Raw genomic sequence first — 72089 nt, 5'->3', positions numbered from 1 at the left:
CTTCCATATCGTATCGCGGGGAACGCTATCATACGTCTTCTCAAGGTCAATGAACGCCATGTGAAGATCTCTATTTTTTCCCTATATTTCTCCATAAGCTGTCGAAGTAGATGAATCGCCTCCGTAGTAGACCTGTCTGGCATAAAGCCAAATTGGTTTTCCGAAATCCTAGTAATCTGTCTCAACCTAGCCTCTATCACCCTTTCCTATAGCTTCATGGTATGACTGAGTAGTTTAATACCTCTGTAGTTACCACAACGTTGGGGATCTCCTTTATTCTTATAGATTGGTATCACCGTAGACTCTCTCCACTCCTCTGGCATCTTGGCAGTCTCTAAAATAATATTAAAGATATTGGTCAACCACTTAACTCCATCTTCTCCTAGGGCCAACCACACAGTGATAGGAATTTGATTTGGACCGACAGCTTTGTCCCTCCCCATCTTTCTAAGAGCCATTTTGACTTCCTCAATCTCAATCCTACTTGTAGGGAAGTCATTGGCCGTAGTATGATGGTCGGCTGATCCATCAACGGTATTTTCTCTACAGGGATAGTCTCTAAAATATCATGATCTTTCACTAAAAGAACACCATTGTTATCCTTGATAAACCTAATGCTACCTAGATCCTTTTTCCTATTCTCCCTGGATTTTGCAAGCCTGAAAATGCCGTTTTGTCCTTCCTTGGTGTCTAATCTCTTGTACATTTCCTCGTATGCCTTATCCTTTGCTTTAGCCACTGTATTCTTGGCTTCCCGCTTTGCCTCCTTGTATCTTCGTTTAGCTCTCAATCTTTCTTCGTCGTCATTGCATTGTAGAAACTCCTTGAAGCAAATTTTCTTTGTCTTCACCTTAGTTTGTACTTCGTCGTTCCACCACCATTTTATGTTCCTTGACCCTCCCACATATAATAAGACAATTAGCAAGATTTTAATCCACGTCAGTACTTCAATGTGATGATAATTAATACTTCCATGTGATGATAATAAATACTTCCATGTGATGACTATAAAACATTTTAATATTTTGTAAAGATTAGTAACGGATATAATTGTATTTAAAAATAAACACATACGAATCATACGCCAGACGGTTACTACACAATGTGAGATACTTTATATTAACAACATTCCTCTACCAATTCACAATATTTTTAGAAAACTGATAAGAGATATAGAAGTAAAATGTAAGAAAAATAATAAACAATTAGCCGCTTAAATATTAATAAACATTTTTTGAACTAATACATAATAAAAATTATCAATTCTTCTCTTTAACAAGTGAATGAACCTGAAAGATAAGAGAAAACTCATAACATATGAATAATTTCATTAATCCAACTAAATCTGCGATAAATAAAAATTTTAACCAATACACCTTATGATGCTAGTAAGTGCTTTAGAAAGATATCTTAATTTCTTTCATATAAGGTAATTAATGCTTCACTTTTACGTAAGTGATTTAATCAAGTTTATTTTAATATAGAAAGTATTATCTTAATTTTTAAAGGTATGTTGAAAATATAGAATTACTTTAACATAAATGCTAGTATTAACTAGAAAATTAATTCAAAATAGATTAAAACGAGGTTTAACTATGTCGTGACATGAATCACTATTTCAAAATAAAATTGTTTTGATTAGTGTAATTATTGAAATAGACGTATGATAACTCTATAAAAAATATATATATTTTTTGTCTTTATACTCAAATATTTATTTGAATTCAAGAACATTAGTTCCATTATAACATTGCATATGCATTTTCGAAGCTTTTATTTGTAACTCTTCAATAATTTAAGGAATCAAATCAAAAAGAAATAAGGAAATATTTAAATTTTGGAGTATATCCCCTAAAAAGACAGAGAAGATAAGAGGATTTGAATTAAAGAAAGATTAGATTTATTTTATATTTCTTTTAGAATAATTGGTGGGTTGAATAAATAACATTATCATATTCTTTCAATAAAAATAGTTAGCACCATTGAAATAAAGAAACTTAAGTATGGATTGAAACTCACCGAAATTTGTGAAAGTAGATGGAGTGACCATAAATGATAATCAGATTAAACTCTTCAAAGGATCTTTTAAAGAGGATCGTCGAAACGGTTTTTCGAAAGGGGAAAAAAGGGGTATCGTTTCGAAATAATAATTTTTTATGACCGGTTAATGGTAAAACATGGTTCGAGGAGTCTCCACCAATCTTTAATTAGGGTGTGATTGGATACCCAAAAACGTATTTTCCATTTTAATAAAATATTAATTTTAGTTAAAACAACAAACTTGCGGTCTGTATTACCAAAATTCGAGTTCGGGAGTCGATTACGTGTGTGGGGAAGGATTAGCACCCCCACAACGCCCTACATCGGTACCTAGTCGATTAATTAGTTGTCTTTGCAATGAAATTTACGATTTTGAGTCTAATTTAATTTAAGACCCCTTAAAAATAATATTCTTTGAATTTTTGGATGAAAAGTGTAACAACCCGAATATTTACAAAATAATATTTAATTGAAATTGGAGGTTAATTGTGAAAATTGGTAAATTGTTGGTGACTAAATCAAAATTTATGAGAGTTTATAGGCCATTTTAGAAGTGAAGGAAATCCAAGGACCAAGCCTTGAATTTACCCTAAAACTGTCGGCAGCTTTGATTATAAGCGTGCATTTGGTTCTGATTTTCAGAACCAAAATGCTCCCAATTTTCCTTTCCCATACGCAGTTTCCAACTCCGATTCCGACGCCGTCCAAATTCCGATCGTCGTTTTAAAACCACCGTTGTGTTCATCATCGAGCGTGGAACAAATCCTTCAATTTAATTGAAGCTAAACGATGTCAAACGCCGTGAATTTCGAGTCAAAGTATCGACTTTTTTTTAGCACCACCGCCGGGAAAATCTTAAATTCATCTCCAATCGTTGATCGGTTTTCGACACCTCCTGCACCATCGTGTTCCTTATGTCGTTTCGAGTCCTTCGGTGTCAACCTTGTTCGTTGTCGACGGCGGCGCGTGAGGAGGTGAAGCAGTCAAAGATTCGACCGAGTTGAAATCGAGCTCTCCGCCGTTCAAAAATTTGAACCGATCTTTATAAGTATCTCGAAATCGCTTAAAATAATTTTTAAAAATTTTTCCGGAATTTTTAGACCCCCGGAGGAGGCCTCACGCGCTGCACGCGCCGCCGTAGGGAGAGTGGAGGGTTGGAAATCGGTTTGACCGGTTTTCAACCGGTTCTGACCGGTTTCGACCGGTTTGACCGGTCTGACCCGACCCGACTGACCCGACCCAACCGATGACCGTTGACCATTGACCGTTGACCGTGACCGTTGACCGTTGACTTCCTTTGACCAAAACTTAAAATGGCTTTGACCGACCCTTAAACGACCGTAAATCTTTTCCGAGTATACCTATTCTGATAGTTTTCAACGTCCCGAATCTGTTTCCGAAGTCTGTTTTGTCAAATTCGAACCCGAAGGCCTCCAAATCGACGGTCAAAGTGGTTGACTTTGACTTTGACCAAGAATCTGAATTTTTGAAAATTCATACTTTATGTTTTTCGACGTCCTGATTCCGATTCCGCAATCCGTTTGGCCAAATTCAGACTCGAAATACCCCAAAATCATAGTCAAACCCGAAAAATGCTTATATACTTAAGAATTTTAGCTTTGAACAATTAAGTAAGCTTTGGGGTTGATTAATTATTATTGTTTGAAGGTACAAGAGACTCTCCGGATCGTTCGACAGCTCGACCCAGCTCTTCTAGATCAGTTAAACCACGTATACCAGTATTCACCCATTCCAAAATTGTAACAGAGCGTGGTGAAACCAGCAATCAGTAGATCTACTATCTGAACCCATTATCGAGGTGTGTTCCTGTTTACTACATAATGGTTTTATATGTTTTGAAATATGGTACATTGAAATCTATGGTTTATTATTGTTGGTACACCGATTTATTGTTGATGATTTATGGATTTTGATGACTGGTATATGGATATTGATTTTGGAGTCATTGAACTATAATTGTATAGCTCTGATCAAGCTAATAAACAGGCCTAATGTGACTCTTGAGGGCCCCAACATGTTTCATTAGGTCGGCTTTCCTTTGCTGTGTGCTTAGGGTAAGCTATATGGACTTATTGACTTGGGCTTAAGGATACAGGCTTCATAGCTTATCCTTAAGTCGGCTTTCTTTTTGTTATGTGCATAATATAAGCTATATGGAAAATAATTTTGGGAACTACTGATGGTGTACCAGAAAAGGGTTTAAACTATGATTTTCAAAAGTTAAACTCTTTTACGAATTTGTGAGATTTACTGGACTATGATTTGTTTAATGTACCTATTGTGATTTTATGGTAATGTTGGGACACACTGAGCCTAGCTCACCTTTCGAAAAATGTTTTTCCCCTTTCAGATATTGTTGGTTAGATACCTCGGTTCGAGGACTTGGAGGATCAACATATCTCTTGAAGTATATCTGAATGTAATATTTTAAAATTGCAAGTTAACTTTATTCTTGTGACATGGACCTATTTTAAAGTATTGGATTTTATAATGATGATACTTTTGCTATTACTATTCAGTTTATCGTGGTTTTGATTTTTTTTAAGATATGTTTTAAATTAATTTATTACTGATTGGTTTTATATTTAAGAGTTGAGTTTTAAATAGTATAATTTATTATAATTTCATGTCATGAATAATGTGGTTTTACATTGATTGGATAATGGTTTTGGAAAATGTCTTTGTGATCCAATAGACTTAGTCGAAACGCATAGGCCGGGTCTAGGGGGTTACATTTATTGGTATCAGAGCTTTTGGTTTTTAACCCTCGCACCGTGTATGAGTCCATATTGAAAATACGGTTTTGAAATATTTTACAAAACAAGTTACAAAGGCCATGTCACAAAATTATTAAGATTTTTAAATTGTGTTCGAGACTCCAAGTGCTTATCTAACCCTAGGTTTTATCTTCTGTAGTAAACTTGAGATCCATCAAAATGAGTGCTAGACGTGGTCGTCGAACTAGCCGTGGACGAGGTCGAGTGGCTAGATTTGCAGATCCGATTGATGAGATACGGGTAGATCCCCCACCTCCGATAGGTGATCCTGCTCCTACGACCCCAACGAATATGCCTCCTGCCGCTGGTATTGGCATGACTACACCGATCATAGGAGCGACCAATATTGAGTCAGAGTCTACCGGAGTTGCTTTGGATGAGAATTTTGGTAGACAATTTATGCAGTTGATACAGGGAGCAGTCAGAGCTACTGGTGTTGTATCAGAGGTTCCTATTTCGCAGACTTTGATTGCCAATGGAGTTAGAACTTTTGGGGGACAGATTGGTGGAGCTCCTACTGAAGCTGAGGATTGGCTCCAGGATACAGAGAGACGCATGGATCAGTTGGGTTTAGACTCAACTAAGAGATATCAGGGTGTTGTGGCGATGTTAGATGGCAATGCCTACACTTGGTGGGAGTCAGTGACCAGTAGTGTTCCTACCGATCGTTTGACCTGGAATTTCTTTAAGGACCACTTTCGGAGTCGTTTTCTGGGAGAGCGCTACTTAGCTCAGAGACGTCAGCAGTTTCAAGACCTGGTTCAGGGAGACATGACTGTTTCTGAGTATGAGATCGAGTTCTTGAAGTTGCTGAAGTATGGATTCAGTATGGTACATACTGAGAGAGATCGATGTCGTAAATTTACCCTTGGACTCAGATACGAGCTGCGTAGGCAAGTTGTAACCCATCAGGATGAGATATTTGATGTGCTGGTGGGTAGAGCCAAAGATGCTGAAGAGGTGGAGGTTTTAGCTTCTGGTAGAGAGCATGTTGAACAGGAACGATCTAAGAAATTTTCAGGCCCGATGGAGTTATCAGCACAGTCCGGGAAAAGGACTCGTACTTCAGTCCCTCAGAGAAGCAATACACGTTTCAGGCCTGCAGCATCCTCACCGTTAGTTGGCATTCGAGGTGGTTCCTCGTCGTATTATCATGGGTTCCTCTGTGAGTTTTGTGGTAAACAACACACAGGAGAGTGTCGTAAGAAGATGGGTCTTTGCTATCAGTGTGGATCTAGTGGTCATTTTCAGAGGGATTGTCCTCAGCTAGCTTCGTTTGAGCAGACCACTACTCAGACTCATGTACGTTCTCAGACTACAGTACAAACTCCAATTAGAGATCGTAACCAAGTAAAGGCTCGTGGTTCAGCGTCCAGGACTGACAGTAGAGCCCGACCTCAGAAAAATAGAGGGCCAACAGTTTCTGAGGCTAGACAACCAGCTTTGGTTTATGCCACTAGACGTCGGGATGACAGAGATGAGCCTGAGGTTATTGCAGGTACATTTACTATTTATTCTATCCCATACTTTGCATTACTGGACAATGGCTCCACTCACTCCTATGTATCGAGCTCGGTATCTCGAAACCTTTAGATTTCGATCGAGAACACTGAAAATACTGTTACAGTTAAAAGTCCAGTAGGACAAGCGGTATTAGTGAATAAAGTATTTTGGTGTTGTCCTCTCGAGGTTCAGGGAGAAATTTTTCTCGCTGATCTTATGGAACTTCCTTTAGAGGAGTTCGATCTAATTCTCGGGATGGATTGGTTGAATAAACACAAGGTAAATCTGGATTGCGAATACAAGCGGGCTACTATAAAGACTTCAGATGGTCGGACCGTTGTGTTAATTGGTGAACAGCGTGGCTATCTCTCCAATATAGTTTCAGCGATGGAAATTGATCGTATGATACGGAAGGGGTATGAGACTTTCATTGCTTGTATTTTGAACACTAAAGGTTCATTGTCCATGATCGAAGAGATCCGTACAATTAGCGAGTTTCCTGATGTCTTTCCAGAGGAGTTGCCTGGTTTACCTCCTGATAGAGAGGTAGAGTTCGAGATAGAGACTTATCCGGGATCTGCACCTATTTCTATGGCACCTTATCGCATGGCTCCAAAAGAACTTAAGTTGAAGGTCTAATTGCAAGAATTATTCGATCGAGGATTTATTCGGCATAGTACTTCACCATGGGGAGCTCCAGTTCTGTTCGTGAAAAAGAAGGATGGGTCGCTAAGATTATGTATTGACTATAGGAAGTTGAATCAGATGACGGTCAAGAATAAATATCCACTACCCAGAATTGATGACTTATTTGATCAGTTGCGAGGAGATACTGTATTCTCTAAGATTGATCTTCGTTCGGGTTATTATCAATTGAAAGTTAAAGGATCTGATGTTGCCAAGACGGTCATTCACACTAGATATGGTCATTATGAATTCTTAGTGATGCCTTTTGGTTTGATGAATGCTCCTGCAGCTTTCATGGATTTGATGAATTGGGTGTTCCGACCATATTTGGATCAATTTGTGGTGGTCTTTATTGATGATATTCTGATCTATTCTCATACTGAGGCAGAGCATGACGAGCATTTGAAAATCGTTCTGTGGACTTTGAGAGAGCATCGTCTATATGCCAAACTAAGCAAGTGTGAATTTTGGCTTCAAGAAGTGTCGTTTCTGGGGCATATTATTTCTGCGCGAGGTATTCAGGTCGATCCAAGCAAGATCGAGGCTATTGTGAATTAGAAACGACCCAAGAATATCTCTGAAATTTGCAGTTTCTTGGGCTGGCTGGTTATTATCGATGTTTTGTTGAGGGCTTCTCGATCATTGCTTCTCCTTTGACAAAGTTGTTAAGGAAGAATGTGCCGTTTGACTGGGGTGAGGCACAACAGGAGAGCTTTGAGAAATTAAAGGCGGTATTGACTCAAGCACCAGTGTTGATTCAACCAGAGTCCGGGAAGGATTTTACAGTGTATAGTGATGCGTCACACTCAGGACTCGACTGTGTTCTAATGCAGGAAGGTAAGGTAGTGACTTATGCATCCCGTCAACTGCGACCGCATGAGGGTAATTATCCTACTCATGATTTGGAGTTAGCAGCAGTGATTTTTGCCTTGAAGATTTGGAGACACTATCTTTATGGAGAGAAGTGTTACATTTTCACTGATCATAAGAGTTTAAAGTATCTTCTGACCCAGAAGGAGCTTAATTTTAGACAGTGACGCTGGCTAGAGCTTCTAAAGGATTATGATTGTGTGATTGATTATCACCCTGATAAAGCTAATATTGTAGCGGATGCTTTGAGTCGAAAGACGGTAACAGAGTTGAGATCTTTAATGGCCAGGATGAATTTATATGACGATGGCACTCTGTTAGCAGAATTACAAGTTAAGCCAACCTTGGTTGATGAGATCAAAGCTAAGCAGCCCCTTGATAGCTCCTTGCTTTCCATCTTTGAGCAAGTAGAGCAAGGGACAAGCTCAGATTACGCCCTTGATCAGGATGAAGTTTTATGCTTCAAAGGTCGGTATTGTGTGCCGGATGATGCTGAGTTGAGGCAGACTATCCTTACCGAGGCTCATAGTAGTCCATATGCTATGCACCCCGGTGGAGATAAGATGTATCAGAATTTGAGAGAGAGGTATCATTGGGTCGGTATGAAGAAGGACATCTCGAATTTTGTGGCGAGGTGTTTGACTTGTCAGCAAGTTAAGGCGAAACATCAACATCCATCAGGTTTGTTACAACCTATCAAGATTCCTGAATGGAAATGGGAGCGTATTACTATGGATTTTGTTACTGGTTTACCTATGACTCCTTCGAAAAAGGACTCAATTTGGGTGATTATTGACAGACTTACAAAGTCAGCTCACTTCATTCCTGTACGGGTAAATTATACGTTGGACAAGTTGGCGAGGTTGAATATTTCAGAGATTATTAGATTGCATGGTGTTCCGTTATCTATCATTTCAGATCGAGATCCGAGATTTACTTCGAGATTTTGGAAGGCGCTACATACGGCTTTGGGTACGAGATTGGATTATAGTACCTCCTTCCACCCATAAACTGATGGTCAATCTGAGAGAGTAATTCAGATTCTGGAGGATATGTTACGGGGTTGTGTAATCGATTTTCATGGTAGATGAGAGAACTTTTTGCCTTTGGCTGAATTCGCTTATAATAACAGTTACCAGACCAGCATTCGTATGGCATCCTATGAAGCACTCTATGGGCGTAGGTGTCGCACCCCGATTTGTTGGACTGAGTTACGTGATAAGAAGACTTTGGGACCTGAGTTAGTGCGGGAGACAGAGGACACAGTCAGATTGATCCGTGATCGTCTTAAAGAGGCATTTGATAGGCAGAAATCTTTTGTAGATCAGAGAAGGAAAGATATACAGTTTGAGGTTGGAGATCAGGTCTTTTTAAAAGTTTCACCCTGGAAGAAAGTATTGAGATTTGGACATAAGGGTAAACTGAGTCTGCGATTTATTGGGTCGTATCGTATTTTGAAGAAAGTTGGACCTGTTGCTTATCAGCTCGAGTTGCCTTCCCATCTTAGTCGTATTCATGATGTTTTTCATGTGTCTATGTTAAGGCGATACCGTCCAGATCCAAGTCACATCATTCAGGTTGAGGAAGTAGAGCTGAGACCTGATTTATCATATGAGGAGGAGCCCATTCAAATCTTAGAAAGAGATGAGCAAGTTTTTCGGAATAGGCGTATTCCAATGGTCAAAGTTCAATGGAGTAACCGAGGCCTCTCAGAAGCTACTTGGGAGACATTTGAGTCAATGGAGGCTCAGTTTCCTCAACTGTTCTCATAAGGTAAATTTCAAGGACGAAATTTCTTGTAGAGGGGGAGAATTGTAACAACCCGAATATTTACAAAATAATATTTAATTGAAATTGGAGGTTAATTGTGAAAATTGGTAAATTGTTGGTGACTAAATCAAAATTTATGAGAGTTTATAGGCTATTTTAGAAGTGAAGGAAATCCAAGGACCAAGCCTTGAATTTACCCTAAAACTATCGGCAGCTTTGATTATAAGCGTGCATTTGGTTCTGATTTTCAGAACCAAAATGCTCCTAATTTTCCTTTCCCATACGCAGTTTCCAACTCCGATTCCGACGCCGTCTAAATTCCGATCGTCGTTTTAAAACCACCGTTGTGTTCATCATCGAGCGTGGAACAAATCCTTCAATTTAATTGAAGCGAAACGCTGCCAAACGCCGTGAATTTTGAGTCAAAGTATTGACATTTTTTAGCACCACCGCCGGGAAAATCTTAAATTCATCTTCGATCGTTGATCAGTTTTCGACACCTCCTGCACCATCGTGTTCCTTGTGTCGTTTTGAGTTCGCCGGTGTCAACCTTGTTCGCCGTCGATGGTGGTGCATGAGGAGGTGGAGCAGTCAAAGATTCGGCCGAGTTGAAATCGAGCTCTCCGCCGTTCAAAAATTTGAACCGATCTTTGTAAGTATCTCGAAATCGCTTAAAATAATTTTTAGAAATTTTTCCAGAATTTTTAGACCCCCGGAGGAGGCCTCATGCGCCGCACGCGCCGTCGCAGGGAGAGTGGAGGGCTGGAAACCGGTTTGACCAGTTTTCAACCGGTTCTGACCGGTTTCGACCGGTTCGAACCGGTTTGACCAGTCTGAACCGGTTTGACCGGTCTAACCCGACCCGACTGACCTTACCCGACCGTTGACCGTTGACCAAAACTTAAAATGGCTTTGACCGACCCTTAAACGATCGTAAATCTTTTCCGAGTATACCTATCTTGATAGTTTTCGACGTCCTAAATCCGTTCTCGAAGTCCGTTTTGTCAAATTCGAACCCGAAGGCCTCCAAATTGACGATTAAAGTGGTTGACTTTGACTTTGACCAAGAATCTGAATTTTTGAAAATTCATACTTTATGTTTTTCGACGTCTTGATTCCGATTCTGTAATCCGTTTGGCCAAATGCAGACTTGAAATACCCCAAAATGTTAGTCAAACCCGAAAAATGCTTATATACTTAAGAATTTTAGCTTTGAACAATTAGGTAAGCTTTGGGGTTGATTAATTATTATTGTTTAAAGGTACAAGAGACTCTCCGGATCGTTCGACAGCTCGACCCAGCTCTTCTAGATCAGTTAAACCACGTATACCAGTATTCACCCGTTCGAAAATTGTAACAGAGCGTGGTGAAACCAGCAATCAGTAGATCTACTATCTGAACCCATTATCGAGGTGTGTTCCTGTTTACTACATAATGGTTTTATATGTTTTGAAATATGGATTATTGTTGGTACACCGATTTATTGTTGATGATTTATGGACTTTGATGACTGGTATATGGATATTGATTTTGGAGTGATTGAACTATAATTGTATAGCTCTGATCAAGCTAATAAACGGGCCTAATGTGACTCTTGAGGGCCCCAAGATGTTTCATTAGGTCGGCTTTCCTTTGTTGTGTGCTTAGGGTAAGCTATATGGACTTATTGACTTGGGCTTAAGGATACAGGCATCATAGCCTATCCTTAAGTCGGCTTTCTTTTTGCTATGTGCATAAAGTAAGCTATATGGAAAATAATTTTGGGAACTACTGATGGTGTACCAGAAAATGGTTTAAACTATGATTTTCAAAAGTTAAACTCTTTTACGAATTTGTGAGACTTACTGGACTATGATTTGTTTAATGTACCTATTGTGATTTTATGGTAATGTTAGGACACACTGAGCCTAGCTCACCTTTCGAAAAATGTTTTTCCCCTTTCAGATACTGTTGGTTAGATACCTCGGTTCGAGCACTTGGAGGATCAACATATCTCTTGAAGTATATCTGAATGTAATATTTTAAAATTGCAAGTTGACTTTATTCTGGTGACATGGACCTATTTTAAAGTATTGGATTTTATAATGATGATACTTTTACTATTACTATTCAGTTTATCGTGGTTTTGATTTTTTTTAAGATATGTTTTAAATTAATTTATTACTGTTTGGTTGTATATTTAAGAGTTGAGTTTTAAATAGTATAATTTATTATAATTTCATGTCATGAATAATGTGGTTTTACATTGATTGGATAACGGTTTTGGAAAATGTCTTTGTGATCCACTAGACTTAGTCGAAACGCATAGGCCGGGTCTAGGGGGTTACAAAAAGTGATAATATTTAATTATTTCCTATCGAGAAGAATCAATCTCTTATACCTTAAAGCAGTCGATTCTTACTCCAATCAAATTAAAGAAATATTAAAATTTCATTATAAAGTTCATCATTAATTCAAAATACCAACACCCAAAATAATTTTAAGAGAGAAAACGATGATATCTAATTATTTCCAATCGAGAATAAATGATATCTCATACCTTAAAATAATCATTTATTACTCCAATCGAAATGAAGATATATCACTATTTTGTCTTAAAATTCAATATCAATTCGAGTGAAAACGGTAATATCTAATGATTTCCAATCGAGAATAAATGACCTCTCCTACCTTAAAGCAGTCATATATTGCTCCAATCGAAATGAAGAGATGTCACTATTCCATCTTAAAAATCAATATTAATTCGAGAGAAAACAGTAATATCGAATTATTTCAAATTGAGAATAAATGACCTCTGATGCCTTGATAAATGCTTAATTTAGTTAATATTTTACTATTAAATTACTCATTAATCATTGATTTTTGTGGCTTATTTGTTCAATTTAATTCATTTTATGTACATGAAATAAGATTATGGAAATTGCACAAAAAGGACACAATTCTGCATTTTTTTTATTTTCGGAATTAAAGCTGGCTGGAATTCGGATTTGAATTAAACTCAAGTTTAGGATAATATTTTAAATATTATATTTTATCTTTGTATTTTAGTTTATTTTAATTAAGTTTTAGGATATTATTTTTATATTTTATATTTGTTTTAGGTATTTTAGTTTAAACAGGTTTTAGTATTTTAAATAGGATTTAGAATATTATAATATTTTTTTAGTTATTTTAGTTTAAATAGTTTTAAGTGTTTTAATTAGGATTTAATATGTTTTAGCTTGTTTTTTAGGAATTTGGAGGCTATAAATACCCTCTAAGGGTGAGCCTAGAAACATATCTCTCTCATTTGAGAATAAAATCTTCTTTTTTTCTCTAGTTTTCTCTCTATTTTTCGCATACTTTTCTATTATGTTAAGTATAACTTTGGTTATGCTTAGCTAATTCTCTTTCAAGCCGAAGGCTAAAGCGAAGGCTCAATTCCAAATGTAAGAATTGTAAGGTACTTAAATCGCTTCGGATTTTCTCTCTGTTTTCTAAGCTTACTTTTCAAATCAAAACGATTTCGACATTGGTTCGGATATTGTTATGGTTAATGTTTGAAGAAGGATTTTCTTATTGAAGCATATTCAACTTCCTAAGAACACACTTAGCAAAATTGTTTGCTAAGAGGAAACTGAGATCAGAATCAGTTACTGTTGAAACGACACAATCCGAGTTGGCAGCGAATAATTGTTCTTGTAAGCTAACGTGAATCTTAAGGTAAAAATCTGGTTCGATGATCCGAGGAATTTGAGACAAAGCTGAAGTCTGAGGCTGCTTTCAAAATAAGTTTCCCTTTATCTCAATCTCTTTAATTTGTTTATTTAATTATTTTTTATTATTTAATTCTTATTTTTTATTTTAAAAACAACTTTTAAAAATCTCCCTTTTATATTTATTAATATTAATATTTACTATTATATTATTTTTCCTTTTTTATTTATTTTATTTTAATATATCTTTTCAACTTCATCTGGAATTCCATCTTCTTCTAAAATCAAGAAATGGTTTTATTAAATCAGAAACATCACAGTCCCTGTGGATCTACCCTGCTTCTCTATACTGCCTTTTCCTATTTATTTATTAAGAAGCCATGAATTATTTTGATAACAAAACGACGGTTATCAAATTGGTGTCGTTGCCTGTGACTAACGACAAGTACTGATTTATTTTTCTAGTTTTTTATTTACGACCAGAAGAAACCCAGGTGAATTAGTAGATCTAGATCTCCGGATCGAAGCAAACGCATACAACATTCTGATGGCAGAAGAATAAACGATTCGAGAACTAGTCACAGCACCTGTTACTCAGACGCCATTATGCATTAATTTTCCTAGTGGCGGGACTCTGTTTCAATTAAAGACGAGACTCATTCATCTTCTTCCCACCTTCCACGACTTTCCCACTAAAGATTCGCACAAACACTTGTTGGAATTCAATATGGTTTGCACTAGCATGAAACTACATGGAGTTACCGATGATCAAATTAAATTGAGAGCTTTCCCTTTCTCTTTAGCCGACTTGGCTAAAGATTGATTATTTTATTTACCTCCAAATTCAGTTAATTCATGGGCTGACATGAATCGAATTTTTCTTAACAGGTTCTTTCCAGCGGCTAACACAAATGAGTTACGAATGAGCATTCTTTTCATTCAGTAAAAGAACAAAGAAAGTCTTTATGACTATTGAGAGCGATTTAAAAAGCTTTGCACACGTTGTCCGCAACACAGATTAAGTGAGCAAACGTTACTTCAATCCTTTTATGAAGGCCTTTTACCAATGGTGATGAAAATAGTGGATGCCGCCAGTGGAGGAGCATTAGTCAACATGACCCCAACAACAACAAGGGAATTGATTTCAACCATGACACCCAACTCTCAACAGTTTTCAAGTGAACCCAGCCAACGAGTTCACGACATAAGTATATTTTCCCTTGAAAATAAGTTAGATAAATTAACTGAAGTAGTTAATTCACTTATTGCAGGAAATTCTGGAGCAACAAGAGCATGTGGGATATGCACAAAGCTAGACTATCCGACAAATTGTTGCCCGCTGATACAAGAAGGAGAATGGTGAGACCACCCAAACTTCAGCTATGCGGCAAATCAAATACCATCATTGGAGGAACTCATAGGGAAGTTAGCAATTTCACAAGAAAAGTTTGTTGCATCCCAGGAAAAATCCTAAAGCCAAACCGAAACACATCTTCAAGAGTTAGATAACCAAGTAAGTCGACTAGCTCAAACTATATGAAAATTAGAATCACAAGGAAGACTACCTTCTCAAAAGGAGTTAAATCTGAGAAAAAAAATGTTAGTGCTATCACACTCTGAAGTGGAAAAGTTATCTCACTCGAAGTTCCAGCAGAAAAAGTCGCACATCAGGAAGAACAAGGGGACATGTCACCTTCAGAAATACAAGGTACATCTGACTCACATCCTTCTCTTTCTTCTCATGAAATCATGCCACCACCCTTCCCATCAAGGTTGATGAAGCGTGATAAAAGAACTTAAGAAAATGAGATCTTAGAGGTGTTCCAAAAAGTTCAAGTCAACATACCTCTTCTTGAAGTAATTCGACAAGTACCAAGGTATGCTCGATTCTTAAAAGAACTTTGCACTACAAAGAGGAAATTAATGGGGCACGAAAAGGTAATTTTGGGAGAACATGTCTATGCAATTTTTCAACGAAAGCTTCCACCAAAGATGAAGGATCAAAGTATGTTCGCTATACCTTGTAAAATAGGTGATTTTAAAATTAAATGTGCATTCTGTGACTTAGGAGCTTCAATTAATGTTATGCCATTTTCTATATATAAAATGATTACTAACGAGCCTTTAAAGGAAACATGAATAACCATACAGTTGGTTGATCGATCTGTGATCTATCCAGTAGGAGTAATGGAAAACGTCTTGGTAAAGGTCGATGTATTATTCTTTCCTGCAGATTTCTATGTCATTGACATGAAACATGATAGGTCGAATTCTTATTCCGAGGTACTCTTAGGCTGACCCTTCCTAAGCATAGCACATACAAAGATCGATGTTAGAAGTGGTATACTAATAATGAAATTTGATGTGAGATCGTTGAATTTGATGTTTAAAAAGCAATAAAATACCCTGATCATGTTGAAAGAATTAATTCTGTTAATGTTATAGATCCTTTAATTGATGAATATATTGAATCTAATTTTTCTTATGATATTTTTAAGGATCCTGAACTTTACCACGAAGAGGAAGAAAGTGAGTTTGAAAATATTAATTTAATCAATTCTGATTTATCTTTATCTTCCACTAAAACTAAAGTTTTACATTCTGTTTTGCAGGAACATGAGGTAGAATTGAAGCAATTACCGAAGCATTTGAAATATGTCTTTTTGGGCGAAAATGAAACTTTGCCAGTGATCATCTCAAGTAAATTATCCGAAGGAGAAGAGGAAGCTTTGGTAGCGGTATTGCGCTCTCACAAAGAAGCCATAGGATGGACCATTACCGACATTAAAGGATAAAGTCCCTCAACTTGCATGCACAAGATCAAAGTCGAAGAAGGAGCAAAGCCATCACGTGATGGACAACGCCGATTAAATCCGCCGATAATGGAAGTAGTAAAGAAAGAAATTCAAAAACTCCTTGATGTTGACGTAATCTATCCAATTTCGGATAGTAATTTGGTAAGTCCAATTCATGTGGTTCCCAAGAAAACGGTAGTCACAGTGGTTGAAAATCAAGAAGGGGAGTTTGTGCTAACAAGAGTTCAAAATGTATGTCGATTTTGTATTGATTACAAGAAGTTGAACTCTCTTACTCAAAAATATCATTTTCCTCTTCCTTTTATAGATCAACTGATTGAAAGATTAGCTTGGAAAACTCATTATTGTTGCCTTGATGGTTTTTAGGTTTTTTCCAAATCCTAGTGGCATCAGAGGATCAAGAAAAAATTACTTTTACTTGTCCCTTCAGTACATTTGCATATAGATGAATGCCCATTGGTCTTTGTAACGCACCGGCCACCTTCCAAATATGCATGTTAAGTATATTTTCCAACTATGTGGAGAAGGGCATCGAAGTCTTTATGGATGACTTCATGGTTTATTGTAACTCTTTTAATGAATGTCTTGATAATTTAACTATTGTGCATAAAAGATGCTTAGAATAAACCTTGTTTTGAACTATGAAAAATGTCATTTTATGATTGATAAAGGGTTAATTTTAGGTCATATTATTTCCTCAAAAGGGATTGCAGTTGATAAAGCTAAAATAGATGTTATACGCTCACTTCCTTACCCCACAACTGTGAGGGAAATTCGTTCTTTTCTTGGCCATGCAGGATTTTACCGCAGGTTTATTAAGGACTTTTCAAAGATAGCACAACCTTTATGCAATCTACTTCAAAAGGATCAAGACTTTGACTTTAATTCAAAATGCAAGGAGTCTTTCGATTCATTAAAGGAAAAGTTTATTTCAGCTCCAATTGTTCAGCCGCCATATTGGAATCATCCTTTTGAACTTATGTGTGATGCATCGGACACTAGCGTTGGAGCCTTTCTCGGCCAAAACATAGGGAAAGAGCCACATATCATAGCCTACGCGTCTCGAAATTTAGACTCGGCTCAGAAAAATTATTCGACTATGGAAAAGAACTTTTTGCTATAATTTTTGCTTTAGAAAAATTTAGATGCTATTTGTTTGGTACTAAAATTACTGTTTTTTCTAATCATGCAGCTATAAGGTATTTTATGAGCAAAAAGGAAGAAAAATTGAGGCTTATCTGGTGGATTATGCTTTTACAGGAATTTAACTTGGAAATCAAAGACAAAAAGGGATGCAAAAATCTGGTAGCAGATCACTTGAGTTGAATTCCCCTTTCCACATCTGAACCACCACATAGAGAAAAATTTCCTGAAGAAAAACTGATTGTGGCACAAAGCATAACTCCATGGTGTGCAGACATGGTTAATTATTTGGCCACATACCATTAGATTTGCCGAGAGCTGAAATCAATCGAATTAAGCGAGAATCCCGATACTATATTTGGGATGATCCTTATTTATGGAAGCACTGCTCGGATCACGTAATTCGACGATGTATTGCCGAAAGTGAGGTAAACTCAATTTTACAATTTTTTCATTCTTACTCTTGCGATGATCATTTTGGGTCAAAACGTACATGTCATAAAATTCTTGAATGAGGTTTCTATTGGCCTAACATCTTTCATGATTTTTATCTATTTTGTAAAACTTGTGAAAGATGTCAACGTACAGGTAATTTAAGCCGTAGGAATGAAATGACGCTTAATTCTATATAAGTTTGTGAAATTTTTTATGTTTGGGGAATCGACTATATAGGTCCTTTTACTTCGTCATTTGGAAATACTTATATTATTTTAGCTGGATTATGTTTCTAAATGGGTGGAAGCTCAAGCCACTCGGAATAATGATGCTAAAACTACAGTTAATTTTTTGAAAAATATTTTTCCAGGTTTGGCATGCCACGGGCTATAATAAGCGACAGAGGAACACATTTCATCAACCAAGTAATCGAGTCGCTAATGAAGAAATTTGGAGTAACTCAAAGAATTGCTACTGCTTACCATCCATAAACAAATGGACAGACAGAAGTATCAAATCGAGAAAATAAAACAATTCTTGAGAAAATTGTTAAACCGGACTGAAAGGATTAGAGTTTAAAATTAACCGATGCACTTTGGGCATATCGAACTGCTTATAAAGGTCTCATTGGGATATCACCATACCGGCTTGTTTTCGGTAAGCAATGCCATTTACCCGTCGAGTTAGAACATTGGGCTTATTGGGCCGTTAAACAATGTGACATGGACATGGAAGCAATTGGTGAAGCTAAAAAATTACACATTCAAGAACTTGAGGAAATCCGAAGAAATGCCTAGGATAATGCTCGAATATTTAAAGAAAAAACAAAAGAATTTCACGATAGTAGAATTTCTTTAAAACTTTTTCTGTCAGTCAAAAGGTTTAATTATTTAACTCCAAATTTAAGCTTTTTACAGGAAAACTCAAATCAAAATGGCTCGGACCGTTTACAGTTACTCAAGTATTTCTTCACGGTGCTGTTGAAATTGAAGATAACTCAGGAGTACGATTTAAAGTTAATGGTCAAAGATTGAAACCATATTATGAAAATGCTTCATTTGATCAAATTGAAGAAATCAATTTAGAGGAACCCACGCTTTGAAAAATCATATCGTCGAGCTAACGACATTAAACAAAAGCGCTTGATGGGAGGCAACCCATTTCGTTTTATTTTCATTTTATGTATTTCATTCCATTTATTTTATTTTATCAGATGCTTAATTTTATTTTTTTCTCTGAACAGATTCGAATTCCGATCGAATATTTCTTACCTTCACCCGGGCTCGTCTCGACATGACCATGGCCTCGGTCGCCACTAGATTGGGGAGTATTCTTTTTCCCTCTCTTTGTTTTTAAATTTGATATACGTTTTGGGACAAAATGGAATAAGTGAGGGGGGAAGGATAAGCATGTGTCAAATTTTTCTTGACTTGTTTAATTGTTTGAAATTGAGTTATTCTGATGTTGATATGTTGGGATCGTTGGTTGCTAGTCTTTAATTTCACTTTATACTCTTGCTTCCTTTTGGATTATGACCATGTTTTTTTATCAAATTTAATTTGCATGATTGGTGATTGATATAGCTGGTGAATTTTTTGTTGAGTATTGATATTTCATGCTTTTGTGGATAGAGATGAACTTGACTCAATGCACATAAACTTTTCTTGTGAGATTTGAGCCTAACGAGCATACATTTTATTTCTTGCTCATTGTTTGACTTGTGTGTGCCGAACTAATTAGGATATTCTAGAACTTGTAATCACAATGCATATATAGACTACATGTTGAACGTAATGTTTTAATGTGATAGGGGCACCTAGGATAAAACCACTTTTCCCAAAAAGCCTACCCGTTTATATATCCACTAGTGAACCACGTTTGAGCCTATTTCCCTTTCTTTATTTTACAGCTCATAATTAAACCCGAAGCCTTTCTTTTTATTTTCCCTCTCTTTTCATACCCTTACCGAGACTTGAGATCTTGTATCATTGTTGTTCCACGAAAAAAATGAAAAAAAGTTGTTCATTGTTTCGAACAACAAAAAAGAAGAAGGAAAAAAAAAGGCCCTTTGTTCGGAAAAAAAAGGGGAAGAAAAAATCGATTGCTTCAATTGTCTTTCATATATTCTTTTTCCTTGTTTTGTTCTTCATTGCACTTCATGTTAATTCGTGGATTGTTCTTAATTATTTTGATCTCTTGTTTCGGTATTTTAAACCTTTCTTTTTGGTATTTTCCCTACCCTAACCTAAGCCCCGTTACACCTTGTTTAAAGACCCCTTGATTATTGCATTATGTTCATTTTTCGTAGTGGAGACTTGATTGGATTCCAAGCCTATGGTAATATTTTGGTTAGTTTCGGTTTGAGCGATTTCATTTACCCTAAACACTTTGAGCGGATATGTGTGAATCTTTGTGAGGTATTGAGTCATGTTTCACTGAAGATGGAAATTAATTGTGATATCTTGCTTACTTTAAATTTTCTTGGTTGTATCTTTTCTTGATTGTAACTTGAATTCTAAAAATATCATGGACTTAGTTCGATTGGAAATTTGAGGAATAAATTGAAATTGAAGATAACAACTTATGATTTTAATATGTTAATTGAGGAATGCTTGAGGACAACATTGAATAAGTGACGGGGAATTTGATAAGTACTTAATTTAGTTAATATTTTACTTTTAACTTACTCTTTAATCATTGCTTTTTGTGGCTTATTTGTTCATTGTAATTCATTTTTTGTACAGGACGTAAGATTCTGAAAATTGTAGAAAAATGACACAATTCTGCAGTTATTTTATTTTCGGAATCAAAGTTGGCTGGAATTCGGATTTGAATTAAACTCAAGTTTAGGATAATATTTAAAAAATTATATTTTATTTTTGTATTTTAGTTTAAATAGGTTTTAGTATTTTAATTAAGTTTTAGGATATTATTTTTATATTTTATCTTTGTTTTAGGTATTTTAGTTTAAATAGGTTTTAGTATTTTAATTAGGATTTAGAATATTATATTATTTTTTAGGTATTTTAGTTTAAATTGTTTTAAGTGTTTTAATTAGGATTTAAGATGTTTTAGCTTGTTTTTAGGAATTTGAAGGCTGTAAATACCCTCTAAGGGTGAGCCTATAAACATATCTCTCTCATTTGAGAATAAAATATTCTTTTTCTCTCTAGCTTTCTCTCTATTTTCCGCATACTTTTCTATTATGCTAAGTATGACTTTGGTTATGCTTAGCTAATTCTCTTTCAAGCCGAAGGCTAAAGCGAATGCTCAATTCCAAATGTGAGAATTGTAAGGTACTTAAATCGCTTTGGATTTTCTGTCTGTTTTCTGAGCTTACTTTTCAAATCAAAACGATTTCGACATTGGTTCGGATATTGTTATGGTTAACGTTTGAAGAAGGATTTGCTTATGGAAGCATATTCAACTTCCCGAGAACACACTTAGCAAAATTGTTTGCTAAGAGAAAACTGAGATCGAAATCAATTATTGTTGAAACAACACAATCCGAGTTGACAGCGACGAATTGTTCTTGTAAGCTGACATGAATCTTGAGGTAAAAATATGTTTCGATGATCCGAGGAATTTGAGATAAAGCTGAAGTCTTAGGCTGCTTTCACAATAAGTTTCCCTTTATCTCAATCTCTTTAATTTTGTTTATTTAATTTTTTTTTATTATTTAATTCATATTTTTTATTTTAAAAACAACTTTTAAAAATCCCCTTTTATATTTATTACTATTAATATTTATTATTATATTATTTTTTATTTTTTTATTTTATTTTAATATATCTTTTCAACTTCATCTGGATTTCTATCTTCTTCTAAAATCAAGAAAGAGTTTTATTAAATCAGAAACACCACAGTCCCTATGGATCGACCCTGCTTCTCTATATTGCCTTTTCCTATTTATTTATTAAGAAGCCAAGAATTATTTTGATAACAAAACGACGGTTATCATGCCTTAAAGCAGTCATTTAGTACTCCAATCGAAATGAAAATATATTATTATTCTCAATATTGATTCGAATGTTATTATTTTGAAAACCCATTGGAAAACACATGCAAAAATAAAGTAAATTAAAAGCATATCAAGAAAGTATAATTAATTATTTATTTTATCAATATTTAATGAGAATAAGGATGTTCAATTATTTAAATATCTCGAGACGAGACCTTAGATTCAATCTAACAGTCTTTTCTCGATGAATTTAATTAAAAGAACATGATATTTTCCCCAATCCCCGAATTTTAAAATGAAATCGATTTAATTCGTGTTATTAAATGAGATATACTTTCATTTTAAAATTATAGAAAATAACTTTCTTTTACGTTAAGACATTCACTTTATGACAATATTAAAATGAACGAATATTACCCTTAGTCAATTTATTTCAATTCGAGTCAAGAGATGCTTATGATGTTATCATGCAAAATTAATTCAGGACTAAAATGAACTAACATGTAAGCAACATGCAAAAATTAAAATAAAATAAAAATAGGACTAAAACATAAACAATCAAACTATCATATCAAAATTAAAATAAAATAAAGTATACAAGTGACTAAAATGAGCATGCTTAATATTGGGTGCTAAAATTTCAAAGAATAAAAATAAATAAAACATGTGTACTAAATTAAAATAAACTAAAATTGCATGGCTAAATTAAAATAAATAAAAAAGATAGATTCTGGTTCGAAATACAAACATGTAAAAACAATAGGGGTTGTTTCCTAAATATTCCATTTTTTCCTAGCCTAAAATATACATTCGAATAAAAAAATAAAAATTATTAAATCAATCCATAAGCATTTAAAAAATTAAACATTCACTACACATGACCAAAATGTAAAACATGCATAAATATACAGGGACTAAACAAAAAATAACTCTAAAAATATATAACATGCATAAAAGTGGGTAAATTACAAAAAAATCCATACATGTGACTAACATGCAAAAACACGGCTAAAATAGGGGGGTTAAACATAAAATAACCCTAAAAATATAAAGCATGCATGAAAAAGGGGAAATAACAGGTTCGATCCTTATAGATGAATGTTTTGCAAAAAAATGCATAACTTAGGGGGACCTAAGTGCAATTTTCTCCTAAAGTTTTCTATAAAAGTCACTTTATCTTTTTTTCATTTTCCTTTTTTTAAATATAGAGAGAGAAGGGATTTCTCTCTAAAAATTGACCCCCCGCAAACCGCTGGTCGCGCCGCCGTCACCGGTGGTCGTCGGCCACCAAATTTCACCATGAGGCTCGCCTCGACCTCCTTGTCTCTAATCTGGGCTTAGTTTCACGCGAATCGACCTCTAACATCATGAAATAAGGTCGAGACTCTTCAGCTTTCGGCTCATCGATCTCTTTTGTTAGTCGTTGGATCACCTCGATTCTGGAGTATATTGCTCCCGGGGACACACTACGCTTTCTCATTGTTCGGATTAGTGAAAGGAGGCCCCGTTCGCTGACGAGACTCTGGTCAATAGGTAAAACCCCTATCCTTTTCCTCTTTTATTTTTTGATTTCTATTTTCTTTTTATTCGAAAACTAAAAAAAGTAAAACACCAAAAATACCTTAGAATATTTTGACTCTTTTTTTTGTTTCTTTTTTTTCTTTTTCGAAACTGGAAAATGAACCCCTTTCATTACAACTTTCGGGGGATTTTATAACCCTTTGTACATATATGTTTCTTTTACTTGTTAAATGAAATCAAATCATTACATGGAAATCATTGTGATGTTGTGTGAAGTGTTGGGGTTGCTTGTTGATATGTGTTTCTGACATGGCAGGGGGTTTGGTTGGTGGCATCAATGGTGGCAGATGACTGGTGGAGATGGGTGGTGGAAGAAGCTTGATCTAGACCGTTGGATGGGTCCAGATCGAATGGCTGAGATGAGTGGCGGCTAGAGCTAAGGGTAAAACTCTAACAGGGTTTTGGGCCACTCAAGTAGGCTCCTTACTGGGTCAGAACCATTGCGTTAGGCCTGGATCTTCATTGGGCTTGGTGTTGGGTCATTGTAATTTGATTTGTTTCATCTGAAACTAGGCCTAGTTTTGTGTTTGGGCCCTTGTTGGATCTGTAAAAAAAAGCAATGATAATAATAATAATAATAATAATAATAATAATAATAATAATATAAAAATATTGGGACGAAAACCGCTGTCGACAAAAATATTAAGCCTTATAATGAATTAAGGTCTGAAACCACTTATTGAGTCAAACAAACAAATTAATTAACCAATAAGGAGATGAATTGACAAGTGTCCTTTGTAAAAAAAAACCTACTTAATTCACTAATTCTTAAGAAGATAGTAAACCTTGTAGATAAAATATTTCAGAAAGAATTTATGAACTAGACGGTGATTGATAAAATAATGTTTTATTATAATTTCCAATATGATTTCTGCGTACAAGACCATTTATATTTGGTAGTAAAACATTGATTTTGATGCTGAGATCTAATTCAATCTCAGTAGATTTCATGAGATGAAAAAAGAAAGAAAGAATATGAATGGATTTCAATATTTTTATTAAACGTGAATGAATTTATGTTTTTTAACATTCTAATATGTCACATGGTTGTATCAATTCTATTTTAGCCATAATAAATTTATGTACACCTTACATCGAATGTTATTCGAATCCAACTTAAATAAAAGTAACATTTTATCCTTTTTAACATTAGGATCATTCCTTGAATTTGAAAAAAATATGGAGTAATATATGTAGGGATGAAATGAGCATATGTTAAGTTTCTAGTAAACGTGACCCAAATCAATAAATTATACCATTCACATAAAATTTCATTTGATCCGTATTTAAGGTGACTTCATATATACTATCTTTTGAGATAAAATTTGCTCCTAACCTAATACACACGTCTTAACTTTATTTGATACAATAAGGATTTAATTGAATAATAATAATATAAAGAGTGATATTATTGTAATTATCCTTAAATATATAAGATATAATTATATTATTTTTCGAACCGATTCAAGTTGGATATTTTTATATCCCAAACCCAAACTCGAACCAAACCTAATTTTTAATTTTTTTTAATCTAATAAGACCGATTCAAATAGTGACTGGAATGGGCATGGGTAGGGTTGGATTTTCGGTCAACCCGACCCAACTTGAAAATTATACATCCTCCACCCGAACCAACCCTACTTTTTGAGATAAACTCCTAACCCGACCCGATCCGGCCCAAAATAATATTTATTAAAAATATTATTTTTATTCAATAAAAATAAGGATTTAATTGAAAAAAATAAAATATAGATGGATATTATTGTAATTATTTCTAATTATAAAGGTAAAGTTATATATTTTTCTCGAGTCGGGTCGAATCGAGTATTATTTACTTTAAACCCAAACACGATCTGATCCGAACTCTAATCTTTTAAAAAAAATTCGACCCAATCAAATTAAATTATATTATAATCTATTAGATTTGAGTCTCATGCTTATCCTAATACCGACCCATCCCTAAATATATTAACAAGGTCCGTGAGTTGATCCAAAAAGGAAAAAGTATCAATTGAGACATTAAAATAAAGTAAGAAGAGGTGTGTGTGTTTGGAGTTCGAGTAGTTGAAAGCCCATATAACCAACAACAAGAACTTCATCTGCTTCTGAGAAATTGTTACCCTCACCATTTTCACGTCATGGCCGATCTGGCATTGCATAAATTAGCCATGTCAGGCCCCACTCTCGCCTCCATGATCCAACGCCTCTCATCCTCCGCTGCCGACGTCGACGGTCTCCTCTTCGGCCACGTCACTTACATCGCCCCTTCCACTCTCCCCGACGACGATTCCGCCCAAACTACCCTCGATTCGCAACTCGTCGCCACTATCTCCGGCTTCCTCTGCTTCCCTTCTCTTCTCTCCTTCTACGACTCACTCGGCCGAGTTGACACCTCCCGACTCTCTTCCACTACTCACCTCAACCACAAACCCCTCATCGGTTGGTTTTCCTCGCGCCGCAAGACTCCCCTCCGCCCTTCCATGCGTGAGTTCTGCGTCACTCGTTCTCTCTCCTCCACCCCCAATCTCTCCCTTCCAATCCAAAACTCTGATCCCGATTCCCTTTTCGCTCCGTCCATTTTCCTCCTCTTCACCACTCCCCTACAAGACCAATTCATTCAAACCAACCAGTATCGGGCCTTCCACTTCCAATCATCCAGACCCTGTTTTAATCCGCTGTCAATCGATGTTGTTAACATTGGACCCTCGTTTAGAGGCCATTACGGGTCATTTAGCCCCACCTCTGCGCTACCCTTTTTGAGCTGCGAGTTGAGGAGCTTAACGCCCATGAATGAAGATAGAAATGAGGAGACTTTAATTGGAATGAAACAGACGGAGAAGGATCAATCCTTGTTGGATACGTGCGCCGAGGGAATGCAAGTTGGGAGATTGAGCCGGTTAATCGGACCGGAAGCTACTAACTACACCGCTGGATTAGAGGATTTATACGAGAAAATGCTTTTGAAGACCGAAAGCTTGGCCAGGCTCGTTGAAGCCAGCTCCGCTAAAGTTCTTGAACAGGTGAGTTTATTATTATTATTATTGTGTTCTTTGTGCATGGCAGGCTATATATTTTTGGATAAGCTCATTTCAGGCTACTTTCTAAACGAATTTGTTTACCAGGAAAATCTGAATAGGAAGTTACGGTACAAAGTTGCCAGGTCTGTTGGGGTCGAATAATTGCTTCCTATTTCATGCTAGGTAATTACTTGTATTTCATTTGATTTGTTTTTCCCCAAGTGATCCTACTTTATATCACATTTTTAGATAATCACTTTATGGCATAACTACTTTAGTTTACGTGCATTGCTTGTTGTTGCCAATTGAATGACTTGAAGGTGGAACATGTTTCTGTTATGTTCCAAATGAACTTACTAAGGATAGATAAATAGTTTCTGGCATAACTAAACTAACTAGTTTCTTGTTGTTTCTGGACTAAATGTGCTGACACACCTTGTTTTATCGAATTCCAGTGTTGTTTGATTTTGATTCCTGTTTTATGGACAATGATGGATGGTTTCAGGGTTTTTACTGTTTGGAGAAACTAGTTTCCTCCTTTTGGACCTCACTTTATGTTTGCCTGTTACATTACTACGATATGTTCTGTAGTCGGCTTTAATTAACTAAAATTTAATACAATATGGGCATGATGAAGGTTCTCTATATGTAGGTGTCACATACAGAGAACACCTGCAGGAGGTAAGATTGTGGATTAAAAGGATTATAGCTGCATGATGTGCTTGAAAGGATTTTGGTAGCTTTTTCCAGAAATCAGCTTTCAATGTTCTGTTCTTTAGCATTATGATTCATATTCATTTACGTCCAGGGAAACAATATTGTTCTTCCTTTCAATGGTTTAGAAAAATCATTATGGTTAGAAAACGGTGTTATTCTTATTATGTTTATGTTTCAATCTGGTTAAGAGGGTATATTGATCTTTTTTTCCATAATTAATCAAATTAAATGCTTTTCTGGTACCAAAACTTTATAGATAGATATTGGAAAGTTTGTCACTAACATCTTGGTGTATACATTGACCATGCTGCTGTGGTTTGTATAATGTGATACTTTTGCGCCATAAGAAGTTGATAGGCTAGATTTTACTGGGGAAAAATGGAAATAAGAAAGAACCGAAAAACAATTGGTATCACCAATTATATTTCTTCGCCTTCTGTTGGACTTACTGGTTTCCTTGCTGATTCTTTGAAGACAGAAAATTGATGATGCTGGAGTCGACCGTTTGAAAAATTATTCAACTTTGATGTTTCATAAGGTTGTGTTTATTTCATGACAATTGAACATGAGTTGATGGATTGAACCTGCAGTTGCCGCCAGTAACTCATGAACTGAAGATTTCCTAAGTTGGTCCATAAATCCAAGGGTGGATTTGAAGATTGACTGTTTTTAATTACGTATGGTGTTGTAATTTATTATCTTTCTTCAGCCTTTGCTCTAAAGTCTTTTTTTTGTACTTTCGGGGACACAATAGTATGGTTAATGATATAAAAAAGAAATGAGATTCATTTCTGATCATGTATTGTTACTTTGTTAGGAAATTCTCTTCAACAATTTATCCAGTTTATGCTAATGCTATGAATGATGTATATGATATATCATTAGCATTTACACTACGAGAAGAATAAGCCCTGGTAAAGAGAATATATACCATCAAAGTTCAACTATATGAAAGTATATACATTAAGCTGGGCTGTAAACAAATTCACATTGGTGGAGTCAATTCAATTCTGACATGTAACCGGGTGATGCCATCTTAAAAGTATGGAAAATCTTGTGTTCATTCTGAATCCAATTAGCCTGAATTAGAAGTTAAATATGAATGCTGCTTGCCACCACCTTCTCACATAGACTGAAAGCTTTGGCCCTGCCAACTTAGATGCTTTCTTCTTAATCTTATCCCTTTCCTCTCTCCATATCACAATAAATCATTTTCCATGGCCCACTTTTTGTGCCCAACCTAGCACATTAAACAGTCCACTCATCTGATGAGATTTCAAATTCATAGGATATTTTATTTTTCCTTCCTAATTAACAGATTAGGTTACCTCCAAAATCCAGCAACCACACGCAAGGTCATGAAGAGGAATAAGCCAGTCCACACTCCACCAAGACTGAACAAAGAATCAGCCACCACTAGGAATGCACATGAGATCAATCCAACTACCACCTACACAATCACATTTGGGAAATATATCAGTTTATCAAAAATTATTACAGCATTTAATTCATACTTAGTCATAGATTAGAAAGAAAGGAAGTTAAAACAACCATAGACACGGCAGCATATTCGAAGTCTGAAACCCCATAGTAGAGCCCATCAAGAACAAATGCCACGGCATTCACTGGCTGAGACCCAGCAACAAACTTCATGCAAAATAGCATTAATGTTAGATAGCCTACCTGTCACAACACTTGATGCATGTGTTGAAAACAACTCGACCAAACTCACTTGAATACAGCAAAAAACCTCAAGCTGGTGTTTCAAGGTGGCTAGAGACTCTTAAACTATCAAAAAGATTCTGAGAACCAAAACCCATCTACAAGTTCTTGTAAAGAATACACAAGGAGGCCACTTACCAAAGTACCAGACCAGGCAATTTGGAGAACAGCTGAATCTGTTGTAAATAAGCCAGAAATTGCTCCAAATCCAATTAATAAGAAGACGGCCAAAGAAAATCCCGTTACCAAACCAATCTGCTCAAAACTCAAGGGACAATACAATAAAACTATTTTAGTTATAGATGAAAGGGAAATTAATTTCAAAGAAATGGACAACTAACTTTTATAAACCTTTAGAACACTGTAAATCACTTTGCGAGCTTGTTGATAATTTGCTTGGGAGTAATTAGTGGCAAGAAGAGCCTGTCGCAGAATACGAAAAGATGATTGATAAGTAGATTTAAAAGAAAAAAAGATTCCATTTAGTGCTACTTAAATGGTGTTTCCATAAATATACATTTGGATCTTCCTAACTAAAAACACTGGACATGCTACCTGACCAGAGAGTGCTAAAGCATCAGTTAGCAAAGATACCGCCAACCAAACTTGAACGCAAATCTGATGACCAGCCATAGGAATGGGGCCCTGTCTAGCTGCCAGTGATGTTGCAAGTGTCAAAGTTCCAAGGGTCGCTATTGTCCTGCCTATAAGAAGTCCACCTGCAGGTACCGTAACCATTTCCTTAAATTTTGTTGTTTCAAAATTGAAGTACTTTAGAGGTTGTCTGTTGTTAAGGCTCATTTTATGTGGCTTAACGATAAGAAAAAATAGGCAAATACACAAAGTACTACTTAAGATCAACAAGAAAATAACAGCTATGGCTTGCCTTAATCTAAGGCATTGTATGACTAAGATATTCTAACCTCGAATAGAATCAATGTCAATGTAAGAAAGGAACAGGTTTCGCTATTATATCTATAGAGTAAAAATTACTTGAGCTACTAATCTAATCCCTCCTAATATGATGAATTTGTACAAAATGCATTCCAAAGAAGCTCTTTTCTTTCTCTTGAAACTTTTATGCTGCAATTTTCTTCCATATAAGATAGACCTCGACTATTTAGTATTTACTTTAAAACTGACACACCAAATTTTATATAGGGAGCACCAAACGAAATTGAACATTGCTAAAATTAGCTGGTAAGAAATGTACCAGATTTTATGTAGAGGGGAACTTTTCTCCAGTCAACATTCGGAGAGATCAGTGCAACTTTCCCATTCAACTCCCAGAGAAGAATAATGGCAATCAGATATCTAGTTAGAGAACAAAAAGGTTCAGCAGAAGTAAAATATCAACAGAAAATTCAGAATTTGTAGAAATGTTATGAGCCAAGTATACTTGATTCATTAAGTTTACCACATTTTTGACGTAACTCAGAAATCACAGTAGCAACTGCAGCACCTCTAACACCAAAACCAATAGGAAATACCAAGATTGCATCCAATATTGCATTTAGTAAGCTGCCTGCACCTGTTAATTCAAGGAAGAAATCAACTATATGAAATTATGAATCAAGAAAATAACTAACCTTCTAGCATGATATTTGTTCCACAGGTTAAACTACAATACTTTTCTGATAGGGAAGAATGCTATTCAAGAAGAGTTGGAGCTACTTCTTGAAAATAAATCAACCATAGTGGGATGACAGGCAATCTTGTTTACAAACTAATATGTAAATGAATTAGTATGAGGAGCTGAAATTAGATATTCAAAGTGGGAAAATGAAAAAAGGATAATGGTAAAAATGTAGCCTATGATCTGCTGTGCCCATCAACTCAAACTAACTTTTTCAATCTTTCTTGGTCATTGGTTACTGGCTCTGGCTGGGGTTCAGCAATACTTAAATAACAGAAATCTTATAAATCTTCTCATATGCTAATAAATCATTGGTTTTTGCAGATGAGAAAATAGGGCTGGCCAGGTTTTAGACTCCAACACATGAGCTGTGTTGCAGTAAAACATAATTCGAGAAATTGAAACAGAAGGCCTGCTGCAATACTTACCAATGGCATACAAAGGTGTCTTGGTATCCTTAAATCCACGAAAAGTGCCTTGAGCAGCAAGTGCTATTACAATCGGCGGGGCACCAAAGGCCCTCCATGTCAGAAATTGTTCAGCTGGTCCACGCATTGGTGAATCCTAAGAAGTAAGGCAAGGAAAAGAAAGAAAGAAGAAAGGAAAGAAATGGAATAAGATATATCAAATCGACCTTAAAATTTTCAAAAAATATTAACAAAATACATCATCAGCTAGCCTGACATACAATAGGTATACCCATGATATTCAGTAAGAAACCCGAACCAACTGAGAGTGCAACTGCTTCTGCAAGGCCAAGGCCAGCTGCAAGTGCCAGGGAAGTGGATACCGAGGGAAGAACTTTCTTGCCTTGATGCTCAAATTCACCATCTTAATCATATCAAAACCCCCAGAGTCAATTAAAAGTTCAAACAAAATAGTATCATGATAAAACTGCAACTGCTTATTTAATATCTTTTCACTTTAAATTACCATCATTGCTTTTTCTAATTAACACTTGCTCTTCAGCAACAAAGGATGTTGTGATATTTAGTAAAGGAACATTAAACAATTTTGACACCAGATTGAATATTGATACTGATACACCAACCGCCGCCAATTCAACCGACCCTGCACCACAAAACCCAAAACTTATTAGCCACTGTTCAATTTCATTTTTAGGGAAAATGCTAAATACATGGTTAGTGTGATTAACATGTAAAGCTACAAATGAAAGCCTGACAAGATCATAAATACCAAGATGATAGAATAAAAAAAACAAATAAGAGTACCCAAATGACCAACAAAGGCTGTATCAACAAATGAAGCAATGGGATCAGCAGCCAAAGCCAACGCAGCAGGCAGTGCAATAGATAAAATATCCGAACCAAGCTCATCTATCTTAAACCCATCTCTGCAAAACTCTCTCAGACAGATTACAACAAAGTAAAAGGACTCTCAAATGTTTAAAGTTTCACCAACATAGCAAGTTTAACAATTATTATCAGTCAGAAAAATATGTACCTTAACCGGCCAAAAAGCGGAAAAGACGGGTTAGATTCAGGAAAATTCACAGGTTCGCGAGGGAGAGGGGACCGAGATTTCCTAGGCTGTTTTTGGCGGGACGATTCGAGCGAAGTGTTGGAATTGTTGTTTTTAGATGCCTTGGGATGAAGAAGAGTTGGAGTAGAGAGTGAGAAACTGCGATTTGTAGAGAGCTTGCGAGAATGAAAAGGGTTGTTCGCAACATCTGATATAGAGAGAAAGTGAGAGATAGTGGCTCTGGCGGCAGCCATGGAGTTATTGAGCAGCTGCCTGCCTCTTTGGCTCCGGTCGAGACCGAGAGAGCTGGACTTTGAATCGTAGTGAAGCTGTCTGTGAGGGGAACTGCAAGCCACAGGTTTCAGTTTTTGTTTGTGGTGGAGGTAAAATAATCTAGTACTTCAAAAATATCAACCAAAATTTAACGGCAACAACCCGCCCAAACTTTGACATTCAAATAAAACAAAGCTCGTTCTTTTTGGCATGCAACGAGTAGAGAGCTTGCGAGAATGAAAAGGGTTGTTCGCAACATGTATAGAGAGAAAGTGAGAGATAGTGGCTCTGGCGGCAGCCATGGAGTTATTGAGCAGCTGCCTGCCTCTTTGGCTCCGGTTCGAGACGAGAGAGCGACTTGAATCGTAGTGAAGCTGTCTGTGAGGGAACTGCAAGCCACAGGTTTCAGTTTTTGTTTGTGGTGGAGGTAAAATAATCTAGTACTTCAAAAATATCAACCAAAATTTAACGGCAACAACCCGCCCAAACTTTGACATTCAAATAAAACAAAGCTCGTTCTTTTTGGCATGCAACGAGGACGAATATGTTTGCAAATATCGATTATCCTTTTAATTTAGATGGAGAATCATAATTGACGACTGATTTAGATTAAAAAAAAAACGTAATCGATAATCGTGGTGTTTGAATAAAAAGCACTTTGTAGCTTAGGAGAAAAAATACTTTCAATCCCTTTCTTGTCTGTTACTGAGACTATATGTTAACCCCGAATTAACTCTTTTCGCATGCTTGGGTTCTTTCTAGGATCATGAATGTTATGTACAGATTAAAAAATGTATAAATATAGTTGCCGATTAACATATTTGGTTAGGAACAGATTTCTCAAATTTATCAAGAGTCTTGTTGGCGACTTATGTTATTAAGTAGATCCTTCATGAATTGTTGATTACTGGTAGATATGTAGAGTGGTATTTCTGAAGTCTTTCGTTATTGAGGAAGTATCATAAAGTGGTTCAACTTGAGACTTGATACCTCAAAGATTTGATGAAGGTGTCAAATAGGTCACGATGGTTGATGGCGAATCGTCCTTTCTGATTTAGACGGATGGTATATCGATCATTGGCTGATGTCGATGTTCTTGGTCTCTCTGAGAAAATAGATTTGATTTCGATAGTCGGTTTCCTATTGATTTTGCCAAATCATGTGAGACTAGTTAAAAGATATATTGGATAACTGTGACTTCCCAATAGGAGAAGTGCCCAGAGGCTATGCGTTTGGGGGTATACTCCCTGAATCTTGGACACATATGTTGGCAAACAATTTTGTATTCGGAGGTGGTATAGAACGCGTGTTGGAATTATCTTGGGTGATATTTCCTTTAGTGTTGTGTTTGATTTCCACGAAGGATTCCCAAAGCTCCATTGAGATTGATGGTAGTTTCGTAGATAGACTTTGGTGCTTTTATAAATTATACGAGGTTTGTTATCTAAGCGTGCTATTTGCTTTAGGTGTGTAATTTTTGTAAAATTATATCGGAGGTCTCTTCAGACTTGCACATGCCCTCTTACGTTGGATTTTTAGGGCTCGTGGTTGTTTTTGAGGTAAGCCTAATGGTTTTTTTGTTCGGGGAGTTGTCTCTATGCTTATGTTATACTTTTTTAGTTTAAGCATGTGCATGTCTTCTTGCAAAAGTTTCTCAACGTTGTATGAGGAAATTTTATTTGGATCGATACTCGTGTAATCTGAAAATTTGATATCGTTTATGAATTTTACTCAAGTTTCTGGTTTTAGTGTTTTATTTGTTTAGTGTGGGATTTTATAGTTTACGAAGTTATCTCGAAATGTCTCCAGATTCATGTACTCTTTTGTGAAAGGCTCTCGATGCCTTTGTATGCCACTCTAGGAGATACTCAACGTTTTATCAAAAATCTTTGCATTTTATGAAGGTCGAGGATAAGTTACCTCAATTCTAGCGGAGGCATATTTTTCCAATGTAACACCCTAAACCTAACCTTTACATGTCATTAAGTTCACAAATGTCACATTCGATCATTGAAGTGATCTTAAACTTTACAAACTCTAACTCCACGATTAAAATTTTTAAAATGATTTGCAAAAAATATGAAAAACATAAATATTCACAACAACAAAACTATTCTACATCGGCTTTTTAGCGGCGTTTAGAGGGTAAACGCCACTAACTTTAAACATATAGCGGTGTTTACATACCAAACACCGTAAAATGGTAACTTTAGCGGTGTTTTTAGCAAATGTCGTATTAGGGTTAATCTATAGTGGTGTTTTTTCAATAAACACCACAACATGGTAGTACTTTTGCGACGTTTTTATACAAACGCTGCAATAAGTTCATCTTTAGTGGTGTTTCCTAAACAAACAACGCACCGAAGAAGTACTATAGCAGTGTTTTTACAAAAATGTCGTAATAGGGTTAATTTATAGTGACATTTTTCAACAAACGCTGTAATATGGTAGTACTTTCGCGGTGTTTTAATACAAACGCTGCAATAGGTTCATCTTTAGTGGCGTTTCCTAAACAAACAACGCACCGAAGAAGTACTATAGCAGTGTTTTTACAAAAATGTCGTAATAGGGTTAATCTATATTGACATTTTTTTCAAAAAACACCAAAACAAATTAATATGTCAGCGGCGTTTTTGTACAAATGTCGTAATAAGGTTCATCTATAGTGACATTTTTTCAATAAACGACGCAACATTGTAGTAAGTTAGCGGCGTTTTTATACAAACGCCGTAATAGGTTCATCTATTGTGGCGCTTGTTTTAAAAACGCCGAAAAATCACGTACATTAGTGGCATTTTTTTTCCTGTAAACGCCGCGAAAAGATAAATATATTCCCCCTTTCTCCTGCCCGATCCCTAATTCTCCAGACCCTAACCCAACACATCCACCATAGCCTAGCGACCACCACCAGCGTAGCATCCCGCCGCTGTCGCACTCTTCCGGTCGCCAACTGCCAACGACCTGCAGGTATGTCTTTCTTCTCTACCGTACCCTATTTTCTTTCTATAATCGGTAAAAATGTTGTTCCCAAAACTTAAAGTTTTTGTATCCATCCAAACTGTTAGTGTTGCTTAGCTATAGTCATTATTGTTTTTGATGGGGCGATAATGACTGATCACAGAAAATGATCATTTGTTATTGTGGATGAGTCAAGGTAGATTGTTTTATTTTCCCAGTGTCAGAACAACTTAATTTTTGAAATTTTCTTATCTCAATCTTTTTCAAACATTTAATCGACATAGTTGCTTTCCAGAGTCTTAAAGATAGTTTTGATGGGTGCTTTTCTTGGCGATAAATTATTAATGAAGTGACCATCTTCATATACGAATTGCTTATATTATTAGAGGTGCAAAGTCCCCCCCAGGTACAATCTTATTTTCCTCTTGTGTCGTTCATATTGCATGGTTGCAGGCTGACGACGAAGAGAAGTGAAGTTGGGCCTATGCCTATATCATTACGGCGTAGTAGTTGCTTGAGTCATTATGAACAACATTGTTACTTTCTTTCTTTCTTCTCTGCTAACTGCCGTATCCTATATCATTATGAAGTGACCTCTACATGCCCAGTTAAATACCCATCATTGTACTATGATACTCCCACTAAGATTCATATGAAGTTATTGTTTTTCCATCATGATCTTTAAAACTTGTAACCTACAAACCAAAACAATCTGAGCGTTGAGCTAACAAAGCTCAATAGTACATATATACTCTATTATATTTTATGAATTTTATAGGAATACACATGCATGATAACCTGCTATAAACTTATCGAAATTAATCATTTATTCATAATCTTTGACATTATCAACATAGTTCCTTATGATTACTCGATATCTAGAGCGTAGCTTATCTCAAGTCATCCAATTACCTAATTCATTTTTATCAAGTTCACATTCACAGTATTTCTAAATTCACTATGCATCAGGTACAATAATCACTCAATTTAGAGTATACCTTTAATTCATTAAGATGATTTCCATCATAATAGACCATAACTAACTACATGGCAGTTGCCTTGTCTGAATTATGAAGTTTAACTCTATTATCACATAACATCACTAAGGATGCTCAAAGTAAAGTCTAATAGGGATCTATTTAGGTGATGCAAAGCATGAAACTTAACATCATTATAGAATCTCTCCACTATGGTAGACAAACTCGTAAGTCCACATGTACTATAGTTTCCGATATAACACCTCAGAAGAATGTAAAACTTATTATGTTTCTTGTTTAGTAACTGACATATACATGTATAGAATGGCTAATATTTATGTTTGTTGGACCTCCATCAATATTTGTTTATTTGAGCTATGGAACATTTCATAGAAATCCATGAAGAAATTGTTACCTGGTGGAACTATTTTAGTGGGACATAGTTTGCACACTATGACTTGCAAGGAAAAAGCTTGATGTCCACGAATTGTGACTACTATATATGGTCGTGAAAATATGTGCAAGTATACACAATTGAACAAGTAATACAGTGATGAGTGAGTATCATATCTACAGGGATTGAAGGAAATTTATAAGTTCAGTCAAAGAAATTAACTATTTTACCTAATTATAGTTAGTGATGATATGTACAAATGAGAACGTTATGGCAAAATGAAATGGATGTTGGTGGGAATGGAATGATAGTGTAATGTATAAGCAAATAGAGATGTCGTGGCAAAATGGATGGAAATGTCGCGACAAATTAAAATATGTTTAGTGAATTCAAATGAAAATGTAAAGGCAAAACAAAATATAAATACTAGATTTGATTATAAGGACTTTAGACTCCTCACACAACAAGCTACTACGGGAATGAATGATAGGAGTCACTTAGGAAACTTAAGTTTACTTCTCAGGATGGTCTTACTTATATGTCTTATTTGCCCAACAGAGTTTGCTAATGGTGCCCTATGCTATCTCTAGTCATGTGACTCGACAGGTTCAAAATGCCATGGCAAAACCTATTGGTGTTAGCTAGTGTAGGGATCCTATTGGTTCAGATAACAGGATATGTCATGACAATACCTTTTAGTGGTATCACTAACATCTAACCTCTCTATCGAGCACTACTCCTTTTAGTCGATTGAAATCCTAGCCTTATGTCGAAGGTTGGATTAGGCCTAGTTATTATCTAGAACCCTTTGCTTATGTGGATTCTCCATAGTTTCTCTCGAACACTAAGGATATGCTACTTAGTCATTCTCTCTAACACTAAGTAATCTCCTAAGGAATAGATACTCTCATAGCTCCTACAACCATAAGGCATTAATCATCATAAACAAAACAAATAACAACATACAAAATCAACCATCCATTAAAGTAAAACTTAAATATTCCTAATGAACTCCCACCAAATAAGACTAGTTCATGGTGTGGTTCAAATATTCCAAGCAACAAGGCATGAAATTAATATGTTCCATTCAACCTAAATAAGATAAAAGAGAACAAACAACAAAGGGAAAGAGGAAAAGACTTAGATGTGCACTGTCGAAACTCTCATCTGCCACCACGAACTGTCCCAGCTCACTAGCTCCTCTCGAACGCCTAGCTCGCCACTCCCTCTAGCTTGTTAATGAAGGAATGCCACGGAAAAGATAATTGCCAAAAAAATAAGAGACATTTTTCTCTCTGAAATTAAACTCAAGGCAGCGTGTCTGAAAGTCTCTTTCTTTTGGTAGCTTCATCTCCTATTTATAGGGGAGAATAAACCTAGGAATTTGTGTTAAAATTCCTAGGATGCCCTGATCGGGCTCCTTTCACATGAGGGGGTGTGAGCAATTGTGACAGTGGTCCTCTCCAGGGCAGCTGGGCATGGTCCCCTCCTGGGCAGCTTGCAGCTAGGCATGGTCACGACAAAATCAGACAACCCAGGTGGCAGATGTCTCGTTCTAGGTGACTGGCGGTTGAGGGCACCTGAAGACAATGACAGCTGGCTCATAAAAATATCATCTTTCATCTTTTATGCTTCCAAAATGTCGTTTGATTTGGCATTTACATTCTGCTCATTAGTCTCATCATGTCATGGCAATTCCCTTTTCTTATCCTTGCTCTCAAATCCTACACATCATCAAACAAAACACCTTCCCCATAACACAATACCGTTTACAAAATAAAATACCGTGACAAAATATATTTCCACCACATACAACTATATGCTCTTAAATGCATCTATATGATCCTATATGAGCCCTTAGACAGTCAATAACTTAAGTAAAATGGCCATAAATATGACCTTTTTGTGGAGTTATCACACCCCCAAACTTAAGTTATTGTTTGTCCTCAAGCAATGGATAGTGTTAAGCAAAATAAAAATACCATGGCAAGTTCAGGTTCAGGATAATCATATGGGATAGAATTTCATCCCTCAGAACAGTTGGCTTCAACACTCTAGACTAGTTTGAGAAATCAAGTATTTTCCCCTACGGCAAGATCCTTTGTGTGAGTGTATGCGTGTGATTGTATCAAGTCCATGCTTAACAAAAATAGAAAATTTCTAAGCAAACTCTCTTGTTTTTCCACAACATTTACAAGTTTACTCCCACATTTCTTTCTTATTCTTTTTTTAACATTGTTACGAGGGGAGTCAGTCCATCATACCTACCATCCCACACTCTAGGTGAAAGGGAGTATACCTTCCACCCTCGAGCTAGTCATGTAGAGTCATCCTTTGACTACTTTCATTCACTCATATGCCGAGCCTTCCATTTTATTTAAATGCAGTTTCCAGACAATGCCATGACATAGCGGAGTGTCCCTCTACAGATTTGCCAAAGAATTTATTCGCAATTTCATTAATTTTTTATTAGTGGTTTTCATCATTCATTATAAAAGTTTTATGCAAGGCATGAAAGAGTTCTCTTATAAAAAAATTTATAAGTTCCTTAAGCATGGAAAACATACAATCGTGCATCCAAAGGTTTCAAAGAAGTAAGTCCTAGAGTTGGTTCTATCATCCTCAATAATCATGTACATTCAATTCTAGCCATAAAGAGTTCATCATCATCAGACATCCTTAATTTATTCCAGAAAACTATTTAGAACACTTACTAATGTCATGGAATATTCATTCTACTAATACTATCATGCAATAATTTTAGATACCCTACCTCCCACAAACTTGAGAGAAGCATTATCCTCAATGCTAAATAAAAACCAAGTAAAACTAAACTACATGCTATGCAATGCAAGTACCTTGACTACTTATGCTGGTTATGGTGCGGTGGTTGTGCGACGTAGGCACTTGTGTAATTTTGTGGCGCTGGAATGTTCAGAATCTGATGTTGGTGCAGTAGGGGGTCCTGAGGCCTTCAGGAACTGGGGATAGTCGAGGCTCCTCACGTCTAGACACCTTCTTTAACTAGCTTCTAGTCTTTCGTAGAGGAATTTGCTGCGATATTTCTGATTGTACGTCCTCAAATGGCTCTGTGGGTTGCAGGGGTGGTGGTACGGTTGAGAGATGGAGCTCAGTTTCTTGACATTCGATTGTTGGCATTGAGTGGAATACATCAGGATCGGCTGGTTTCTTATCATCAGCAGGCAGGTGAGCATCTTTTGATGTCTCGGCATTCTCAGATGGGTGCATGAGCATATCAGGGAAGACTGGGATATCAAAATTAATGTACGATAGAATCTCCATGAAAGCATTCGCAACAAACTCATCTCGACACTTTACATAAGTAAAGAAGGTCATCATATTGTTGGTCAACTGTTCTATATGATCTTGGGTTTTCTTAGTAGCCTCCTCTAGAGTATCCAGTTTTGCCTTGGCATCTTAGGTTGCATTAGCACGGGAAGTGTTCTCCTCTTTTTATTTGCCCTTGTTTTCCTTGAATCCAAGTAATATAGGAAGCTTGGTCTTTGTAATACCAGACAGCCTAGACAATATCTCATCAAACTCTTCATCTGACACATTCTTCTTACGACAGAGAGCCTTAATGAGGTTTGGAAATACCATGGCACTAGCAGGTCGCTTCAAACAAGTATGAACTTGTTCCACAATTTTCTTGCCTATGTCAATGGAACACCCTACCAAAATAGAGTGCAACAGAAGCTTCCTTTACAGTGAGACCGTGGTGTTGTGGGTAGTAGAGAGAAGCTTGTGCTTCATGAAATGATTCCACAACTTAGCCTTCGGTTGTAGCCTCTCGCGATCCACCATTCGTCGGCTGACTTGTTGCCTATTCCACTTTGTGTTTGAAAAATAGAATAGAGGTCTTTCAATATACCATGGTAAGTCTCATTATCTGCCTCTTTTGTGAATGTGGTGTGGTTATCAACAATATCCTTCAAGTTAAAATAATGATTAATAGCCGAAGAGGTAAAGCGAATAGAAATACCACGAACCACCACGACATGTTGATTTGGGTCAGTTAAGTTAGCATAAAACTCCTTCACAAGAGAGGCATTCACATTCCCCGAATGCTTGGAAAATTTTTGCCACTGGTGCTGGTGAAGGATGTCCATGACATAACTGTCGAGGTCAGCTTCTTCATCATCTGAGAAAATGAAGTCTAACTCAAAGAAAACCTGTCAGTTTTTTAGCCCTTGAAATCGTTCTTATGTCGCTTCATCAAAGAAACGCGATGGAGATGATGGAGCCATGCTTGAGGGATGTGAGTGCACCATGGTTTAATTGAAAAAATAAAGAAAAGATGAAAAAGCTCGAAGCTTTTTTGCTATGGCGTTTGATTTTAAGAAGGGGAAAAGAAGATAAGATGAAGATGAAGTGAGAGATTAAAAAGATAGAAATAAGGTAAAAATATGCAAAACAAAATAAAATAATTAACCGAAAAGAAACTGAATATAAAGAAATATAACAATAATATAAAACAAAATAACATTTATTTATGCACAAGAGTAAATCCAAAATGTAATGGCATCTTCAAAATGCTTTGCAGATTTCGACATTGTGCAAAAAGAGTGTTGATTTGTCACACATGGGTAGAGCTCCCTTATAAACCTTCAGACACTGGTCGTTAACTTTGAAAATTGAAGAATCATCTATATTCTTGATATCAACAGCACCATGAGGGTAGACACTGTTTATTTCAAAAGGTCTGGACCATCGTGATTTCAATTTTCCAGGAAAGAGCTTCAGCCTCGAGTTGAAAAGGAGCACATGCTGGCCAATATGAAAATGCCTTGGCAAAAGCATTTGATCATGCCACTTCTTGTTTTTTTCTTTGTAAAACTTGGCATTTTCATATGCTTGTGCTCGAAATTCTTCTATTTCGTTCAGATCGAGTAATCTTTGCTCCCCAACTAGTTGTGCATCAAAGTTCAGCTTCTTGATCGCCCAATATGCCTTATGCTCTAACTCCACAGGTAGGTGGCATGCTTTCCCATATACTATCTTGAAATTTGACATTCCCAAATGTGTTTTGAATGTCATTCTATAAGCCAAGAGTGCTTCGTCCAACTTCATGGACCAGTCATTCCTTCTAGGATTCACCACATTCTCTATGATTTATTTAATCTCCCAGTTGGACACTTCAGCTTGCCCATTGGTTTGTGGGTGATATGCCATGGCAATTTTATGTTGTACTCCATATTTTTGTAATGCCTTTGCAATTAACTTGTTATCAAAATGAGTTCCCTCGTCACAGATGATGGCTCTTGGTGCTCCCAATCGGGTAAAGAAGTTCTTATAAAGGAACTTGAGCACAGTTTTAGAGTCATTTCTCGGTGTGGCAATATCTTCAACCCACTTAGATACGTAGTCCACAACAAGAAAAATATACAAATCTCCAAAAGAATATGGGAACAGTCACATGAAGTCAATACCCCACACGTCAAAGAGCTCGATCTCTAGAATGTTTTACAATGGCATTTCGTGTCGCCTGGAAATGTTCCCAGTGTGTTGGTATCTATCACACTCTTTGCAAACTCATTTATGCTTGAACTTCTTCCTGCCTTGGCTTTTCAATTCATAAGGCAAATTACCATTAACAAGAAAATTGACTATGTTAGCGTACCATGGAATTGCCATGGCATATAAAATTTTCTCATCATGGAATTCTTTTTGAATATCTAAAATGACATGGCATTCAGAATTGATCTCTAGCCTAGATAAATGATCTCCAACCTGGTTTTCAGTACTTTTTCTATCTATTACCTCTAAGTCAAATTCTTGCAGTAGTAATATCCACCGAATAAGTCTAGGCTTGGCATCTTTCTTGTTCACTAAGTATTTTATAGCTGAGTGATCAGTGTGAACAATGACTTTGGTGCCTATCAAGTATGACCTAAACTTGTCAAATGAAAATACCACGAAAAGTAATTCATTCTCAGTGGTAGTATAGTTCAGTTGTGCTTCATTCAAGGTACGACTAGCATAATATATAACATGGAAAATTTTACCTCTGCGTTGACCAAGCACAGCTCCTATGAAAAAATTGCTCGCATCACACATCAAGTCGAATGGTGACGTCCAATCGGGGGAAACCACGATGGGTACAGAGATAAGTCTTTGTTTTAGCTCAGTGAACCATGGTAATTTTTATCGAACACGAAGGGCTGATTTTGTTAAAGCATGGTGCATAAGGGCTTGGATATCATGGAGAAGTCCTTGATGAATCTTCTATAAAACCCAACATGTCCAAGGAAACTCCTAATACCATTGATAGAAGTTGGTGAGTGTAGCTTCTCGATTACCTCGATTTTGGATTTGTCCACTTCAATGCCCTTATGAGAGATCTTATAGCCTAGAACAATGCATTCGATCACCATGAAGTGACATTTTTCTCAATTGAGCACGAGATCAGCCTCCTCACATCGCTTGAGTACCTTTGCCAGATTGCCGAGGTATTTCTCAAAGTCATCTCCAAAAACAGAGAATCCATAAAGATTTTTAGAAAATCCTCAACCATGTTAGAAAATATGGCTTGCATGGAGCGTTGAAAGGTTGTCGGGCCATTACAGAGTCCAAAAGGCATCATCCGTAAAACATAAGTGCCATAGGGAAACGTGAACGTAGTCTTCTCTTGGTCCTCTGGTATGATGAAAATTTGATTATACCCTGAGTATCCGTCCAAGAAATAGTAATATGCCTTGCCAGTCATTCGATCCAGCATTTGATCGATGAAAGGCAAAGGAAAGTGGTCCTTCTTGGTGGCCTTGTTGAATTTGTAGTAGTCCATGCATATCCGCCACTCGATGATAGTACGTGTTGGTAACAACTCATTTTCCTCACTTGTCACTACGGTCATATCTCCTTTCTTTAACATACATTGGAGTGGACTTACCCAAAAACTATTAGAGATGGGGTAAATCACTCCAGCATCAAGCCATTTGAGAATTTCTTTCATCACGACTTTCTTCATTATTGGGTTTAATCTTCTTTATGGTTCTATGGATTTGCCATGGTATTCTTCCAGCAGGATTTTATGCATGCAAATGGTGGGACTTATTCCCTTCAGATCCGTCATAGTCCATCCTAACGCTTTCTTGTGCTGTGACAAAACACTTAACAAACTACATTCTTGGTTAAATGTAATGGCAGAGGAAATAATAACATGTAAAGTTTCATTACTACCCAAATAAGCACATTTAAGATGATGTGGCAAATTCTTTAACTCTAGGGTAGGTACATATTATAATGAGGGCTTAAGAGGAATAGTCGCATCGAAATCAAGAGGTTCAAAACGTGTACCTGGGCTAGCTATGAGAAAGCTAGCCTGCTGCTCCTCTAAAGAAAAGTCATTGGGCTCTTCAACACTTTCTTCTTCAATAAGCCTCTCATAATTTTCCAACTGAATGAAATTGTCATGGTAAAATTGATAAGCTTCTCTTGCTATCAATGAATCCACTTCGAAAATGCTCTGGCAGTCTTCAGACTCGTCCATGTTGTGATACCCATATCTTGTATACCTTTCCGTACATGAGATACAGAAGTCACATCACTTTATAAAACTTTTTATCATTTGAAAATCCGCAAAAATTTATTCCAATTTGATCAATTACAAAGTATGATTTTTATAAAAGCAACCTACTAAAACTATCACTTAAGTACCTTACAAAATATGTACTATAGTTTAATTACATGCCAACTACGTTATCAAAACGAATAAGATTGTCATAATGTTATTGATGAGTCAACCTTTAATTAATGAAAGTTGATGCTACTTCTACACTCCTTACGTAATTAATCTTTGTCTTTACTTACGCGTGAAATAAACACACGTTAAGTATTTACTAAGTGACACATAATACTACAAATATATTACAATTATACTACAATATCTTATGAATACTAAATAAGGACTTTAATTTCATCATTCATAAGGACCAATTAAGCCCTTCTCAATTAAACCATAATTCTTTTATACCATCATGGAAATTATTCCTAGTATGTCCATCATACTTATCATTCTGTATGTTTTCCCTCTTTACTCCTTTATTTTCTCTGTATACATTAAATGTGAAAGTACTATATATGTATTGCATCAATGTGCTAATTTATCATTTATCTTTTATAATCATTATGGTGGTACTTTAAATACTGTTAATATACTATTTTGTATTTTCATTTAGGTATCCTTTCATACCCATTATGTTCTGTTTACGTTCTCCTTTATAACATCCCTTATGCGAATTATGCATTATTGTACATTATATATATATATATATAATCCTTTCATATCACTTAGATACCATTCATATCATATTACATTATAATACATTTATTCTTTTACCCAAATATATTTAGCTTTTCACTTAACTTGCATTTTTGAGACTTTTCTGTCAAATGCAAAACTATTCCATTATTCTTTTACTCAACAGTGTTTGACATTTCATCTTTCACTCAACATTATTTAACAGTTCATCTAACTGGCATAACTGACACATTTCTGCCAATTGCGCAGTTAAGTCATTATTCTTTAATTTTAGAGTAGTCACTATTATAATAATCATTCATTGTATCAATTAACCCTTCCAATCATTATACATTCTATGATTTATACCCATGATGCAGGGCAATAATACTAAAATTTTACTATAATTTACATGGATTACTCATCCACTACAATTACGACAATTCATCTTATATATATATACATATAAGTATTTCATTATTAACATCCATTCATGTTTATCATGCACCATTATGCATTTCCAATTATGGCATTCTTTTATGCTGATAATGCACCATATGCATTACAACTATGACATCCTTTCATGCAAATAATGCACCCATATGCATTATTATTTTATATTGATAATGCACCAATATGCATTTCAGCTATGACATCCTTTCATGCCAATAATGCACCCATATGCATTATTCTTTTATGTTGATAATGCACCCATATGCATTTCAGCTATGTCATCCTTTCATGCCAATAATGCACACATAGTGCCCATACGTTATTCATAAACATATTATGAATTTTGCGTTTTGCACACTCAGTGCTGAAAATGTTATTCATCCACAAAGATGAATTTCGTGAAATGCACACTTAGTGCATATTTGGTAATTACCACATACATTTTTAAAACAATCATACATATATGATTAGTACATCATATGGTTATACAATTAAATGTACTCACCTGACTTTTCTTGCTAGGTATCCAAAATGTAAGGCTGATTACTATGGTACTTTGCCTTTGCCCTTAGTTTTGCTTGTTTCGGGTGCTTGGTTTTGATTTATTCCATATTCATTAAGTACATAATATGATATCAATTGTTAGTACATTTCCTAACAATTATTCTTAAACATTAATTAAAAGTACTTATTATTAACCTTTCTACCACAATATCGACATAACTTAAAATTTATTGTTCTTCAGTATCGATACCCCTACCATGGTATCGATACTACTATATTATGGTATCGATACCCCCCTCCGGTATCGATACCAATTTTAGATTCGATGTTACCTGGTATCGATACCCTTGCCATGGTATCGATACTACCATACTATGGTATCGATAGGCTCTTTCGGTATCGATACAAAAATTTGGTTCGATGTTTCCTTGGTATCGATAGCCTAACCATGGTATCGATACTACCTCATCGGTATCGATACTGATTGAATCAGTATCGATACTTCATATATAACTCAGCCTATTTTTGCCTATAGTATCGGTATTATTCTATCAGTACCGATACCCGTGCCCAAAATTTCCAATTTTTAACCTGAATATCACCCAATTGAGGTTAAATTTCGTTATATATATACCATACAATGCTATTAAACTCTTCTTTAACTATCTATACTAACATTCCTTTATTTATCCACTTAAAACATAAAAAATCTTTCAAAAAATATTCAATTCTAAGAATCACACAACTTTTCATAATATGTTCTTAATCCTATCCAATGCTTCTAATCTCTTAATTACCTCTTTGACAAGTCAAATCTATCAGTAAACATCAACAAACACTCATATATTAACATATCACTTAAAACCACATTTTCTAAAATTTCTCATATTTCCTCCATTTCATAGTTTTAACCTTCTTTAATCTTTTATTAAGCTTACATATCACTTGATGTTACCAATGCAACCCATAATTTAAAGAAAAAACTAGCTATGGTACGTTTTCCTTATGCTTGAGAGGAGAACAATACCAACGGAAAGAAGAAGAATGGTTGGAAATGTTTTTACTTTTCTCTTTTCTCCCATTTACAATCCCTAATATATATATTTATATTTTTAATTTCATTTTCCCTCTTAAAAGACCACAATACCCTCTTGACTTATCTATTGTCATAAATTAGCCTAAAAATTAATTGAAATCATTTTCTCATATTTTACCAATTATTCAAATAGATCCTCAAATTCTAAATCTTTTCAATAATGTCACTGACCTGATATTTGGGGTATTACACATGTACTTGAGAGTACAGAAAACATTATCAGTGATACATTGGTCGATCACTCTCATGGTAAGCTCACCCTTATCATAGTCGATAAGAATACGCCCGGTAGCTAAGAAGGGTTTCTTAAGATTATGGGTGTCGTGGCATCAACCTCGTAATCCAATATAAGAAATTCTATTGGAAACACAAATACGAACATTGGAGTGGTCGGCTAGTTGCAAGATAACAAAGGTGGGTCTTGCTTTTCCTATTCCAAGCTTCACGAAGATTGACTTAGGCATTAAGTTCACGCTTGAGCCAAGGTCACATAGTGCCTTCACAACATAATTTTCTCCTATCGAACATGGAAGAATAAAGCTACCTAGATATTATCTTTTTGGTGGCAGCTTGCTTAAGACAGAGCAATATTCTTTTGCCGTGGCAACTGTCTCGTACTTCTCAGTTTTTCTTTTATTGGTAACAATCTCTTTGAGGAATTTAGCATGTATCAATATTTGTTCTATAACTTCAAGAAAAGGACATTGATGTAAAGTTGGTTCAGAATATCGACAAACTTTTTGAATTGAATGTCATCATTATGCTTCTTCAGTCTTTATGGGAAATGAGGTGGGGGTCTGACTTCATTTAATGAAGGGACATGAACAATGTTTGTCGTGGCATTTTTGTTTTCCCACTCAGTTGCTTTACTCGATGAACGCTCATCTTTATATTCTTCCACTTGTGTTTCTTCTGGCAATTCACACTCAGTTTGCTCGGTTACAGAGGGTAAATCATTCTTCGGTCTTCCCCCAAACTTGTCTTCTACATTGATTTAAGTGCAACTTCATAGAGTAAGTACACTGTATTGCTCTTTTCCATGAGGTTTTATGACTTCAGTTTCACTCGACAGATGACCTGATTGACGTTCTTGTAATGTTGTGTCAATTTAATCAACCTAACCCTCCAACGCCCTCAGAGATGAGTTGTGGCTGTGAAGTAAAGTTCCTTGGTTTTTTATGGAGGTCCTATGGTCTTGTAGCATGCAGAGATGAGTTGTGGCTGTGAAGTAAAGTTCCTTGGTTTTTTATGGAGGTCCTATGGTCTTGTAGCATGGTCTTTGTGGTTTCTATAAACTCTTGCATTGTGGCCTCCAAAGAACTTGTGTTGGATGAAGATGACACTCTCTTGTTAGAATTATGCCATGGTATATTCGTTTGAAAACCTTGGGAGTCATTGAAATTTTTTTGCCTAGCGGGTTGATTATAATTGTTGGTTCCTTGATTTCCCCATGTAAAGTTTGGATATTGACGCTATCCATGATTATATGTGTTAGAATAGGGATTGTTGTTGCCTCGATTGTAGTTTCTTACATAGTTGATGGATTCCTGATTGGTCGGGCACTAGCTTTCATGGTGATTGCCATGGCATAATAACATGTTGAATTGCCTTCCTTCACTTCTTTCACCTCATTTGGTCTTTGCAAATTCTTTAACATATTGGTGATAGCAGCAAGTTGAGGGGACACATAATCCTTAGTGTCTAACTCAAATGCTCCATGTGATTTTTACCCAATTCCAAGCCTTGTAGATGGGAATTGATAATCATTGTTGGCAATCCTTTCCGAATGTCGAATACCTCTACGGTGATTTATCGAGTAATGTCCCATTTTCCAAGGCATCTAGCATCATCCTCTTGGACGCATTTACTCCATTATAGAACATTACCCATTTGAGTCCAATCTTGAAAACCATGATTTGAACATTTACAAAACAATCCTTTATGTCGATCCCAACATTCATACATTTATTCGTCATCAGCTTGACGAAAAGAAGCGATGTCATTCCTCAGTTGGGTGTTCATGTTCGGTGGATTATACCGTAGAAAAAACTTTTGCACAGATCAGTCCAAGACTCTATCGAACTTATTGGAACGCCATTCAACCAAGCCCTTTCACGTTCACGCAGAGAATATGGAAATAGCTTTAACTTTAATACATCTTCGTGCACTCCTTGTTGACGGAAACAATCGCACACCTCCAAGAAGTTACGAATATGTTGAATTTAGCATATTGAACATGACATGTTTGAGCTCGAAATGGGTTGCCTGAATCTCGGGTGCCACAATTCCTGGATTTAAGTCATCCAAGATAGGATTTAAGTGATCATAAATGTCATGAGGTCTAGTTTGTATTCCCAGCATTCAGAATTGCCTCGACATTCTGATCTTCCTCACGGCCAATACCTTGATTTCCAATTTGATACATGTTTGCATGTATATCACGTCTTCTTTGCCTAAACAGCCTCTCAATCTCTGGTTCAATTGGTTCTGTTGGCTCACCAGAGTTTCTTCTGGTCATACACCAAGAAAAACCTGAAAAATATAAGGAAAATAACAAGTAAAACTATAAAAAAAAGTAAAATAAAAATGATATGAAAAAACTAATTAACTTCAATTTGCCAATTCCCCGGAAACGATGCCAAAACCTTGTCCGCAAATTGTGACTACTATATATGGTCGCAAAAATATGTGTAAGTATACATAATCGAACAAGTAATATATTGATGAGTGAGTATCGTATCCACAGGGATTGGAGGAAAATTTATAAGTTCAGTTAAAGCAATTAACTACTTTACTTAAGTATAGTTAGTGATGGTATATACAAATGAGAATGTTGTAGCAAAATGAAATGGATGTTGGTGGGAATGGAATGATAGTGTGATGTGGAAGGAAATGGAGATGTCGTGGAAAAATGGATGGAAATGTCTTGACAAATTAAATTGTGTTTAGTGCAATCAAATGAAAATGTAAAGACAAAACAAAATATAAATACTAGATTTGATTATAAGGACTTTAGACTCCTCACACAACAAGCTACTACGGGAATGAATTATAGGAGTCACTTAGGATACTTAAGTTTACTTCTCAGGATGGTCTTACTTCTATGTCTTATTTTCCCGGAAGAGTTTACTAATGGTACCCTATGCTATCTCTAGTCATGGGACTCGACAGGTTCAAGATGCCATGGCAAAACCTATTGGCGTTAGCTAGTGCAGGGATCCTATTGGTTCAGATAGCATGATATGTCACGGTAATACCTTTTAGCGGTAGCACTAATATCTAACCTCTCGACCGAGCACTACTCCTTTTAGTCGATTGAAATTCTAGTCTTATGTCTTAGGTTGGATTAAGCCTAGTTACTATCTAGAACCCTTTGCTTATTTTGATCCTCCCTAGTTTCTCTCGAACACTAAGGATATGCTACTTAGTCATTCTCTCGAACACTAAGCAATCTCCTAAGGAATGGCTACTCTCATAGCTCCTACAACCTTAAGGCATTAATCATCATAAACAAAACAAATAACAACATACAAAAACAACCATCCATTAAAGTAAAATTTAAATATTCATAAGGAACTCCCACCAAATAAGACTAGTTCATGGTGGGGTTTGAATAATCCAAGAAACAAGGCATGAAATTAATCTATTCCATATAACCCAAATAAGATAAAAGATAACAAATATCAAAGGGAATGAGGAAAAGCCTTCGACGTGCACTGTCGGAGCTCTCTTCTACCACCACGAACTGTCCCAACTTGCTAGCTCCTCTCGAACGCCTAACTCGCCACTCTCTCTAGATTGTTAATGGAGGAATACCACAGCAAAGACGATTGACGAAAAAAATGAGATATCTTTTTCTCTCTGAAATTAATCTCAAGACGACGTGTGTAAAAGTCTCTTTCTTTTAGTGGCTTCATCTCCAATTTATAGGGGGAGAATAAACCTAGGAATTTGTGTTTAAATTCCTATGATACCCTGATTAGGCTCTTTTCACGTGAGGGGGTGAGCAGTTGTGGTAGTGGTCCCTTCTAGGGCAGCTGGGCATGGTCCCCTCCTGGGCAGCTTATAGCTGGGTGTGGTCCCGACAGAATCAGACGACCTAGGTGGCAAATGTCTCCTCCTAGGCGACTGACGGTTGAGGGCACGTGAAGACATTGACAACTGGCTCATAAAAATATCATCTTTCATTTTTCCACTTCCAAAATGTCGTCCGATTTGGCATTTGCATTCTGCTCAGCAGTCTCATCATGTCACAACAACTCCCTTTTGCTTATCCTTGCTCCCAAATCCTGCATATCATCAAACAAAATACCTTGCCCATGACGCAGTACCGTTTACAAAATAAAATGCCGCCATAAAATATATTTCCACCACATGCAACTATATGCTCATAAATGCATCTATATGATCATATATGATCCCTTAGACAATCAATAACTTAAGTGAAAATGCCCTAAATATGGCTTTTTCACGGAGTTATCACTTGATTTCATTTTATGGAAGAACCAACTACCTATCAGGTCCTAGTTATGATTTACTTTCTCATCCTTCAAATGTTATTGTGTTTTTTATACAATTTTAAAGATAAACCATTCAAGAGTGATTGACACCTCATATATCTTCAAATATTCAGATCCTTAGAAAATCATCTTTGTATAACTTATGCAAGGTAAGTATTAGTAGTTTATTTTTCTTTAAAATAATAATAATTAAAACACATGTTTTTGTGGGAAATGATGCATTTGTTGTTTTTGCATCGTTAGGGTCGTGGAAGAGCGGGAGCTTAGGGAGTGAAGCGTCTTCTTCGACATCAACCAAGTATCCAATCTGTTAAAAAATAAAATGATCTTTTAACCATGAAATTAAAAAGAGAGGATTATTTCAAAGGCTTTACGAACATGTGATCGAGGCATGGATGACGAAGTGGTAGAGAATACGGTAGCGAGGAGGAAAAGGAGGGTCAAAGGGTTGGTCAAAGGGTATCTCATATGGTCAAATGTGTTAAGTCAGTTAGTTTAACGTGTCACTTTAACATTATGTTATTGTAGCAACAACTATTAACGATGAGTGACCGATTTGTAATAAGTCAACAATGTTAATGATCGATTTATTATAAATTGATAACGTTACTTATCAATTTGTTACTTTTAAAACTCTAATGAAAAAAATGAAAATTTCTCAAACTTTAGTGATCATTTGTATAGTTTATCCTATTATATAAAGATATATCCTTATATTATGTAAAGAGATATCCCTCACAATTTATTAAAGAAGCACCCATTGAAAAGTGTAACGGAGGAGTTTGTGGAGGAGGTGGATTGCGATTTACGAGAGACGTAGAATTGGGAAATAATCATATACATACATAGGATAAATTATCTATTTGGTCATTGATATGTCATCAAAAGATAATATTGACATATAATCATAAGTAATATTATATATGTATTTAACAATAATTAAAAAAATATCACTTAACATCACTATTAATTTTTTTTAACAATAAATAATCAAAATGGAACTAAAACATAACATTGAGAATAATTTTAAAAAAAGAATAGATGAGTAATAAAAAAATATTAAATAATAAGTGAGTGACATAATATGTAGTTTACTTATATTTTTGGGCAATGAAAATAATGGCAAATAAAAAGTATAAGATTGAAAATAATGATTAACGAAGGTAATTACAATTTGAAGGTTATCATTAAGATTTAATTCAAGTAGATATTGTTTTAGTAAATTTTAAGTTTAGGGTATTGTATACGTAGAAAGTTATAGTTGAAATTTACGTATTAAAATTAAATGTACAATATAAATATGTTCAAATTAGTCTGGGTAAAATTTTAAAGAACCAGGAGGACAATCAAGAAAATTTTGAAGGCCAAAAAAGGTAAGAAAAAACAAAGAAAGAGAAGAAGGTAAGATGAGAATTTAGAAAGACGGCAGGGCGTCACTTCAGCGGTTTCTCCTCCTCAGATTCAGACAGCACGTACACAGTCAGTAACAATCGGATATGGTTTTAACTCTAACCTTTGACCTTACACACAAAAATTAATAATACCAAAAACACACTCAACAACACAAACAATTCAGCTCCCATCAAATTTGGAGAAACAATGAATTCTCAAATTTAGGCGATTGAGGGAGACAAAGAGACTGTGTGTGTGGCCGTTTCAACAGTCACCTCCATTTCTCAAAGACTCAAACAACTACCGGTTGCTCGCTATCGAATTATTTCCTCCCTTTAATCTCCATTTTCATTATTATGCTTTTTATTTCTTTCTACTTTCTCTCTATTTCTCGTGAAAAGTAGAAAAGAAAAAAGAAACCATTTTCTTTGTTAATACCCAATTGAGCCTGCTTGCCAGCTTCTGTATTCTAAGCTCTGCTGTTCTGCAGGTAAATTTGTTTTATCATTCGTTTCGTTTTGTTTTGTTCTTTTTTACAACACCATTTCTAGATCTTCGATTTTGTTGTGTTGTACCGTTAGAGAAATTCTTCCCTTTGATCTTGACAAAGATGCAGCGTAATAAATTTTCCACAATGCGTAGTTTAAAGGTTTTAGATAGATGTAAAGGCACGCAAGTTTATGCTCTTGACAACACCGGTGGTGGTGGTGGAGATGTGGGTGAAAAACTCTTCCACCAGCTTCAGGATCATCTTAATGTTAATTTGGTTCGACCTAAATCTATTCACAATTGCCAAGCTTCTAATGTGCCCCTTGCTTTTGTAAATGAGACCCTGCTTCCTTATGGCCTCCCTGTCTCCGATCTACTTGAACCCCAGATTGAACCATGCCTAAAGGCCGTTGATTTTATAGAAACTCTAGCTGATGTGTACTGTAGGATTGATAAGTGTCCTCAATTTGAGAAATCTGGAATGTATCTCGAGCAATATGCAATTTTTAAGGGCTTATCTGATCCAAAGTTGTTACGGAGGACTCTTCAAGATGCCAGGCAGCATGGCGTTGATGTGCATTCAAAGATTGTGTTAGCAGCGTGGTTGAGGTATGAAAGGAGGGAGGATGAGCTTGTTGGCACAAATTCAATGAATTGTTGTGGAAGAAACATTGAGTGCCCTAAGGCTACCTTGATAGCTGGTTATAACCCGGAATTTATTTATGATCCTTGTAATTGTTCTAAGACTCCTGGAAGGGAAATTGAGGATGACTTTTCAATTGAGGACAAGGAATGTTCCACTTCTGATGACTATGGGGATATGTCATTTTTCATTGGAGATGATGAGATTTGGTGTATACGGTCCAGTATTGCTTCGTTATCTTTACCTTTTAGGACATTGTTGTATGGTGGTTTCAGGGAGTCTAAAAGAGAGAAGATAAATTTTACCCAGAGCAGTATTTCAGTAGACTGTATGAAAGCTGCTGAATTGTATAGCAGGACCAAAAGATTAGATTCTTTTGATCCACGGATTATTTTGGAGCTTCTTTCTTTCTCAAATAGGTTTTGTTGTGACAATTTGAAGTCTGATTGCGATTCTTATTTGGCATCTTTGGTAAACGATATGGAGGATGCACTGTTGTTAATTGAATATGGATTGGAGGAAAATGCATATTTTCTTGTGGCAGCTTGCTTGCAGATCCTTTTAAGGGAGCTCCCAAATTCAATGCACAGTCCTAATGTGATGAAATATTTTTGTGGTCCGGAAGGAAAGATTGGCTCTAGTCGGGCATGCTTCCTTTTTGTTATATTTCTTCTTAAGCCAAATTGCAATGGAGGAAGATATGAAAGCTAACACTACTGTGATGCTTCTAGAGAGGTTGACAGAGTGCGCAATGGAAAGTTGGCAGAAACAACTTGCGTATCACCAGTTAGGTGCTGTGATGTTTGAGAGAAAAGAGTACAAAGATGCTCAAAGTTGGTTTGAGACAGCTTGTGAGTCTGGTCATATATATTCAAAAGTGGGTGTTGCAAGAACCAAGTTCAAGCGGGGCCACAAGTATTCAGCTTACAAGATTATTAACTCACTCATCTCAGAATATAAGCCAGTTGGGTGGATGCATCAAGAACGTTCTCTGTATTGTGATGGGAAGGAGAAGATGTCAGATATAGAGATGGCTACAGAACTGGATCCAACACTTTCTTTTCCATACAAGTATCGAGCTGTTTCACTGTTGGAGAACAACAAGATTGGAGCAGCCATCTCAGAAATTAGTAAAAGAATTAGTTTCAAGGTGTCCCCTGACTGCCTTGAGTTACGTGCCTGGGTTTCGATTGCCATGGAGGACTATGAAAAAGCTCTTAGAGATGTTCGGGCACTTCTGACTCTGGAGCCAAATTACATTATGTTTTATGGGAAAATGCATGGTGACCACTTGGTGGAGCTCCTACGTCCTTTTGTTCAACAGTGGAATCAGGCTGATTGCTGGATGCAATTGTATGACCGCTGGTCTTCTGTCGATGATCTTGGTTCCCTAGCTGTTGTACACCATATGTTGGCAAATGACCCTGGAAAAAGCCTTCTATGGTTCAGGCAGTCTCTCCTCCTTTTAAGGTAAGTAGGTAACATAACAAACTCTTTCACTGGTTGAATAAAAGGTTCTTTTGCTGTCTCTGTTGAATGGAAATTTCTTTATAGATTCATTCTATTAGAATAAAATTTGTTTTAAACTCTATGGAAGATCTTGCATTATTGCTTTGTAGTGCAAATGAACTACTTGATGCCCTTGTATAAATGACTGTTCATTTTCCTTTTCAAACTAGATCCAAGATTAACACTATAAACTTATGATAAGCGAAGCGGTGTTTTCTTCTGTATTATTTTGAGAAGCAAGGTGGATTCTGTATTAAGTGTTAACTACAGACAAGTTAAAATAAAATGTCATTATAATGAGTTTACTGATGAGAGTTGAGAACATGGCAGCCTGCTTGCTGTCAAGGTGATACCATATTGTATGTTATGGAAATTTGATTCATCACTATGTTCAGCCTAATTACCACTCTTAGGAGATGTAAAGAAAAACAACCCCCACTCCATTATTTTCATAATGGTTCTTGGCCTCAAAATATTCTATAGTAAATGTTTGAATTCTATTCCTCATTTGCTTCCTAGTATTAGCACAGTTTATTTTTTTGAGGTTAACAAGTCTTTATTTGTATAACTTATGGGTGAATGCTACTAAATAAGTTAAACTAATATTTGACATGGTAACTCTGTAGAAAATAGAGCAAGTCTTTGTTATTTTATTCATGTATACATTCAGTAGAACATATTACATATTTATATACAAATTATGCCTCTAAACTAGGAAACTCTAAGTTAGGAAAGATATTAATCCTAGGAGATGTAATCCCTTGAAATAAGGGATTGAAAAACAGAGAATAATTACAGAATCTCTTAACTTAAGGGGTTGACAGCTCATTTCTATAATTCCTACAACCTTACACTTACATAACCTACACTCCCCCTCAAACTGGTGTATATATGTTGTATATACCCAGTTTGAATGACAGTTCATCAAAAGTCACTTGTGGAAGGGCTTTGGTGAAGATATCTGCCAGCTGTTTCTTTGTCGAAATGTACTGCAGTTTTGCAACTCCATTGTTGACCTTCTCGTAAATAAAATGTTTGTCTATCTCAATGTGTTTCGTTCTATCATGCTGCACTGGGATTTTTGCTATACTCATAGCTGATTGACTGTAACTAAAAATCTCAAAATTCTTCTTGTCATCTAAGTCCAGTTCTGTGAGCAGTCTTCCGAGAGCCATTGCTCTAAACTCTGACTCAGCACTACTTCGAGAGACACGCTTGTTCTTACTTCTCCAAGTCACCAAATTACCCAAACGTAGGTACGTAGCCACTAACTGACCTTCTATCAGTTAATTCACCTCCCCAGCTTGCATCCGTATAAACATTCACTGTTCTGTCTTGATTTTTTCTAAATATAAGTCCAGCTCCTGGAGTAAACTTCAAGAACCTTAGAATTCTGTTAACAGCTTCCAAATGTTCTTCTCGAGGATCATTCATATGTTGGCTGACAATGCTCACTAAGTATGCAATATCAGGCCTGGTCAGTGAAAGGTAAATCAACTTCCCAACTAACCTTTGGTAGGTTTCCTTGTTTACTGGATTTCCAATCCTTTCCTTGCAAAATTTCAAGCTCCATTGGAGTTTCAACTGGTTGCAGTCGAGCATTCCCAGTTTTTGCAAGAAGATCCAAAACATACTTACGTTGGTTTATGACCAACCCTTCCTCGGACCTTGCAACTTCCATACCCAGGAAATACCTCATACTCCCTAATTCCTTACTTTCAAACTCCTTTGCAAGATTCATCTTTAGCTTTTCTATTTCTTTTGTATCACTGCCAGTTATAATCATATCATCTACATAGACAATTAGGAGGGTTATCTTACCACTCGGTGTAATTTTTCTGAATAATGTTTGATCCGCTTGGCTTTGTTTGAAACCATTCTGTGTCATAGCCTTAGCAAATCGATCAAATCAAACCCTGGGAGACTGTTTTAAGCCATATAAGGATTTATTGAGCTTGCACACAATTTTCTTAGCGACTTTTCCTTCTAATCTGGGGGGAACCTCCATGTATACCTCTTCTTCAAGGTTCCCATTCAGAAAAGCATTCTTTATCTCCAGCTGATGCAATTTCCAGTCCATGTTAACAGCTACTGATAACAATATTCTGATAGTATCCAATTTTGCAACCGGTGCAAAAGTCTCCTGGTAGTTGATGCCATAGGACTGAGAAAAACCTTTAGCAACCAGCCTTGCCTTGTATCTTTCCACACTCCCATCCGAATGATAGTTGACTATGAATATCCACCTGCATCCAACAACTCTCTTCCCTTCTGGCAAATCTGTTAAACTCCATTTCTTATTCTTTTGCAACGCTTTTATCTCTTCCACAGTCGTTTTCCACTCAGGAGATTGAAATGCTTCTGTCACATTTCTTGGGATTTTCACAATGTTAATGATGGCAGTGAAGGCCCTAAAATTATACTGTAATTTCCCATTTACTACATACTTATTTATGGGATGAGCAGTGCATTTTCTTACCCCTTCCTAATAGTAATAGGAAAGTCATCAAGATCAATAGTAGTAGCCTCTTGGTAACCATCATTACCTTATGTTTCAGCTGCAACAGGATCCAAATCTAGTTCTTGGCAAATGCTAGGCTGACTGATTTCTTCAACAACATCTTTCCTTCTTCTTGAGTAAACACTGAGTTGTTTTGGTTGGGGGTTATGGTTTTAGGGTCATTGTTAGGTGCATTTTTGGTAGTGGTGGAAGGTGTTTTGCACGGACTAGAGTGCTGAGATAAGGAGGAGGATAATTCATCAGAGTTATTTAGGTTATTTCCATCACCCTCACTAGGAACTGGGGCAGTGCTAGCCGACTTTGGAGAGACATTAATAGGTAAAGAATAGCCCTGAAATTCCTTGTAACTCTCACCCTGAAGTTATGTTCCTGAAAAATAAGGTTGGTTTTCAAAAAATGTAACATCAAAGTAGACATAGGTTTTTTTTGTGGAAGGTGAGTAACACTTGTAACCCTTCTGACTCGAAGAATAGCCCAAGAACACACACTTTATGGACATAGGATCTAATTTCCCTCTGTTGTGGATATGAACAAAGGTTGTACACCTAAACACTTGAGGAGAAAGACTTGAGTTTAAATGTTTAAAATGGGGATAAAGCTGAAACAAAACCTTAGTAGGAATTTTGAAATCTAAAGTCTTACTTGGCATTCTATTGATGAGGTAAGTGGCTGCAAGAAGAGCTTCCCCCAAAGATAATTAGGAGCATTAGCAACAAACATAAGAGACCTGGTAACCTCTAGAAGATGTCTATTTTTCCTGTCTGCTACCTTTTTTGTTGAGGTGTGTTGACACAAGAAGTAAGGTGAACAATGCCTTTTTCCTTAAAGAAATACCCAAGGGTTTTATTCAAATACTCACTCTCATTGTTACTCCTTAGAATTTTGATTTTTGTGTCAAATTGGGTTTCAACTTTTTGATAAAAAATTTTAAAGAGAGACTCAACCTCAGACTTTTCTCTCATTAAGAATACCCATATTGTCCTAGAGTAATCATCTATAAAAGACACAAACCACTTATACCCATAAATACTTTTGACAGGAGAAGGGCCCCAAATGTCACTATGGATGATGGAAAAAGGTGTTGTTGGTTCAAATTTGACTGCAATATATGGTTTTTCTGGTGTGTTTGGCTATTTGACAAATTTCACAGGAAAACAAAGATGGATCTTTATTTATAATAAGTTCGGTAACATTTTGGAAAGATATAAAAAATTAGGATGACCTAATCTAGAGTGACATAACATAATTTTATTGGTATTGAGATCAGAAGATAAAATTGGTTTCCTAAGAGCACTGGATAAGACATGATTATGAGATGCTTTACCTCCAAGGGTGTACAATCATTTGCCCAGCCTAGCACTGACAATCACCCTCTTCGAGCTCTGTGCCTGAAAAATGCAACCACCAGTACCAAACACAACATTACAACCAGAGTCTTTAATTAATTTGTTGACTGACAACAGATTGCATGCAAGTCTAGGAACATAGAGGACATTATGAAGTAGTAGATTTTTGTTTAAAGTAACAGAACCACTCCCTTTGACTGTAGTGAGAGAGCCATCTGCTATTTTGATAGAAGCTGGTAAGCTGCTTTCACTATATTCCTCCAAGAGATCAATATTTCCTGTCATATGATCTGATGCACCCGAGTCTATTATCCATTGTACCGAGGAAACATATGAATTATTTCCATCAGTAGTAGTATAAGTCATATTGGTAGGCTTGGCTGTCATACTGCTCAAAATCTGCTGCAGCTCCTCTATCTATTTCTTGCTAAAACTGCTTGAGGAATCATCTTGAGAGGCAATATGGGTCTCCTTTTGAAATCTGGACCGTGTGGGCTGCCAATCAACTGGTTTTTCGTGTAGCTTCCAACATTGATCTATCATATGGCCTGGTTTCATACAATGTTCACACCAGAGGCGATTTTTCCTCTGCTACTCAAAAAATCTGAAATCTGAAAATCAGATTGAGAGGGGCTGGTTTGGGAAGTGATTTCGGATGCTGAGGGATCCCGGATTAACCATGAAAAAAAATAAAGTTGAACAGGAATTGATTTAAAGAGAAGCGGAAATCGGATTGATCGCTCTAACCTGATACAATGTAGAAAACAAAGTAAGTGTCTGTTATTTTATTCATGTATACATTTAGTACAACATATTACATATTTATATACAAATTATGCCTCTAAACTAGGAAACTCTAAGTTAGGAAAGATACTAATCCTAGGAGATGTAATCCCTTGAAATAAGGGATTGAAAAACAGAGAATAATTACAGAATCTCTTAACTTAAGGGGTTGACAGCTCATTTCTATAATTCCTACAACCTTACACTTACATAACCTACAAACTCTATTATATCAAATGTGTTGTACATGTCAGTTGCAATCACAGTCTTTTAACTTGCAATTTATTACGATTGCACTTGAGTTTGTATCTCAATGGAATTGATCCAGATAAATGAGGCATATAACTTCTTTCCACACTACTTTAATTCAAACACTGACAGAATGTGATATTCTGTTCAACTGCTCTAAGTGTTTGCTGCTACTGGATGCTGTAGGTTAAATTGTCAAAAGGCTGCAATGCGTAGTCTACGGTTGGCTAGAAACCATTCTACCTCAGAACATGAAAGGCTTGTCTATGAAGGATGGATATCGTATGACACCGGTCACTGTGAAGAAGCACTAGCTAAAGCAGAGGAGTCAATTTCCATCCAGAGATCATTTGAAGCTTTCTTCCTCAAAGCATATGCTTTAGCAGATACTAGTCTTGATCAAGAGTCCTCAGCATATGTTATCCAACTTCTTCTGGATGCTCTTAGATGCCCTTCAGATGGACTTCGGAAAGGACAAGTGAGTATTTTTGGAGCAATTTTAACTCCAGCCATATAGTTATAGAAAAACCTAGTTATATAAGTACAATGAATTCGTTTTGGGTTGACTGATTCCACATTTCTGCAGGCACTGAATAATTTAGGTAGTGTGTATGTAGACTTTGAAAAGTTAGATCTTGCTGCCGATTGTTACATGAATGCACTGAATATTAAGCATACACGGGCACATCAGGGTTTAGCACGTGTATTTCATCTAAAAAATCAGCGTAAAGCTGCATATGATGAGATGACTAAGCTGATAGAGAAGGCACCTCAACAATGCTTCAGCTTATGAGAAGCGTTCAGAATATTCTGACCGGGACATGGCAAAGAGTGATCTTTCTATGGCAACACAATTAGATCCCTTGAGGACATATCCATACAGATACAGAGCAGCAGGTAAGTTCCTTGGCCACGGTTGTGGCTACTTTTCTCGAACAACTTTGTTAATTGCTGCATTTGACCTTGATTTTGATTAGGCTTTGCAGAATTGCAATGCACTGTGACTCTTACGCTTTCATGCTACATTTGGTTACATAAGTAATTAACACAAGGGAAAACTTAATTATAACATAAGTTTAAAATAATTTTTCATAATACAAGGAAGAATTAGTACAAATCTAAACTTGAAATTAGAAAGAAGAGTAAGAACAGAAGTAAAAAATTGTTCATTCTCTCTGTTCAAATTAAGTCAAGTAAGTGGCTAAAAATTACCAAATGAAGTTGGTTTATTGCCAACTTATGTAATAAAATATGAGGAAAAGTAACATTCCTACAAAACGTAACATTAGAATGCTATTAGCTGTAATGGTAGACCCAACTCAATAGACGCTTATGCCTCGTTTGGCTACATAAGGAAAAACTTAATTATTAAATAAGTATTAAAATAGTTTTTCATAACATAAAGAAGGATTAGTACAATGTTAAACTTGAAATAAGAAGGATAAGCAAAAACTCTAGCAAAAAATAATACCTCTTCAAAATAAGTATTTTTTTTTCTCTTTGTTCAAACTAATTTATGTGAGTTGCTGAAAATTACTTAGTGAAATTAGTTTATTGCTATCTCAGCTACTAAAATATGAGGAAAAAATAATACTCCTACCAAATGTCGCATTAGTTAATTATAGATAAATTTGAAGGTTGAGTAAACTAATTTTCCCATGGCTTTACATCTTTCTTACCTTCTTCTAAGCTCTTCTTTTCCATCAGCTCAACACATGTCTCATTCCTATATATCTTTAGTCATATTGAAGCCTTTATCTTTAATGTTTGAGAGTTAAATCTGTTTCCATGTGCTGTATTTTCAGTTTTCCTTTTGGCATAAAACCAAAGGGTTCTCAATTCTCAGATTTCAACCAATAAAATTAAGAACTTCCTTTGTACTTCGTCTTTCTTTGCATATATATATAGTATTTGGCAAAATGATATCCATCTTGACATGAGGTGCTTTCATGATCAAGATTTCTGTTAAATTATATCACTATAAATGTTATTAGTCATCAGGGACAAATTTTTTCGGTATAATGACATTTTAGATCCTTTTTAGTTTAAATATTAGTCAAATAAGACCTTTGCCCCTCCCAATTTTTTTATTTAAATACTCAATAGTCTTGTTCTTTCGGTATAAAACAATTTAACCCCGCTTAATGTTTGATCCTAGCTATGTCCTTGTTTGTCCATCATCTATCCTTTAAAATGTTCAAATGTTGTTGATCCTAATGGAAAGATGAGAAAAAGAAATTATTGAATAAAATTAAGAATTGGATTCCTTGTCCTCTGCTATATTTAATCCATAAGAAATTCAAGTTTAGAGTACGGTAGTTGGTTGATATTTGTTCTCGATCCTGAATACTGAAGCCATATTTGCATGTGGGGCAAGCTTTTTTTCGGCCTCTAACATGAAGTTTGTGTCTTTCCAGTTCTAATGGATGATCACAAAGAAAATGAAGCAATTATAGAGCTGACAAAACCACTAGCTTTCAAGCCAGACCTGCAGCTACTACATCTTCGAGCGGCTTTCCACGAATCAATGTGCGATAATATGTCTTCTGTAAGAGACTGTGAAGCAGCTCTATGTCTTGATCCCAACCATCCTGATACTCTTGAGCTATATAATAAAGTTTGTGAGTAGGTTAATGAGCAAAAGTGAGAGAGTCATAATCCCCATTGTCATTTCCTCTGGACAATCTTCTTTTTACCACCTTTTTTCTTTCGATTATTTTTGTTCGTTTACGAAGAAGGGGCACCGTAATTGTTGGATAAGTCCCTCGGAAATTTAGAAGCACTGCCATGCAGATATGGAAACATAGGAGGGGGAAAAAAGACAAGTGTTTGGTATGATAGAAAAGGAGAAAAGGGAAAATTAATGGACAAGGTAGCTTGCAAATATTTGTTTTCTGTATTAAGGATTGGATCATATATATGTAAACCGTTCAGGATTGGAAAATTTTAATAGTCAGAGTACTAAACAAAATAATGCCTTATCGTCAAAAGACCATTTATGTATTTTACTCTTTATTTTTTTAGTTTGTGTTTATTTATTTATTTATGGGTAAATTATACCATTGACTACTTAGCTATTTACTGCTTTTACTTTAATCATTGTTTTTTTAATTTTATCAATCAAATCATCTAATTGTTTAATTCTTATCAATTAAATCACTTTCCGTTAACAATTAACGGATAACGTAGCAATTAAAAATTAAAAGTAAAATGAACAAAGTAAGAGAGAGTAAAATCCAATTACTAATACTTATAATTTACTCTTTTTTAAATTATACCCAGATTTGCTTTACTCCATCTTAGCATCCTTATATTCTGTTGATGGGGACTTAACTTCATCTTGTTGATGACTTGGCTTTTAGCTTAGCAATTTAGCAAGTATGACTGGAACATGTCCATCTATTCACTTTAACTACGCGCCTACATACACATGCATTCATACATACAAACAAACATAACACAAAGAAAGCAAAACGACACAAATTGACATTGATAATAAAGAAATTGTTATTTCTTAAAATCTCATATTCGAGCACCATAAATGATATAATACAAAAGTTCAATGTCAAATAGTTAAATTATCTTTAAACATATACTACCTTGTACTTATATTTCATACTTTAAAACTTTAGGGAGGCTAACTAAAACTTTTTTTGTGTGTGTGTGGGGGGGGGGGGGGGGAAGACCATACAAATTTCCTAAATTTGCAATTGTTGTCATGATGCCATCATCGCTTCCTTTCTGAGTCCAAACTATTCCTTAAAACCAAACACTAGCTGGTTCTCTTCAGTACAACACCAATCGATTCAATGTAATGCAAAGCTACAATGGCTTCATGTTGGCATGACAATTTCGAGAAAGCAAGTAGTTGGTTGTCTTTTAACCACTGCCATTTTCATGTATTTCATCTAAAAACACAGCTCCAAGTAACTTTTAAATATCATTTGGTATAATTAGTACATAAAAGAAAAACTATGGTGCAAAGAAAAATAAATCCCACCAGCAATGTTCAGACTGTAAGAAACACAAACACGAACATTGGCAAATACTATTCTTTAAGGTAATTATTCTTCTGCAGCACTGGCAGCACTCAAATCCACACTGAGGTCAACAACCTGTTCAAAAATACTTGTAGCATTAGTCTAAACCGGGGGGACCCACAACGATAACAGAAAGAGAAGAAAGCCACATCATTTACCAAATTACACATTCCCTCTCAAATTAATTCGCAAGTCCAGAAGCTATTTATCCATCAAATAGAGTGAACTTTAAACAATGTAATAGACTGGAAACAATGACAACCAAAAAACATCAAAGCTTACCTTTCCGGTAATCATGGTATACATTTTAAGTACATCTGTGACAGTTGACTCAAAATGTGTTGTGGCATCATAGCTCTGTCAAAAATAATCAGATAGTAATTAGCATTCAGCCACAATTATTCTGAGCAAAAACCAAATAGACCACTTAAACAACTAAAAATCCTTACTGTAGATATGAAACAATTGTCAAGAGAAGGTTCATTGACTGGTTCATATCTGTAATAGATATCAAAGAATATCTCGTCAACAGAACCTAGAAGGTCAATTCCAGGCTTTAGTTCAGTCTCAGGGTGATCTGTCTCAGCTTCTGTAGAAACAAATGCAATGAATTTGCCCTTTGGAGCAACATTGTGAGAATATGAACAAACAGAAGACGTACCTGCTCAAACACAACAATCCTAAATTTTAGAATAAAAACAGAAGAGCAACAGTAGGTAATCATAATAAGTAATGAGATATCTTCAACTTTTTCAGGTTTGCCCCTCAAATTGAATTATCTTCAACAAAACAGAAGCTCAGTTCCAAGAAGACAAGCCTAAAGTTGAATTATTCTCGACTTTCTTCTAGGAATATTAAACCCAAAGAACAGTTGGCGAAGCAAGGTAAAAACAGCAGATGCAAATCCTACTTCTTTAAAATATTTAACAATAAAATTTGTTTTCAGGATCCCATCCTAGGAAATAAGTCCAAAACAATAAAGAATATAAACATATTTCTCTTTCGCTGTTCCAAGAACCTGCGGGAGGGACTCTACCCCAGAATCAAGGATACCAAGACAAGAGAGGTCCCAGATATTGTTCTATTCAATCAAATGGAAAAATTATATATATATATATATATATATATATATTATAATTAATGAGAAACATCATTATTTTACTTTAATTACACTTCCTATTAAGAAAATCCAATGTTAACTTACATATCTGATTTACGACCCAACTGCTTTTGTGGCAGGATAATCTGCACAGAATGAGAATCATTGGTGTTTGGAATTGGGTGACTCATGACAGCAATAGCCCTGGCAACCTTTCCAATCCTCCTAACCTGTTAGAGTAGACACAAGTTCATGAGGTTAATGAGAGAATCAACTTCTATCTCATATTTAATAGTTCATAACTAAGCCACTATGGAATTAGATTTGGCAATCATTTCAATAAAGTTATAGCATCTAGGTTCCAATTGATTCCAAATAAGGACTGCAAAAGTAAGAAATTCATCTCTTCTTAAAAGTGCTATTGTATGGCAAGTCTATTTCTTTTTGGAATGACGTTTGGGCGGATGACTGTCCTCTGAAATTCCTTTTTCCAAGAATTTTTGTGCTCTCTCCTAATAAAGAGGGGAAAGTTGAGGAGTTTGGCAGCTTCGAATCGAGTGGGTGGGTGTGGACTGTCCAGACCAGGAGAAATTTGTGTTATTGGGAATTGGTCCAATGGTTGGAGTTGATGTCTAAGTTGAAGGATATTCAACTTTCAGAACTTGTGGATGATTTTTTATCGTGGACTGCTAGGAGATGGATTGTTCTCATTAAATCTGTAGGAATACTCTTGGTATTATGTCTGGGGGTACTGCAGTGTGGACGAAAGGGGTTTGGCAGGGCTTTGCACCACCTCGGGTGGAAGCTTTCCTTTGGCAACTTGCTCATCAGAAAGTAGCTGTCAAAGTCGAGTTGGTCAAGAGAGGTCTACCCCTACGGGATGATATTCTGTGTCCCTATTGTAAGAAACATGAGGAATCTGTGCAGCATCTATTCATCTCTTGTATTGTGGTTTGGGAATTATGGAATAAGGTAGCTAATTTCTAGGATATTGCCATGGTTCTACCACAGGATCCTCCTTCTCTTCTTTGTTCCTGGGGTGAGTTGAGGGCGAAATCTACGATTGGAAGTTTTCTGGGAGCCATTTGGTCTGTATGGAAATTTAGGAACGCAAGGGTTTTCGAAGGAACTCCTATTGACAAAGTGTCACTATTCTTCATTGTTAGATTCAGGATTGCTAAATGGTTCCTAGCCAAATTTCCGGGTATTACTATACAAGAGGATGTGCTGATTGGTAATCCATCTCTAGCAGATGGTGTTTCTTCTAGTAATGTTATTGATCGTGTTGTTTTGCGCTAGTTACCCCCACCAGTAGACTTCCTAAAGATGAATGTAGATGGAGCCGTTAGGCAGATTGATTCGGGTGGAGGTATTGGAGGTTTATTAAGAGATTGGAATGGTTGCACTCTTTTGACTTTCTCAGAGAGTATTGGTCAAGCAATCCCCCCTCTGGCTGAATTAAAAGCTATAAAAAGAGGCTTGGATATTTTTCTGTCTTCTAGGTGGGCTTCAGTTGCTAGGTTGATCGTCAAAAGTGATTGCTCGTCTGCAGTGGAATGGATTCATTCTTCGGTTCTGGCACCTATTTTTTTCTTGCCTATTGTTTTTCAGATTTCAAGGCTTATTAGTGATAAGGTTCATTCAGTTAGGTTGATTCCTAAGGAGTGTAATGGAGAGGCAGATATCTTAGCAAAGGAAGGGATTGGGTGATTGTAAGGGTCATTTTATGATTTTCTCCACTTTGTGTGTAGGTTTTTATGATGGGAGGAGTGTTTCAGTCTTATGTCAAGCAATTTAGTAGTATTTTTAACTATTATGTAACTTTCAATATTTATAAAAGTTCCAAGGCACTCTTTCCCTCCTTCTTATGATTAATGACCTTTCTATAAGGTCCTTAGTTAAGAAGGGGGGTTTTAACGAGGCCTTTCTTTCCTATCAAAAAAAAGTGCTATTGTAAAATAGTGATTGCAAACCAATTTTACTCGTTTGGGTCAAGTTTTAAATGCATGGAAATCTCATCCTTCTCATTGGGAAAGGATCTTCAAGAACAACCACAACTAAGAAGAGGTTCGGCAGGAAAATGAAATATTTGAATGCAGGAAAGTGAACCTATTGAGAAAATGTTTTTCCTTAAACATTCTTTAAATTGAAGGTGAACTCATAAGAGCATGAGTTACTCTGCTTCCGAGCGAAGCTGAAGTAAAGGAAAATAGTGCAGTCTACCTTGTTTGGCAAGTAGGAAGGGTCACAGACCACTTTCTTACACCTGGCAGTTTCACCTTCAGATGTGACACCACAAACTTTACCTTCATCATCATATTCCACCTGGAAATACACAATGATGTATATTCAAGGTTAAACAACCTATTTCAGCAGCAGAAATTTCATGAAAACTATCGATAACATAAGCGAAGAGATTAGAAATCTAACAAACACTACTATTTACCTTGCACTCAGGTTTATTCAGCATATATGTTCCACCATACACAGCACTAAGCCGTGCAAAAGCCTGAGATATTTCAAAGGAGATGTGTAATAACTTCACAAAACTGCACTACATAGCGGTTGAAATGAAGTTGATAGAGAGGGTGATAGTGATGAGAACCTGGGGCAGCTCCCCTAATCCATACAGTGGATAAATGTATGGAGATCCACCTTGAAAACGTGCAAGAGACTCCGCATAAAGCTATCAAATAACAAAGAGAATTAATTTAGACCATAAATAATCACCCTGAACTTTCAACCAACCATAAATCAAAAACTCGAGACACCAATCACCTTCATCCTCTTCACAGTATCCAGTGCAGGTTCATCAAGGTAGCGGTCATCTCTATGAAGTGCCAATGCATGACCAATGAAATCCACAGTGTTATCATCAAGTCCATATTTCCTGTCAAAAAAAATCCCTTAAGACATGCAAGATGGGCTAGGGTGCTCTATTACCTAAAAGCCGGTACCAAGCAGATAAGAGCAGCAGCAGTCCGTAGAAAGATGCAAGTTCAAAAGAAACTGGGGGGGCATAAAGATATGAATGGATAACTTTCCTCTGAACAAAAAGTATTCCCAACCAAAAGGAGAGAAACATATAAAAATATTTACGTTTTTTATAGTGCATACTAGGCCGTCAAACAAGGGAAGCTAGTTAAAGGGAAGAAGGCCCTTACGCAATTAGATCCTTGGTTGACACCCTCGTCAAGTCCATTCCCTCATGAGTTTTAGGATCTTTTTCATCGTAAGTTTGAACGTATAGGAAGAACTTCCGTGCACGCCGCTTCTCAAATATTCCCATAAGTGGAGACTTGAGTGCCTCCATGTCAGTTGCAGGCACCTTGTGAACCTGATAAAATTGGTAGAAACCAATAAATAGAGGGTAAATCACAACACACACACACACACATAGCCCAAGTAAAGACAAACCGAAATGTCCAAAGAAGATATTATACCTTTCCTTTATTGAAAACAAAGCTACCATCCACAGCTTTGAAGTAAAGATACTTTGTAACATCCGTATGAATGAGAACACGCACAAGTGTGCCATTTGCCATCATAAACTAGTGCCAAGAATAATAAAAGTTAGCATATTCGTTGCAGAAGAATAAAAGCTGCAAAAAGTTCAAGCCTTAAAAGGGAAAAATCACCTTAGGGATCATGTCCACATTATAATCCCTACTAGAGCCCATATGAGCTGGAGGCTTATCATTTCCTCGAAACTTCTTCCAGAGCTACCAAAAAATAATATGAAGAGATTAATCAATAAATAGAAAATGGAAAAGAATTCAACAGGTTAGATAAACATTTGGACATTGCAGAAAATGGAACCTGAATGAGGTTGAGTGATGTAGACTCTCCTCCATAGTAATCATTCCTATCCATATGCAGGACCTAAATTCAAGATGAGCAGCACCAAATGAATCAACAAACAACTAAATAATATAATAAATATATAGCATCATTTTGTAAAGCATGCAGATCCGAAAAGAGCGAAGCAAAGACTTATAGAATAAACAAGTTGCATTATCCTTTCACAAGAAAAGCATATAAGAAAATCAAGCTTATCTAGAAGATTTGCTTTACCTTAGCCCAAACATTTTCAAGAATTATACAGTTAGAAAGCCAAGCAAAGAATTAGGAATGATTAAATGATACAGAGGATTTACACAAATTTTTAAAAACCAAATTGTCAAAGAAGCTGAGGTAGTCACTTCCAAAATTACTAGCTCCGGTTATCAATCATGATTCATACATGCAGGATAAAAATAACCAATTGTTCACATTCCATGCCAATAGTTGGCATCCCGTGATTAGATTAAATTGGTTAATTTCAGCATAATTGCATCATTACAGCCACTATTTACAAGAGGACTGAAAATTTTAGGGAAACAGATCCCATTTCTAGAAACGACGAGAAAACTTAAACAGATTCTTGCCTTAATTAAAGGCACCTCGATAAGTAACGGTGCAGGAAAAGGATGAGTTAGAGGATAGATCAGAAAGATAGGCAAAGGCGTGGTGTTTGCCCTAATCCAGGGCAACGGGATCCAACAGATCCTTACAGAAATCTAAGATGCACCCAGATCTAACAGATCCTCACACAAATCTAGGATGTACGCGTCAAGATCTAGGACCGGAAATCAATTACTTAAAAGAAAATAGAGAAAAAAAATATTGGAAACGGTCGCAAAAGGTAAATAGGAGGACAACTAAAAAGAAGACCTTGAGTCCGTCAACAGAAAGAAGACCGCTGAGGATGCATTCCTTCAGACCCGTTCCCAGAACTATGACATCGTACTCTTCATCCATAGCTGGCTATGAGTTGCTTCAAGTACTGTTCCGAAGGATTAGCAAAGACAGTGAGGAGTTAATACTTTAGGGTTTGATCATCAGTGAATTCAGATTTAGTAAACACTTGAAAGAGTACCTATGATTTAGGAAGTAACAAACGCAGTAATAGTAACGATCGCTTCTTGCTTGTGAGATTCAAATGAGATATGAGAAAGTTGTCGCTTCTAGCTCAGTTGCTTCTGAGGTGGAAGCCCTTGCCCCTTGCTTTTATTAATGATTATTAGTATTACGCGGGTAGTTTTGCTGTGCGGCAGTTAAAAAAAATTTAAAAAAGTGATCGGTTAAAATTTAAATTGGTTATATTTTATTATTTAATTAAAAATATTATCAGGTAAAATATAGATTAGGTAGCGTTTATATAATGTAATAGGTAGCACTTATAATAAAATAGGTTAATTACTGAAAACATTATCAAGCACAATAACATATTAGGTAGCGTTTATATAATGTAATAGGTAGCGCTTATATAATAAAATAGGTTAATTACTGGAAATATTATCAAGCACAATAACATATTAGGTAGCGCTTATATAATGTAATAGGTAGCGCTTATATTGACCTATTCTATCATAAAACTGTATATTTATATCGGTAACATTACAAATTTACCTATTACATTATAATTATCGGTTTCGATGTTTTTGGGATCGATACAATTTTAAATGCATCGACACTTTATGTGTGCACCTCGTTGGGCATTCATTCTGGAAAAAAGTATCGACACAAACTTAAAACGTGTTGATACATTATGTAGACTTATTTTCTCATAAAACCGATATATTTCTACCGGGTACATTGTAAATTTACCTAATACATTATAATTATCGGTTTCGATTTTTGGGATCGATATTTTTAATAAATGTATCGACACTTTATGTGTGCACCTCGTTGGACATTCATTCTGGAAAAAAGTATCGACACAAACTTAAAATGTGTCGATACATTATGTAGATATATTTTCTCATAAAACTAATATATTTCTACAGAGTACATTGTAAATTTACCTATTACATTATAATTATCGGTTTCGATGTTTTTGGGATCGATACTGTTGAAAACATTTTGATATTTCGATATAACAAATTAAGTTAAATGAATTTTAAGATTTTTCCAAATGATTTTCTAAGTATTTTCGATATAACTATTCGAATATCAAAACATTACTCCAAATCTTTCAAAGATCATTTTTAATCCTTACTCAAGTGTAAAATTAAGTTTTAATCTTAAAACAATCTCAAAATAATTTTACAAAGTATTTCGAACCATTTTAAAGCCAAAAATTCCATATTGCTCAGAGGGAACCGATTCCCCCTGAATGGTTTGGCTCCGAGAATTTCAGTATGCTCGGAGGGAACTGATTCCCCCCAGGGGGTACCGATTCCCCCCTTGTATAATGGTCGAAATATTTCCCATAGGGGGTACCGATTCCCCCCACGCTCTAAACTGTTTTATTAATTGTTTCACACTAAAACGGCTATATTTTCTCTAATCATCCCCAATGTTCAGAAGTGATTCAAGGTGTTAAGCAAGCTTAGAAGCCATTGATCAACAACAAGAAACATCAAGCAATTAGAATCAAGAGATAATCAAAGAGAAAGCATCAAACCTCAAGTTTGAGCAGTTCAAGCCTATTTTTCATTCAATATTCATTTTGCTTTCAAGAACACTTATTGTGTTCAATTGTATTTATTCTTGAGTGTTCTTCTTTGTTCTAGAATTGTTCAACATATTTGCCTTGTGAGGCTTCTTGTAAGTTTGCAAATTTGTATTTCTCTTGAGAAAGAGTGTTCTCAGAATTGGGGTATATTCTTGAGGGAGTTGTAAGGTTATCTCTTTGGCCTCAAAGAAAACAAATAGTGAATTTGTTG

General features: G+C 36.0%; 2 protein-coding genes and 2 pseudogenes across 4 annotated transcripts; 2 read left to right on the top strand and 2 right to left on the bottom strand.

Moving 5' to 3' along the window:
- Positions 1-25407: 25407 nt before the first annotated feature.
- On the top strand, positions 25408-27825 carry LOC120146053 (BRISC complex subunit Abraxas 2-like). Of its 3 annotated transcripts, XR_005518179.1 has the most exons (4): positions 25408-26319; positions 26422-26499; positions 26969-26997; positions 27512-27825. XR_005518179.1 is itself a non-coding variant. In XM_039159722.1 (3 exons), exons 1-2 carry the CDS (start codon positions 25438-25440, stop codon positions 26476-26478), a joined length of 939 nt encoding a protein of 312 aa, XP_039015653.1. In that variant the 5' UTR covers positions 25408-25437; the 3' UTR covers positions 26479-26499; positions 27508-27825. The 3 variants fall into 3 exon arrangements, 2 of the variants coding, with proteins under 2 accessions (XP_039015653.1, XP_039015654.1); XM_039159722.1 differs by lacking the exon at positions 26969-26997 and having other exon boundaries at positions 27508-27825; XM_039159723.1 differs by lacking the exon at positions 26969-26997 and having other exon boundaries at positions 27512-27539.
- Positions 27826-28010: 185 nt separating this feature from the next.
- Positions 28011-32307, bottom strand: LOC120146052 (protein DETOXIFICATION 44, chloroplastic-like). The gene is made up of 13 exons (XM_039159721.1): positions 31856-32307; positions 31624-31745; positions 31325-31462; positions 31080-31222; positions 30820-30955; positions 30190-30286; positions 29969-30069; positions 29311-29474; positions 29107-29178; positions 28894-29010; positions 28585-28680; positions 28362-28483; positions 28011-28273 (listed from the first exon to the last, which is right to left on the bottom strand). The coding sequence occupies exons 1-13, from the start codon at positions 32125-32127 to the stop codon at positions 28210-28212; spliced, it is 1644 nt and encodes a 547-aa protein (XP_039015652.1). The 5' UTR covers positions 32128-32307; the 3' UTR covers positions 28011-28209.
- A 20816-nt stretch (positions 32308-53123) lies between these two features.
- On the top strand, positions 53124-63085 carry LOC120146007 (annotated as a pseudogene).
- Positions 63086-64142: 1057 nt separating this feature from the next.
- LOC120146008 lies at positions 64143-70340 on the bottom strand (annotated as a pseudogene).
- Positions 70341-72089: the final 1749 nt, after the last annotated feature.

Source organism: Hibiscus syriacus, unplaced genomic scaffold, assembly GCF_006381635.1.
Source record: "Hibiscus syriacus cultivar Baekdansim isolate YM2019G1 unplaced genomic scaffold, ASM638163v2 tig00110895_pilon, whole genome shotgun sequence".
Taxonomy (NCBI): Eukaryota; Viridiplantae; Streptophyta; class Magnoliopsida; order Malvales; family Malvaceae; genus Hibiscus; species Hibiscus syriacus.
Note: the sequence above shows the minus strand (reverse complement) of the source record. Positions and strands in the feature narration are given on the sequence as shown.

Coding starts and splice junctions, on each gene's coding strand:
- LOC120146052 (XM_039159721.1), bottom strand. CDS start 32,127: ATGGCTGCCGCCAGAGCCACTATCTCTCACTTTCTCTCTATATCAGAT. Junction 30,287..30,819: donor GACACCTTTGTATGCCATTG/GTAAGTATTGCA, acceptor TTGAATTAACAG/GTGCAGGCAGCTTACTAAAT. Junction 30,070..30,189: donor GTTGCTACTGTGATTTCTGA/GTTACGTCAAAA, acceptor TTCTCTAACTAG/ATATCTGATTGCCATTATTC.
- LOC120146053 (XM_039159722.1), top strand. CDS start 25,438: ATGGCCGATCTGGCATTGCATAAATTAGCCATGTCAGGCCCCACTCTC. Junction 26,320..26,421: donor CCGCTAAAGTTCTTGAACAG/GTGAGTTTATTA, acceptor TTTGTTTACCAG/GAAAATCTGAATAGGAAGTT.